Below are 72,089 nucleotides of genomic sequence, written 5' to 3'. Positions count from 1 at the left end.
CGGTGCTATAACACTGACCGGTACTATAACACTGACAGGTGCTATAACACTGACAGGTGCTATAACACTGACCTGTGCTACAACACTGACCGGTGCTATAACACTGACCGGTGCACTGACCGGTGCTATAACACTGACAGTTGCTATAACACTGACAGGTGCTATAACGCTGACAGGTGCTATAACACTGACCTGTGCTATAACACTGACCGATGCTATAACACTGACCGTTGCTATAACACTGACCGGTGCTATAACACTGACCGTTGCTATAACACTGACCGGTGCTATAATACTGACCGGTGCTATAACACTGACAGGTGCTATAACACTGACCTGTGCTATAACACTGACCGGTGCTATAACACTGACCGGTGCTATAACACTGACAGGTGCTATAATACTGACCGGTGCTATAACACTGACAGGTGTTATAACACTGACCTGTGCTATAACACTGACCGTTGCTATAACACTGACCGGTGCTATAACACTGACCGGTGCTATAACACTGACAGGTGCTATAACACTGACCTGTGCTATAACACTGACCGTTGCTATAACACTGACCGGTGCTATAATACTGACCGGTGTTATAACACTGACAGGTGTTATAACACTGACCTGTGCTATAACACTGACCGGTGCTATAACACTAAGCGGTGCTATAACACTAAGCGGTGCTATAACACTGACCGTTGCTATAACACTGACCTGTGCTATAACACTGACCGGTGCTATAACACTGACCGTTGCTATAACACTGACCGGTGCTATAATACTGACCGGTGCTATAACACTGACAGGTGCTATAACACTGACCTGTGCTATAACACTGACCGGTGCTATAACACTGACAGGTGCTATAATACTGACCGGTGCTATAACACTGACAGGTGTTATAACACTGACCTGTGCTATAACACTGACCGTTGCTATAACACTGACCGGTGCTATAACACTGACAGGTGCTATAACACTGACCTGTGCTATAACACTGACCGTTGCTATAACACTGACCGGTGCTATAATACTGACCGGTGTTATAACACTGACAGGTGTTATAACACTGACCTGTGCTATAACACTGACCGGTGCTATAACACTAAGCGGTGCTATAACACTAAGCGGTGCTATAACACTGACCGTTGCTATAACACTGACCTGTGCTATAACACTGACCGTTGCTATAACCCTAAATTGAAGACATTAGGGAATTTGATGAAAGATCACCGTTAACCCAAAATATCTAGTATAATAAAATATTACTATTGCAGGTAAATCAGTCTTCTATCAATCATGGTATAAATCAGGAAAACACACTCATTCTGATCAAGATTACAGATAACGTTTCCTTATATATATTCGAAGAGCTTTCAGAAAAAAAAAAACCGACTTCACACAAATTGTCTTCAAGTTCATGGATTAATATCTGCTAGTCGCAAATATCTGCCAGATCCCTTATCAATAGATTTGAAACCAGTTATTCGCCCTTTCTTAACTCCAAATATATAGACCTTTCTGCAAAATACTTGTGGATCCAAATTTTTCCACAACATTCTTAATCAAAATAATATCATAGCTGCTGGTTAAAATGGTAGGAATAGTTCTTGTTTGGTGAAAGAGAATGAAATAAAATTTATACAATTCCTTATAAATTCACAAGAAATAGTAAACTTTAATGGCTTCGGAATATCACACCACATTCTTACCACAAAATCTAAACTATCTAAAGAAGATGCAGTTGCTAGTCCACTGTGTTCATTTTGTAATTCAGAAAGGGAAACTAGAAATTACTTAATGTGGGAATACCAGGAAGTACAAAAGCTTCTACAAAGTCTAGAAACACCCCTACATGCTCTTTTTATACCGTTTTCAATCAACAAACAATCCTTCCTATTCAGGTTTATAAATAATAGATGTCGTCATTTTACTGCTGATGATATAACCGTTTTTATCATTAAACAATATATCTACATGTCTTAATAAGTCTTTAAAGAATCAATGCTTTAGTCAACAACGTGAAAGATTACTATACAGAAGTATTTAACAAATAGTAAAAAAAGACTTTTTGAAAGAAAAATTTAGAAATACATGGAGTAAACGGGAAAACCTATTTAACATGATATCTAAATATTTTCACCTAATTGTCCTTAACATTCCTCAAGTAAAGCAGCCAACAAAACCACCCCACATCTCACATCTCCAATCCTCTTCTCATCTCCCCTTTCCTCTAGGTTAGCAATGTCTAATATTGCTCTACCCTTTTTTTTTACTTTCATTTCTCTACATAATAGATTCTGTGATATGTAAGTATGTAAATGAAGTATGATGTAAGATAATTTGATATATTCAATGTGTTTATTGTCTATAACTATGTAAGAGTATTTATGTATATATATGTAAATCGTTAAATGGTTGATACTGTGAATTGATTTTTTTATGTTATAATGTAAATACAAAACAAAAAATAAAAAAATAAATCATCATCATATCTGATTTGATAATACCATCATTGTCAGACTGTTACCCTGATTTGATAGTACTGTCACTGTCAGACTGTTACCCTGATTTGATAGTACCGTCATTGTCAGACTGTTACCCTGATTTGATAGTATTGTCACTGTCAGACTGTTACCCTGATTTGATAGTACTGTCACTGTCAGACTGTTACCCTGGTTTGATAGTACTGTCACTGTCAGACTGTAACCCTGATTTGATAGTGCTGTCACTGTCAGACTGTTACCCCGATTTGAGAGTATTGTCACTGTCAGACTGTAACCCTGATTTGATAGTACTGTCACTGTCAGACTATTACCCTGATTTGATAGTACTGTCAGACTGTTACCCTGATTTGATAGTACTGTCACTGTCAGACTGTAACCCTGATTTGATAGTACCATCATTGTCAGACTGTAACCCTGATTTGATAGTACCATCATTGTCAGACTGTAACCCTGATTTGATAGTACCATCATTGTCAGACTGTAACCCTGATTTGATAGTACCGTCATTGTCAGACTGTTACCCTGATTTGATAGTACTGTCACTGTCAGACTGTAACCCTGATTTGATAGTACTGTCATTGTCAGACTGTTACCCTGATTTGATAGTACTGTCACTGTCAGACTGTTACCCTGATTTGATAGTACTGTCACTGTCAGACTGTTACCCTGATTTGATAGTACTGTCATTGTCAGACTGTTACCCTGATTTGATAGTACTGTCACTGTCAGACTGTTACCCTGATTTGATAGTGCTGTCACTGTCAGACTGTAACCCTGATTTGATAGTACTGTCACTGTCAGACTGTTACCCTGATTTGATAGTACTGTCACTGTCAGACTGTTACCCTGATTTGATAGTGCTGTCACTGTCAGACTGTAACCCTGATTTGATAGTGCTGTCACTGTCAGACTGTTACCCTGATTTGATAGTACTGTCACTGTCAGACTGTTACCCTGATTTGATAGTACTGTCAGACTGTTACCCTGATTTGATAGTACTGTCACTGTCAGACTGTAACCCTGATTTGATAGTACCATCATTGTCAGACTGTAACCCTGATTTGATAGTACCATCATTGTCAGACTGTAACCCTGATTTGATAGTACCATCATTGTCAGACTGTAACCCTGATTTGATAGTACTGTCACTGTCAGACTGTTACCCCGATTTGATAGTACTGTCACTGTCAGACTGTTACCCTGATTTGATAGTACTGTCATTGTCAGACTGTTACCCTGATTTGATAGTACTGTCACTGTCAGACTGTTACCCTGATTTGATAGTGCTGTCACTGTCAGACTGTAACCCTGATTTGATAGTGCTGTCACTGTCAGACTGTTACCCTGATTTGATAGTACTGTCATTGTCAGACTGTAACCCTGATTTGATAGTACTGTCACTGTCAGACTGTTACCCTGATTTGATAGTACTGTCACTGTCAGACTGTTACCCTGATTTGATAGTACTGTCACTGTCAGACTGTTACCCCGATTTGACAGTACCATCATTGTCAGACTGTAACCCTGATTTGATAGTACTGTCACTGTCAGACTGTTACCCTGATTTGATAGTACTGTCACTGTCAGACTGTTACCCCGATTTGATAGTACCATCATTGTCAGACTGTAACCCTGATTTGATAGTACCATCATTGTCAGACTGTAACCCTGATTTGATAGTACCATCATTGTCAGACTGTAACCCTGATTTGATAGTACTGTCACTGTCAGACTGTAACCCTGATTTGATAGTACTGTCACTGTCAGACTGTAACCCTGATTTGATAGTACTGTCACTGTCAGACTGTAACCCTGATTTGATAGTACTGTCACTGTCAGACTGTTACCCTGATTTGATAGTACTGTCACTGTCAGACTGTTACCCTGGTTTATTGTAAAACATTAAATTAAATGTTTGTAAGGTGGTTGAATATTAAACTTGGTAACTTAATATTTTTATTTTATTCTGAACTAACTCATTCATGTAAAGTTTTAAATCCCGTCTCACTCGGATCCCTCAACCTCCCTTTATTCCGGTTAATATACATCAGCTTAGTCACGTGATTTTCCCCTATTGTACCATGTTGTATTTTACTTATTGTTATAATTTTTTTTGCAGAATTGGACGAAAACGATTTTGTATCATATTCCACGCCATAGCTGCTATTTCATTGCTAGCAGGGACAGTAGCGAACTATTTCTCAGGTACGAACAGATCTATAAACAATTTTATGGAAATAAGATCATTTTGATAGATGTTCATTTAACCATTTAGCATCACGATAAAAATATTGTGCATTGGTATAAAACAATGTAAATACATCCGGTCTGTTACCTGTAATTATAACCATTCTGTTACCGGTAAGTAAATCCTGTTTGTTACCTATAATTACAGTAAGTCTGTTACCTGTTATCATAGCCAGTCTGTTACCTGTAATTACATCCAGTCTGTTACCTGTAATTACATTCAGTCTGTTACATGTAATTACATCCAGTCTGTTACCTGTAATTACAGTAAGTCTGTTACCTGTTATCACATCCAGTCTGTTACCTGTAATTATAGCCAGTCTGTTACCTGTAATTACATCCAGTCTGTTACCTGTAATTATGGCCAGTCTGTTACCTGTTATTACATCCAGTCTGTTACATGTAATTACATCCAGTCTGTTACATGTAATTACATCCAGCCTGTTAGCTGCTATTACATCCAGTCTGTTACCTGTTATTACATCCAGTCTGTTACATGTAATTACATCCAGTCTGTTACCTGTAATTACATTCAATATGTTACATGTAATTACATCCAGTCTGTTACATGTAATTACATCCAGTCTGTTACCTGCAATTACAGTAAATCTGTTTCATGTCATTATAGCCAGTCTGTTACCTGTAATAATACTTTTGAGAAATCTATTGATGTTAGATTAATTAATCAACTTATATACATGTATAAAACTTGATAAATGAATATATAGACAGCTCATCTGTTCTGTTCTGGGAATTTTTTTTCCAGATTCACCAGGGGCTAATATACCTATCATGGTGTTCTTTTTCCTTGGCAAACTTGGAATTACAGGATCGTTCAGTTGTTTGTTTCTCTATACACCTGAGATTTTCCCGACCAACCTCAGGTAAAACAATCTACATTTAAACCTATTCAGGATTTTGAAGGCGTTAGAACATGTAAATTCTTCGTTATTCAAGCTTTACACTATATGTCTCTTTATATTTCCATCAGCACCACATGCCTTGTAGATACTTTTTTTACCAATAAAACAGTTTGATAGATTAGATAACATACTGTACTCTGACATAATTGATGGCCGTGTGGATTCAATCCACGAAGGAGTCCATAAAATGATGAGTAATTGACGATCGTTTTAGGTAATAACAATTGTTATAGAGGACCACCTTCATTGCTTTCTTCAAATAAATGGAATCTTTTGAAAATCTCAGCAAAAAACAATATAATACAGAGAGAAATCAATGTAAAACAGTCAGAAATCAATATATAACTGTCAGAAATCAATATAAAACAGTCAGAAATCAATATATAACTGTCAGAAATCAATATATAACAGTCAGAAATCAATATATAACAGTCAGAAATCAATCAATAACAGTCAGAAATCAATATATAACTGTCAGAAATCAATATATAACAGTCAGAAATCAATATATAACAGTCAGAAATCAATATATAACAGTCAGAAATCAATTGATAACAGTCAGAAATCAATATGTAACAGTCAGAAATCAATATATAACAGTCAGAAATCAATATATAATAGTCAGAAATCAATATATGACAGTCAGAAATCAATATATAATAGTCAGAAATCAATTGATAACAGCCACAAATCAATGTATAACAGTCAGAAATCAATATATAACAGCCAGAAATCAATATATAATAGTCAGAAATCAATATATAACAGTCAGAAATCAATTGATAACAGTCAGAAATCAATGTATAACAGTCAGAAATCAATATGTAACAGTTAGAAATCAATATATAACAGTCAGAAATCAATATATAACAGTCAGAAATCAATATGTAACAGTCAGAAATCAATATATAACAGTCAGAAATCAATATATAACAGTCAGAAATCAATAAATAACAGTCAGAAATCAATATATAAGAGTCAGAAATCAATATATAACTGTCAGAAATCAATATATAACAGCTAGGAATCAATATCTGACAGACAGAAATCAATATATAATAGTCAGAAATCAATATATGACAGCCAGAAATCAATATATAACAGTCAGAAATCAATATATAACAGTCAGAAATCAATTGATAACAGCCACAAATCAATGTATAACAGTCAGAAATCAATATATAACAGTCAGAAATCAATATATAACAGTCAGAAATCAATTGATAACAGCCACAAATCAATGTGTAACAGTCAGAAATCAATATGTAACAGTTAGAAATCAATATATAACAGTCAGAAATCAATGTATAACAGTCAGAAATCAATATATAACAGTCAGAAATCAATATATAACAGCCAGAAATCAATATATAACAGCCAGGAATCAATATATAACAGCCAGAAATCAATATATAACAGTCAGAAATCAATATATAACAGCCAGAAATCAATATATAACAGTCAGAAATCAATGTATAACAGCCAGAAATCAATATGTAACAGTCAGAAATCAATATATAACAGCCAGAAATCAATATATAACAGCCAGAAATCAATATATAACTGTCAGAAATCAATAAATAACAGTCAGAAATCAATATATAACTGTCAGAAATCAATATATAACAGCCAGAAATCAATATATAACAGCCACAAATCAATGTAAAACAGTCAGAAATCAATATATAACAGTCAGAAATCAATATATAACAGTCAGAAATCAATATATAACAGCTAGGAATCAATATATAATAGTCAGAAATCAATATATAACAGTCAGAAATCAATATATAATAGTCAGAAATCAATATATAATAGTCAGAAATCAATATAGAACAGTCAGAAATCAATATATAATAGTCAGAAATCAATATATAACAGTCAGAAATCAATATATAACTGTCAGAAATCAATATATAATAGTCAGAAATCAATATATAACTGTCAGAAATCAATATATAATAGTCAGAAATCAATAAATAACAGTCAGAAATCAATATGTTACAGTCAGAAATCAATATATAACTGTCAGAAATCAATATAAAACAGTCAGAAATCAATATATAACAGTCAGAAATCAATATATAACAGTCAGAAATCAATATATAACAGCCAGAAATCAATATATAACAGTCAGAAATCAATATATAACTGTCAGAAATCAATATATAACAGACAGAAATCAATATATAATAGTCAGAAATCAATTGATAACAGCCAGAAATCAATATATAACAGTCAGAAATCAACATATAACAGCCAGAAATCAATATATAACAGTCAGAAATCAATATATAACAGTCAGAAATCAATATATAACAGTCAGAAATCAATATATAACAGTCAGAAATCAATTGATAACAGCCACAAATCAATGTATAACAGTCAGAAATCAATATATGACAGCCAGAAATCAATATTTAATAGTCAGAAATCAATATATAACAGTTAGAAATCAATATATGACAGCCAGAAATCAATATAATAGGACTCCTTAATATTGCTGTATCACACAGCTCTTTCGTCCTTCTAGGACTCCTTAATGATGCTGTATCACACAGCTCTTTCGTCCTTCTAGGACTCCTTAGTGGTGCTGTATCACACAGCTGTTTCGTCCTTCTATGTCTATTTAATGATGTTGTATCACACAGTTCTTTCGTCCTTCTGGGACTCCGTAGTGATGCTGTATCACACAGATGTTTCGTCCTTGGTGTATTTTACCTTGTGTCTTAGTAAAAGTGTGGAGAAAGTATGGCAGATTATGAAAATGGTATGGTTGTTAACATATTGAAAGAAATTTCCACAATAAATAATCTTTATTATTTTCAATACCAAATGGTTGGTTTTGCTGAACCGTAACTATAAGTTTGGACAATCACCTACAGATATGCCCACAAAATGAAGTGTCATAATGGTCACACTGAAGCTGTCATTATACACTTACTTTTGATTTGAAACTTACCGTTTGATTTGTACAACGTCACAACCAGCAGATTTAAAGATAGGCAATCATTATTATCCAAAACCCCTTTTGTATTTCATAATTAATCATTATTTACATTCCAATAGGATACGTTATCATAAATGACACGAAAACAATCAACTGATTTTTTATCTGATAGAAACTACAATGCGTGTGGTATCTATAAATAGCAGCCATATTGTTTTGTTTGCAGACTGAGCAGGTAAGATGGGCTCCTGGTGCAATATTTGGTTGTCTGTGTTTGATCGTTACCTTAATCCTTCCTCTGCTTCCGGAGACGAGAGGGCACGAGCTCCCTACCCTAGTGGAGGATTTAGAGGATTGGTATAAAGCCCACACCAGAACCAGATTCAGAAAAAGAAGAAATCGCTAGCAGTGTCAGACATCAACTGCTGTGTTCTATCTATAGCCCACTTTATGGTATAACCAGATCGGATATGTAATAGATCTGTAGGGAAGTCACCCTTCTATAACCACTTCAATAACTGCTGACAACAAACCCTTTATCATTCACACCATAGTCTGAACCACTACAATAACTGCTGACAACAAACCCTTTATCATTCACACCATAGACTGAACCACTACAATAACTGCTGACAACAAACCCTTTATCATTCACACCATAGACAGAACCACTACAATAACTGCCGACAACAAACCCTTTATCATTCACACCATAGTCTGAACCACTACAATAACTGCTGACAACAAACCCTTTATCATTCACACTATAGACTGAACCACTACAATAACTACTGACAACAAACCCTTTATCAATCACACCATAGACTGAACCACTACAATAACTGCCGACAACAAACCCTTTATCATTCACACCATAGACTGAACCACTACAATAACTGCCGACAGCAAACCCTTTATCATTCACACCATAGACTGAACCACTACAATTACTACCGACAACAAACCCTTTATCATTCACACCATAGACTGAACCAGTACAATAACTGATGAAAACAAACCCTTTATCATTCACACTATAGACTGAACCACTACAATAACTACTGACAGCAAACCCTTTATCATTCACACCATAGACTGAACCACTACAATTACTGCCGACAACAAACCCTTTATCTTTCACACCATAGACTGAACCAGTACAATAACTGATGAAAACAAACCCTTTATCATTCACACTATAGACTGAACCACTACAATAACTACTGACAACAAACCCTTTATCAATCACACCATAGACTGAACCACTACAATAACTACCGACAACAAACCCTTTATCATTCACTCCATCGACTGAACCACTACAATAAATGCTGACAACAAACCCTTTATCAATCACACCATAGACTGAACCACTACAATAAATGCTGACAACAAACCCTTTATCATTCACACCATAGACTGAACCACTACAATAAATGCTGACAACAAACCCTTTATCATTCACACCATAGACTGAACCACTACAATAACTGCTGACAACAAACCCTTTATCATTCACACCATAGTCTGAACCACTACAATAACTGCTGACAACAAACCCTTTATCATTCACACCATAGACTGAACCACTACAATAACTGCTGACAACAAACCCTTTATCATTCACACCATAGACAGAACCACTACAATAACTGCCGACATCAAACCCTTTATCATTCACACCATAGACTGAACCACTACAATAACTGCTGACAACAAACCCTTTATCATTCACACCATAGACTGAACCACTACAATAACTGCTTGTAAATCATAGTCAGGTTTACCAAAGGTTAGTCCAATAAATTAAACACAACCATAATCCCAAACTCCATGTGTCAGACGTAAGTTTGAAAATGTGCGCGCGATTAAGGTCAGTTTTTGGTGGATAAATCGAAGGTATTCAAAACGTGTCCAGACAGCATTCAGTTGGTCAAAAATGTTTGTGATGAGGAAGAGCTTCAAAGTCCTGCGTTTTGTAACACAAGTAATGTTCTGCCGTTATTTCATTTCCTACATTGTTCTGACAAAAATGTTTATGAATAAAGCTATCAGATATTCATGTATTTGTTGGTTTATGTGTAATAACCAGAAGTGCAATCAACCTCGATTTTAAACAAAACTATTGGCATCCTCGATACTCCAGGGTTTACCATCACTTTTGCTCTCTGCACCCCTGGATCATGTTATGACCAAATTGAAGGCTCCGTGTGTGACACCTTGTGGACAAGACGAAAATACTCATTTGATCCTTTGATGTACGCATAATGGTATATTGTACCGACTTTGAAGTTTGTGTCGCTTCTTTGTAATCTTCAAAGAAGCATATCATCTTGTGATTGGTTAGCTGTTTTCTTTTCTCCGGGAACCAATCAAATTACTTGTACCTTCAATTTTGCCAAGAGGATGAGATATTGGAAGCCAACACTCTATATAATGTTGTACAATCTTTGTCATGTTTTAGGAATGTTATACCAACCTTTAATGCTTGGAAAAACCTGGTGTAGGATCAAATTTCAAGTATAACACCGGTTAGCAACAAAATTCTGAAGTGGTACATTAAAACTCTACCGTGTATAGCATGTGCCTATTGTATGCACACTTCATTGGGGTAATTATTTTTTTAACATTCAAATGTAGGTTTAAGGTCACGGTCAAGGTCACATGGTCAAAAATACCACCAGAAATGTCTTGTCACAATTGTCACGTTGCAATAGTTATGGTTAAAGTTGAACAGCACAACAGCAATATGCCCCCGATCTTTCGATCCCGTGGCATAAAAATCTAGCAGGAGTGAAATCTGTGTAATAGACAGAAACCAGATTATGTTGTAGTCTCTGATAATGAAAGGAAAATGTGGTATTCTGTAGTAAAGAGGGGACAAATAAAGATGACCACGTCCCTATTTACATCGGTCGGGAAACTCGGAAACAGATTTGTTTTTCTTATCAAAAAACCTTGTAAATAAATAACCATGTATAAAGCTTCATCAGATAATAAGATATACACCACGATGAAAATAATATCGGAAATGTCTTTCTCTGTGTTCCTCACTACACTACACACAAGCTCTACTGCTCTCCAGTATGTTACTCTAGACACAGGATTGGTTACGTTGAAACCGTCTCCACCTTAATTCTGTCATAGTTCGAGTTTGTCGGGTTTGTTCTGGTTGGAGTTTGCTGGGTTCTGTCGTGGTTGGAGTTTGTCGTGGTTGGAGTTTGTCGTGGTTGGAGTTTGTCGGGTTTGTCGTGGTTGGAGTTTGTCATAGTTGGAGTTTGTCGGGTTTGTCGTGGTTGGAGTTTGTTGTGTTCTGTTGTTGTTGGAGTTTGTTGGGTTCTGTCGGGTTTGTCGTGATTGGGGTTTATCGGGTTCTGTTGTTGTTGGAGTTTGTTGGGTTCTGTCGTGGTTGGAGTTTGTCGGGTTTGTCGTGGTTGGAGTTTGCTGGGTTCTGTCGTGGTTGGAGTTTGTCATAGTTGGAGTTTGTCGTGGTTGGAGTTTGTTGGGTTCTGTCGTGGTTGGAGTTTGTCGAGTTTGTCGTGGTTGGAGTTTGTCGTGTTCTGTCGTGGTTGGAGTTTGTCAGGGTCTGTGATGGTTGGGGTTTGTCGGGTTCTGTCGTGGTTGGGGTTTGTTGGGTTCTGTCGTGGTAGGGGTGTGTCGGGTTCTGTCGTGGTTGGGGTTTGTCGGGTTTGTCGTGGTTGGAGTTTGTTGGGTTCTGTTGTGGTTGAAGTTTGTTGAGTTCTGTTGTGGTTGGAGTTTGTTGGGTTCTGTCGTGGTTGGAGTTTGTCGGGTTTGTCGTGGTTGGAGTTTGCTGGGTTCTGTCGTGGTTGGAGTTTGTCATAGTTGGAGTTTGTCGTGGTTGGAGTTTGTTGGGTTCTGTCTTGGTTGGAGTTTGTCGAGTTTGTCGTGGTTGGAATTTGTTGGGTTCTGTCGTGGTTGGAGTTTGTCGAGTTTGTCGTGGTTGGAGTTTGTTGGGTTCTGTCGGGTTTGTCGTGATTGGGGTTTATCGGGTTCTGTTGTTGTTGGAGTTTGTTGGGTTCTGTCGTGGTTGGAGTTTGTCGAGTTTGTCGTGGTTGGAGTTTGTCGTGTTCTGTCGTGGTTGGAGTTTGTCAGGGTCTGTGATGGTTGGGGTTTGTCGGGTTCTGTCGTGGTTGGGGTTTGTTGGGTTCTGTCGTGGTTGGAGTTTGTCAAGTTTGTCGTGGTTGGAGTTTGTTGGGTTCTGTCGGGTTTGTCGTGATTGGGGTTTATCGGGTTCTGTTGTTGTTGGAGTTTGTCGAGTTTGTCGTGGTTGGAGTTTGTCGTGTTCTGTCGTGGTTGGAGTTTGTCAGGGTCTGTGATGGTTGGGGTTTGTCGGGTCCTGTCGTGGTTGGGGTTTGTCGGGTTCTGTCGTGGTTGGAGTTTGTCATAGTTGGAGTTTGTCGTGGTTGGAGTTTGTTGGGTTCTGTTGTTGTTGGAGTTTGTTGGGTTCTGTCGTGGTTGGAGTTTGTCGAGTTTGTCGTGGTTGGAGTTTGTCGTGTTCTGTCGTGGTTGGAGTTTGTCAGGGTCTGTGATGGTTGGGGTTTGTCGGGTTCTGTCGTGGTTGGAGTTTGTCGGGTTTGTCGTGGTTGGAGTTTGTCATAGTTGGAGTTTGTCGTGGTTGGAGTTTGTTGGGTTCTGTCATGGTTGGAGTTTGTCGAGTTTGTCGTGGTTGGAGTTTGTCGTGTTCTGTCGTGCTTGGAGTTTGTCAGGGTCTGTGATGGTTGGGGTTTGTCGGGTCCTGTCGTGGTTGGGGTTTGTCGGGTTCTGTCGTGGTTGGAGTTTGTCATAGTTGGAGTTTGTCGGGTTTGTCGTGGTTGGAGTTTGTTGGGTTCTGTTGTTGTTGGAGTTTGTTGGGTTCTGTCGTGGTTGGAGTTTGTCGAGTTTGTCGTGGTTGGAGTTTGTCGTGTTCTGTCGTGGTTGGAGTTTGTCAGGGTCTGTGATGGTTGGGGTTTGTCGGGTTCTGTCGTTGTTGGGGTTTGTCGGGTTCTGTCGTTGTTGGGGTTTGTCGGGTTCTGTCGTGGTTGGGGTTTGTTGGGTTCTGTTGTGGTTGGAGTTTGTCGTGTTCTGTCGTGGTTGGAGTTTGTCAGGGTCTGTGATGGTTGGGGTTTGTCGGGTTCTGTCGTGGTTGGGGTTTGTTGGATTCTGTCGTGGTTGGGGTTTGTCGGGTTTGTCGGGGTTGGAGTTTGTTGGGTTCTGTTGTGGTTGAAGTTTGTTGGGTTCTGTTGTGGTTGGAGTTTGTTGGGTTCTGTCGTGGTTGGAGTTTGTCGGGTTTGTCGTGGTTGGAGTTTGCTGGGTTCTGTCGTGGTTGGAGTTTGTCATAGTTGGAGTTTGTCGTGGTTGGAGTTTGTTGGGTTTTGTCTTGGTTGGAGTTTGTCGAGTTTGTCGTGGTTGGAGTTTGTTGGGTTCTGTCGTGGTTGGAGTTTGTCGAGTTTGTCGTGGTTGGAATTTGTTGGGTTCTGTCGTGGTTGGAGTTTGTCGAGTTTGTCGTGGTTGGAGTTTGTTGGGTTCTGTCGGGTTTGTCGTGATTGGGGTTTATCGGGTTCTGTTGTTGTTGGAGTTTGTTGGGTTCTGTCGTGGTTGGAGTTTATCGTGGTTGGGGTTTGTTGGGTTCTGTCGTGGTTGGGGTTTGTTGGGTTTGTCGTGATTGGGGCTTATTGGGTTCTGTTGTGGTTGGGGTGTGTTGGGTTCTGTCGTGGTTGAAGTTTGTTGGGTTCTGTCATGATTGGGGTTTAGTGGGTTCTGTTGTGGTTGGAGTTTGTCAGGCTCTGTTGTCCAACCACGACAGAGGCTGGGGTATATCGTTGTGATTTTGTCTGTATGTGCTAAATGATTTTATACTTGAGAATGACGCTAGTGTTTACATTGTGTGTTATCCTGGTATGTTGACACTTCTGTAAAAGTCTGTGATAAAGATGTTTACCACTATACTTTATTCCTGATTAATCTGATTGAGAGAATTGCTTACAAGGGATTTCTCTGCTGCCATTGACTGAGAGCTAAATATGGATTATGTATCAATATCAAACAACATCATCCCGATCAAAAACTGTCACATTTTCGTCTTCGTCAGAAACTTCAGGGCTGTCTCTTATTATCTCCTCCATTTGTAGTCGGTCATACCTGAAATAGAAAGAAAATACCATAAATGTATTACAGTAGAGAGTAGATATATTACATTGTCATATGATGTTTGGCTACAGAAACACTAGATAGGTTTCACAGTAGAGAGTAGATATATTACATTGTCATATGATGTTTTGCTACAGAAACACTAGATAGGTTTCACAGTAGAGAGTAGATATATTACATTGTCATATGATGTTTTGCTACAGAAACACTAGATAGGTTTCACAGTAGAGAGCAGATATATTACATTGTCATATGATAATTTGCTACAGAAACACTAGATAGGTTTCACAGTAGAGAGTAGATATATTACATTGTCATATGATATTTTGCTACAGAAACACTAGATAGGTTTCACAGTAGAGAGCAGATATATTACATTGTCATATGATGTTTTGCTACAGAAACACTAGATAGGTTTCACAGTAGAGAGCAGATATATTACATTGTCATATGATGTTTTGCTACAGAAACACTAGATAGGTTTCACAGTAGAGAGCAGATATATTACATTGTCATATGATGTTTGGCTACAGAAACACTAGATAGGTTTCACAGTAGAGAGTAGATATATTACATTGTCATATGATATTTTGCTACAGAAACACTAGATAGGTTTCACAGTAGAGAGTAGATATATTACATTGTCATATGATGTTTTGCTACAGAAACACTAGATAGGTTTCACAGTAGAGAGTAGATATATTACATTGTCATATGATATTTTGCTACAGAAACACTAGATAGGTTTCACAGTAGAGAGCAGATATATTACATTGTCATATGATGTTTGGCTACAGAAACACTAGATAGGTTTCACAGTAGAGAGCAGATATATTACATTGTCATATGATAATTTGGCTACAGAAACACTAGATAGGTTTCACAGTAGAGAGCAGATATATTACATTGTCATATGATATTTTGCTACAGAAACACTAGATAGGTTTCACAGTAGAGAGTAGATATATTACATTGTCATATGATATTTTGCTACAGAAACACTAGATAGGTTTCACAGTAGAGAGTAGATATATAAAATAGTGATATCTTAATTTGCTGTAGATTTCTTACTTTTATGTACATAATTACTTTTCTTGAACGATCAAATGAAACCCCATGTCGATACTAAGTAGTTTATTACATGGACTTGTTCAAGTTTATATTTATTCATTTCGACACATTATCTATCATGTGAAATTGATATTTTAGTCACACATGCTTCACAAAATGCCATTTATTTTGGCTTTCTAATTAGCCAGAAGAATGACCTTTTTAGTCAGATATTAGCACACATGCAGTTGTCAATCAAGATGCCCATTTATGAGGGACGTAGACATCAAAATACACATCAGTTTTGTCTATATATCTACAAATATATCTTACCTAACTCTGTATTAGACATCATGCAGTTAATTCTTCAGGTCAATTTCACACATTCCGTGCAATGCGTTGGTATTTCAACAAATAAAATGAAATTCACTTTACACAAGTCTATAAATAGTTAGGGAAGTTATCTATTGATAGTATTAAAATTGGATAGGTGTTTTGTGTGCAGAATGTAAAAACAGTTACTACACTTAGTCTAGATGTGGTGGTATACTTTGTATCTAGTGACTCCTAAAATAACCTTAAATCTGATACTACAGCTTTCAAAGACAATGAAAATTTGGAGAAAACTTCAAACACAATAAAAATTAAGAGAAAACTGATAATTTATTTGCAGGACTGGTCCAGTACACTTATATTACTTTTTCCAATTGTACAAAGGCAACACAAATGTTTACTTCCTTTCAGTAAAAAAACATAATTGTAGTTTTAGCCAAAGAACGACCAAAATCAGACGTCAGTGACGCCAATGTCCTAGATGATTGAAACCTAGGAAGCAACACTGGGGTTTCCAAAGTGGTTGAAATAATGTCAACAAGAGACAACATGTGTGTAAATTATCTCACCTGCTTCACAGCTCAACTTCTGCACAATGGAAAGTTTTTTGTCCAGGAAGGCCACATAGATACAACATGATAGGTGATTACTGAAGTTGGAAAATTCCTTCAATATTTGTTTGCTGTCCCCTTGAAAGTAGATCAATTAGGTCACTAATGTGTACATTAATGGTACCACTTCATCCCAGCTTGCTACAGACCCAGTATTAGTCATGTGGGAATGTTGGTCATTAAGAGGCCAATTAAACACATTTGACCTATTATTTTGAAAGTGGGTCAAAGTCATTCATTGGATCAAAGTTGGTAGCCCTTCATCCAAGCACAATACTGGCCTGGAATTAGTTGATAAATCTTTTAAATATTTTGGCACAAATTTCACTTGTATTAATTAAACAAATTTGATAATCATTCATCACAGCATGCTACAAGTCCTGTGCCTGTAATTTTAAAACTTCAATACATATGACCATGGTGACCCTGAAAGTATCAGCTAAAAGCCCCATAATATAGCTCTGAATCTTGTAGTTACTGTAAAGTAATATAAAGATTTTGACATATCAGCCTTCTGCCACCTTGAATATTGGTCAAGGTCATTCATTTGAACAAACGTGACAGCCCTTCATCCCATATCATGATTGTGGTCTTCTGGGTTATAGAGAAGAAACTGCTTAAAGTAAAAAGTTGCCGCCCTCTGATAAACGCCGCACCACACCATTATATATCAAGCTCACTAGCACGGTGAGCAGGGGAGCTAAAACATGGTACCCAAAAATTCAATATCATTCATAATTTTCAATACTTACGTATTTATTCTGAACCGCACCACTATTCAAATGAATTAGTTTGTGACATGCAGATTATGACAAGCTACAGACACTTGTATCCCCCAGCAATTTCTACTAACTGCATTCTCTCAGAACTCTACAAAAGACCTACCAATGATGGTTGTAGCACCTTCCAGTACAAAGTCAATTTTTTTTTCCAAGTATGTTAAAACAAAACCAGGTTTTCAAAAATGAGTCCATTGTTGACATGAAAAAAACAAATGAGCTTAACAAAATGTTTATTTAAATCAGCAATATAGATATAAGATATATCACATGTGCTTTGACTCCTGAGTAATATATCATCTACCGATCTCATTCACTTAATTTTTACAAAATTTATTGATGCACCTAATCAACTGTAGAAATAATCAGATGATACGAATTACCATGTTTTCCACACTTACCTAGAAAAAAAGGCTCCATGACCCTGTCTTGCTTACCACTGAGCTCCAGTTCAAAAAAGAAAACTTTAAAAAAATAAGTTCATTTCTGTATAATTCCCTCTCCTAAACAAGCTACGGAAATAACGACAGTGTTTCCTGGTTATTGAAAAAAGTTATTCAAAGATTTTCAATGCACTTGAGCTATGACATTGAAACTGTATATGAGAGGACTGTAACAAAAACAGATTGTAAATTTGTCCAGATTCTCAATAATTGTTAAACAATAAGACAAATAGGTATTATCTATCTGAGGGATCAATATTCTCTTATACGTTCATTATGTATTAAATGTTGAATAAATTCTAAAGATCTAGGTGTGCTGACAATATTCCTAAAATTCTTTAGAATGATTGTCCTCTTTATAAACATAAAGCAGTACAACCAAAATATCGGTCATTTCTCAAGGACTGACGCCATTTTTTTATCATTTGTTTTTAGTTTTTACATCAGCAATTCATTCACACACAAAAAAATGCTCTGGTTAAATGGAGGGTATAAATACACAATAGAAAACATTAAAAACAAAAGTATGAAGGAAATCTATATTAGTGAATCATAATTACAAAAATTCAATTTTAGGTAAATCCAGTATTTAATATCAGGTAGCTGGAGTAATGACTAACAAACTGCTAGGTCAGGTACACTGAACAAGGAATAAATCTGGATACTGAAGCACGATAAAACTTGTACAACATACAAATAATATAAAAAAGCGAAAAAATAAGTAAAATTTTGTCCTGTATAAAATGTCAAAAACTGGTTCTCATCTTCTACAAGGCTTAAAGATATGACAAAAACAAAAAACTTACCCAGTATAACAACAAATCACTGGCAGTTAAAATCCCTTATAATGCCTTTTGTTGACATGGTAACGAGGGTCTGGTGGGATAAAGTTTGGTAACTTTAATATCAAAACAACAAGCTGTTAACACTAAAATGCCATCTATAATTAGAGCTAGGAGGTATCATATATCTACCTTCATACATGCCTAGTATAACAAGCATCTTACATAACATTCATATGGGATTGAGAAAACTTGCAACAGATGATACTACAATAAAGTGTTCCTCCTCAAACTGGTAGCAATCCCATCCCTGGTAACAACCCCTGGTAACAAGCCCATCCCTGGTAATCAGCCGGTTCCTGGTAACAAGCCCATCCCTGGTAACAAGCTGATTCCTGGTTACAAGCACATCCCTGGTAATCAGCCGATTCCTGGTAACAAGCACATCCCTGGTAACAAGCCCATCCCTGGTAATCAGCTGATTCCTGGTAACAAGCCCATCCCTGGTAATCAGCTGATTCCTGGTAACAAGCACATCCCTGGTAATCAGCTGATTCCTGGTAACAAGCCCATCCCTGGTAATCAGCTGATTCCTGGTTACAAGCACATCCCTGGTAATCAGCTGATTCCTGGTAACAAGCCAATCCCTGGTAACAAACCCATCCCTGGTAATCAGCTGATTCCTGGTAACAAGCCCATCCCTGGTAACAAGCCCATCCCTGGTAATCAGCTGATTCCTGGTAACAAGCCCATCCCTGGTAATCAGCTGATTCCTGGTTACAAGCACATCCCTGGTAATCAGCTGATTCCTGGTTACAAGCACATCCTTGGTAATCAGCTGATTCCTGGTTACAAGCACATCCCTGGTAATCAGCTGATTCCTGGTTACAAGCCCATCCCTGGTAACAAGCCCATCCCTGGTAATCAGCTGATTCCTGGTTACAAGCACATCCCTGGTAATCAGCTGATTCCTGGTTACAAGCCAATCCCTGGTAACAAGCCCATCCCTGGTAATCAGCTGATTCCTGGTAACAAGCAATCCCTGGTAACAACCCCCTGGTAACAAGTCCATCCCTGGTTACAAGCCCATCCCTGGTAATCAGCTGATCCCTGGTAACAACCCCTGGTAACAAGTCCATCCCTGGTAACAACCCCTGGTAACAAGCCCGTCCCTGGTAACAAGTACATCCCTGTTAACTAGTCCCTCCCTTGTAATAAGCCCATTCCTGATAATAAGCCCATCCCTTGTAATAAGACCATCCCTGGTAAAAAGCCCATCCCTGGTAATAAGCCCATCCCTTGTAATAAGTCCATCCCTGGTAACAACCCCTGGTAACAAGCCCATCCCTGGTAACAAGCCCATCCCTGGTAATCAGCTGATTCCTGGTAACAAGCCCATCCCTGGTAATCAGCTGATTCCTGGTTACAAGCACATCCCTGGTAATCAGCTGATTCCTGGTTACAAGCCAATCCCTGGTAACAAGCCCATCCCTGGTAATCAGCTGATTCCTGGTAACAAGCAATCCCTGGTAACAACCCCCTGGTAACAAGTCCATCCCTGGTTACAAGCCCATCCCTGGTAATCAGCTGATCCCTGGTAACAACCCCTGGTAACAAGTCCATCCCTGGTAACAACCCCTGGTAACAAGCCCGTCCCTGGTAACAAGTACATCCCTGTTAACTAGTCCCTCCCTTGTAATAAGCCCATTCCTGATAATAAGCCCATCCCTTGTAATAAGCCCATCCCTGGTAATAAGCCCATCCCTTGTAATAAGTCCATCCCTGGTAACAACCCCTGGTAACAAGCCCATCCCTGGTAACAAGCCCATCCCTGGTAATCAGCTGATTCCTGGTAACAAGCCCATCCCTGGTAATCAGCTGATTCCTGGTTACAAGCACATCCCTGGTAATCAGCTGATTCCTGGTTACAAGCCAATCCCTGGTAACAAGCCCATCCCTGGTAATCAGCTGATTCCTGGTAACAAGCAATCCCTGGTAACAACCCCCTGGTAACAAGTCCATCCCTGGTTACAAGCCCATCCCTGGTAATCAGCTGATCCCTGGTAACAACCCCTGGTAACAAGTCCATCCCTGGTAACAACCCCTGGTAACAAGCCCGTCCCTGGTAACAAGTACATCCCTGTTAACTAGTCCCTCCCTTGTAATAAGCCCATTCCTGATAATAAGCCCATCCCTTGTAATAAGCCCATCCCTGGTAATAAGCCCATCCCTTGTAATAAGTCCATCCCTGGTAACAACCCCTGGTAACAAGCCCATCCCTGGTAACAAGTACATCCCTGTTAACTAGTCCCTCCCTGGTAATAAGCCCATTCCTGATAATAAGCCCATCCCTTGTAATAAGTCCATCCCTGGTAATAAGCCCATCCCTGGTAATAAGTGAATTCCTGGTAATAAGCCCATCCCTTTTAATAAGCCCATCACTTGTAATAAGCCCATCCCTGATAATAAGCCCATCCCTTGTAATAAGCCCATCCCTGGTAATAAGCCCATCCCTGGTAATAAGCCCTGGTAACAAATCCATCCCTGGTAACAAGCCCGGGTAACAAGTCCATAACAGTATCCCTGACATTGATACAAAATGTTGGCTGCCTGTGTTTACTGTATAAAAATTTCCCGTACAAAAGTCCCTTGAATTGTGAAGCCCTACCTGGTAAAGGTTAGATAAAAAAATCTCCAATAAAGTAAGTAGTATACACTGGAATTTGTCAAATATCAGGGCTTGTCAAATGCTGTTAAATAACCAAACCAACACAGGAGAGCATCCAGACATTCTAGAACATTATCTCTGTGTAAAATGTGTTCACAACCAACAGAAACAAGTGACCATTCGTGTCTACTGTCCACACAACAGAAACAAGTGACCATTCGTGTCTATTGTCAGTACCTCTACTGGATAAATGAAGACATGATAGATAAAGCAACTATTTAGAACATTTCCATGAATGTACGACTCCTTCAGTCATCTCTGATTCAGCTGCGACCCAATCAATGTATTAAGAATATTTCCTTGATTTGTAGCAACCCAATTAAATTTAAATGAAGTTTGGTTAAAATCAATCTATTGGCTTCACTTGAAATAGCAAAGATATGCTAACACACAGAATTTTGCATAAATATCTGTAAATCAATTTTGTATCACAAAATAGATTGGAAATGTTAATCATAGCAAATTAAATTTGTCTTTACATGTATATGTTATTAATTATGCGGAATGTTTTCAGGAAATATAAACCAAGCCCTATAAGAAAACAGTATCTTATACATAAACATAATGAAGTAAACAAACAGGACATAAAAACAACATGCTCAAATGCTGGCTTTTTTCAATACAAATCTATTCTAAAAAACATCTCATGGTGCAGGATTTCATCAACCATAGGGAAGAGGCAGGAGGTAATTTTTTTTTACTGAATTCCATATATTTTAGAAGACATCAGTACATTTTATCCAGATGAGAAGAGCTGATAACATCCCAGATATATAAATCTTATCACATCAAACTTTATCTTTTGACAAAACAGCAAATGTTGGAAGCGTGTTAACATATGTTCATTGTTACTGGTTATTTTACACACTATGTACCCAGCGTATAGCTACGTCAATGTGTTCCAATGTTTACCTTAGTGTAATCAGAAGTTAAGGTATAGGCAAAAACATCCAATATTTGATCTTTGATTTCAACAGAATTGGAAATCCAATGACATAAGATAAAGTTAGGTGTTCAACAAAGAAAAATTTATGGATGTTGATCATGCACAAAAGACAGACATGTCGAGTCTTAAATACACCATTACAACAAGACACACAGATATTAACGTTGAACATGCCTACGTCAGACACATAAAGGCTTGAACAGACGAATAAGACAAACACAGAGTGTGTTGAACCTGCTAGACTATCAGAGAGACACACACAGACAATACAGATGCCCAGAGGGCAATTTTTACACATACAATACAGATGCCCAGAGGGCAATTTCTAAACATACAGTAATAGATGCCCAAAGGGCAATTTATGAACAGACAAGATAGATGCCCAGAGGGCAATTTCTAAACATACAATAACAGATGCCCAGAGGGCAATTTCAAACACACAAAATAGATGCTCAAAGGGCAATTTATACACATACAATACAGATGCCCAGAGGGCAATTCATGAACATACAATACAGTTGCCCAGAGGGCAATTCATGAACATACAATACAGATGCCCAGAGGGCAATTCATAAACATACAATACAGATGCCCAAAGGGCAATTTATGAACAGACAAGATAGATGCCCAGAGGGCAATTTCTAAACATACAATAACAGATGCCCAGAGGGCAATTTCAAACACACAAAATAGATGCTCAAAGGGCAATTTATACACATACAATACAGATGCCCAGAGGGCAATTCATGAACATACAATACAGATGCCCAGAGGGCAATTCATAAACATACAATACAGATGCCCAGAGGGCAATTTCTAAACATACAATACAGATTCCCAGAGGGCAATTTCTAAACATACAATATAGACACAAATAGTGTTGAACACTCAGAATTTCCATAAACTTCAGCATGGATAGTGGAAAGTCCTTAAAACTGCCTCGTTCCCCTTCCACATGCCTTTTGGACGAATTTGACGAATAACATGACTAAACCTGTAGTAGGGTTAGTAGTCTCATACATTGTTAGTCATTAATCTAGTGTGTTCATTCACATCCTCCTCATACCCGTTCTTTGTTGTGGCTGCAGGTACAGGAGGTATACAGTCAGAGAATTTCTCCACAATACAATATATCACCATCGCACTTCCCTGTGCAAAATAAAATAAAAATTCAAAATAAAAAGTGAGAGGGAAGTTCTAGTATATAATCTATTCAGTTTGAATAATTTTCTGTTATAAATTTCATGTGACTTAAACCCAAAACAGGAGTTACAATTTCCTCAAAATTCAAGCTAAAGAAATATATAACATTCACAATATTTATAAAGCTTCATTGTTTTTTTTTTTTGTTGATTACATGTAGATTGACAAACTTAAAATTGTGAAAGTTATATGCTTGATTTTAAGGATGCCGAAATTTCCATCCTCATACTTACAGCTATAAAGAATAATCCACAACAGATAGTGACGGCCCACGGGAAGTGGATATGGTCCACAGATAATCCACCTCCAGTCGGTCCAAGGAAAGCTCTGGAAAAGATCAATTTTGTCATAAAAAGGTCAAAAATTTTGTCGGTCAACTTTAAAACTATTAAAACTTGCTGAGCATATCAACAGCAAACAGCCAGAGCAATTTTGAGGAGTAATGTAGAAACAGAGGACAGTAGTACAATCACCAAGACAGACCACAAGGTGAAACTTCCTATTACAATCACCAAGACAGACCACATGGACAAACTACCTAATACAATCACAAAGACAGACCACAAGGACAAACTACCTAGTACAACCACCAAGACAGTCCACAAGGACAAACTTCCTAGTACAACCACCAAGACAGACCAGAAAGAAAAACTTCCTAGTACAATCACCAAGACAGACCACAAGGACAAACTACCTAGTACAACCACCAAGACAGACCACAAGGACAAACTACCTAGTACAACCACCAAGACAGACCACAAGGACAAACTACCTAGTACAACCACCAAGACAGACCACAAGAACAAACTACCTAGTACAACCACCAAGACAGTCCACAAGGACAAACTACCTAGTACAACCACCAAGACAGTCCACAAGGACAAACTACCAAGTACAACCACCAAGACAGACCAGAAAGACAAACTTCCTAGTACAATCACCAAGACAGACCACAAGGTCAACTACCTAGTACAACCACCAAGACAGACCAGAAGGACAAACTTCTCAGTACATCCACCAAGACAGACCACAAGGACAAACTACCTAGTACAACCACCAAGACAGACTACAAGGACAAACTACCAAGTACAATCACCAAAACAGACCACAAGGACAAACTACCTAGAACAACCACCAAGACAGACCACAAGGACAAACTAGCTAGTACAACCACCAGGACAGTCCAGAAGGACAAAGGCCTTGTACAACCACCAAGACAGTCCACAAGTACAAATTACCTGGGACAACCACCAAGACAGTCCACAAGGACAAACTACCTAGTACAACCACCAAGACAGACCACAAGGACAAACTACCTAGTACATCCACCAAGACAGTCCACAAGGACAAATGACCTGGGACAACCACCAAGACAGTCCACAAGGACAAATGACCTGGGACAACCACCAAGACAGTCCACAAGGACAAACTACCTAGTACATCCACCAAGACAGTCCACTAGGACAAATGACCTGGGACAAGCACCAAGACAGTCCACAAGGACAAATGACCTGGGACAAGCACCAAGACAGTCCACAAGGACAAATGACATGAGACAACCACCAAGACAGTCCACAAGGACAAATGACATGAGACAACCACCAAGACAGTCCACAAGGACAAACAAACTAATTTCCCTAAAACATCTAACCCATGACTGTATATTCCACAACTAAGAACATTCAGTTTGGAACTTACCCTAATGAAAAACAGGAGTTGAACAGCCCAGACACCATCCCAAAGGTAACAAAGTTGTCTTCAAAGCCTATTTGACTGAAAGAAAACATAGTTAAATTTTATTCAGCACTTTGATAATCTGTATATTAACCAAATATCAAATATTTGTGAAAAAAAAGTACTACATGTTTTGGAATAGACTTTCTGAATAGACATTCTATTCAGTACAGTTTTTCAGGTTGGAAAACAGCAGAATTCAACAGATGTTTGTTTTTCCTTTAATTTCTAGTCATCATGGTAACTATGGTATATACCTAGCATGTTTCTGACCCTTATTCTATAAAAACAAGATCCTATCTCAGTTACAGCCATTCATCATGTATGAAGCTGATTCTACTATTTAGAGGGTTCCTTAATGTTAAACTCTCTAAAGAAGGTGTATGCACTTAAATGGTGAGGGGTAGCATACATCCTTAACATCTAAATATAATATAATCAGTGTAGCCTCATTATGTTCCACTACTTTTTGTCATTACAAGTAGATCACAACAATAATTCAAATGAAATGCAGAATAGTGTACAACACCGTCACATTTATCTCCTCTTTTGATATAAACCTAATTAAAGCCAAGGCTGGAGCTAAAATACAGTATACAATGTAACGCTGAGCTGAATTTCTTCAGTTCAATATTCACCCTGCAACCTTGTGCCAAAAATAGCTAAAAAAAGCACAGAATATATAATAATAATAAACTTTATTTATTTTACAACAACTGCGAAGTACGTTTTTCCAATTTATATAAATCACTCTTGTACACTGGGAAAACCCACATGGTCAAGCAGTGACCCTTGACCTTTTCACATCCATTCCGGAAATTGAACCTCGGACAGCTAGGTGAAACAGAATATATACATCAGTGTTACAGGTTTTATATCCTACACATATTCAAGAAATACTTACAGTGCACCATCCAGTAAGGTCCTGAAGGTCGGTATCAAAGCACATCCCAGGAATATTCCCAAAGAAATACTTACAATGCACCATCCAGTAAGGTCCTGAAGGTCGGTATCAAAGCACATCCCAGGAATATTCCCCAAGAAATACTTACAATGCACCATCCAGTAAGGTCCTGAAGATCGGTATCAAAGCACATCCCAGGAATATTCCCCAAGAAATACTTACAATGCACCATCCAGTAAGGTCCTGAAGATCGGTATCAAAGCACATCCCAGGAATATTCCCCAAGAAATACTTACAGTGCACCATCCAGTAAGGTCCTGAAGATCGGTATCAAACCACATCCCAGGAATATTCCCAAAGAAATACTTACAGTGCACCATCCAGTAAGGTCCTGAAGGTCGGTATCAAACCACATCCCAGGAATATTCCCAAACATACACAACCAAGAATCTGGGTCCATAACGCACTGTAATGTTAAAGATTTTTAAAATTCAATTTGTTGATGTTATTTTCACAATGATCTTTTTTTGCTAGATTTTCAGATCAAGCCCCAAGTCTGACGCTCAACCGATCAAGCTAAAGAGATGTTCTCTCTAGCTGAGCAGTATATTGTGGCTAGTATTTTATCAGGGTTACACATTTTCAAAAATTCCAATACTAAAACATATAATTTTTCCAACATGTAGTTTTATGAAAATGTATCAAATTTTAACATTTTACAGTCAATTATGGATTATAAACAAGACAAACCACTGTTAAAGGTTATTACGAATTCCACTCAAATTTGTTGCTTTTTCATATAAAAGGTATAAACTTTGTTAATGCTAATGTTACCGTTGATGTATTTATTGCAAAATCAAATACTGAACAGACTTTGAGTACAGAAAGTCAGGGAAGACATGACTATTCTGACCCAGACTTTGACTCATGATGTCTCCTGCAAACATGACTATGACACAGACTATGACTCATAATGTCTCCTGCAAACATGACTATGACACAGACTATGACTCATAATGTCTTTTGCAAGCATTACTATGACCCAGACTTTGACTCATGATGTCTCTTACAAACATGACTATGACACAGACTTTGAGTCATGACGTCTCCTGCAAACATGACTATGACACAGACTTTGACTCATGACGTCTCCTGCAAACATGACTATGGCACAGACTATGACTCATTATGTCTCCTGCAAACATGACTATGACAGACTATGACTCATAATGTCTCCTGCAAACATGACTATGACAGACTATGACTCATAATGTCTCCTGCAAACATGACTATGACAGACTATGACTCATAATGTCTCCTGCAAACATGACTATGACAGACTATGACTCATAATGTCTCCTGCAAACATGACTATGACAGACTATGACTCATAATGTCTCCTGCAAACATGACTATGGCACAGACTATGACTCATAATGTCTCCTGCAAACATGACTATGACACAGACTTTGACTCATGACGTCTCCTGCAAACATGACTATGACACAGACTATGACTCATGACGTCTCCTGCAAACATGACTATGACACAGACTATGACTCATAATGTATCCTGCAAACATGACTATGACAGACTATGACTCATGATGTCTCCTGCAAACATGACTATGACACAGACTTTGACTCATGACGTCTCCTGCAAACATGACTATGACACAGACTTTGACTCATGACGTCTCCTGCAAACATGACTATGACACAGACTATGACTCATGACGTCTCCTGCAAACATGACTATGACACAGACTATGACTCATAATGTCTCCTGCAAACATGACTATGACAGACTATGACTCATAATGTCTCCTGCAAACATGACTATGACACAGACTATGACTCATGACGTCTCCTGCAAACATGACTATGACACAGACTTTGACTCATGACGTCTCCTGCAAACATGACTATGACACAGACTATGGCATCTATCAATGAGAACAACAATACTTACAATGGGAAAAATGGAGTGAGAGGGGAAGGCCCTAGCATACTGAAAGAGAAGGCCATTGCGAAATTTCCAATGATTATCAGCGTCTTTGGCAGTTTCTGGAAAAAAAATGTGTATAAGTTATCAAATGATAATGCTACAACATCCTATTATTTCTAACTTTATGTTCAGTGAGGACAAATTTGACTGCAAGACTTCAATCCTTTCTTCATGAATCAAATGAATGGTACAGTATACGCCTTGATGAACCACTGTTAGAGGTACACATTTTAATGTTTTGTTCTATATTAAAATTAGGATTTTTTGGCTCTGTAGATGATTATTGTTACATTAGCCCATAACTATAAATGAGCTGAGCTGATGAGATGTATGAAAAACAAGTATGTAGATATAATGGTTTTTGTACAATTCTCCTTTTTGCTATTTTTGATAAAGGAATGAAATGAGGAAAAACAAGGAAATTGGAAAACAAAATTAACGAAAACACAATTTTTTATTTTTGCTTCAAAATGATGTCTAACCAACAGAAACTTTATCCTTGATAATAAGCAGCTTTACATCATGTTTTTCTTACTTTGGTGTCCCCTATCCATCCCCATAGAGGTGCTGTAAAAGCATATAGACCAGGACCAATCAGAAACATCAAACCAATCTGTATGACAGTCAGGTGCAACTAGTAACAAAAACAATAAATCTAATACAGAATTTTTTACATTCTTTTCTCCAAATCTATATTATTACAAAATGCACTGTATTTGTATATTCTGGAATAACTATTTTCTGTTATTACCATGAAGAAGAGGCCCAAGGGGTCTTCATCACTCATCTGGCTAATCCAGCTATTCAGTCATTTAACAAAGAATTTTAAACAAGACAAATAGTTTCAAAATATTTATTATATATATTCAATATATATATATACAAGGCCAGACCGTGGGATGTATTACACAAGGCCAGATCATGGGATATAGTACACAAGGAAAGACTGTGGGATATATTACACAAGGCCAGACCGTGGGATATAGTACACAAGGCAAGACCGTGGGATATATTACACAAGGCCAGACCGTGGGATATATTACACAAGGCCAGACTGTGGGATATATTACACAAGGCCAGACCATGGGATATATTACACAAGGCCAGACCGTGGAATATATTACACAAGGCCAGACCATGGGATATATTACACATGGGATATAGATCATACATGGGATATATTACACAAGGCCAGACCATGGGATATATTACACAAGGCCAGACCATGGGATATAGTACACATGGGATATATTACACAAGGCCAGACCATGGGATATATTACACAAGGCCAGACCATGGGATATATTACACAAAGCCAGACCATGGGATATAGTACACATGGGATATATTACACAAGGCCAGACCATGGGATATAGTACACATGGGATATATTACACAAGGCCAGACCATGGGATATAGTACACATGGGATATATTACACAAAGCCAGACCATGGGATATAGTACACATGGGATATATTACACAAAGCCAGACCATGGGATATAGTACACATGGGATATATTACACAAGGCCAGACCATGGGATATATTACACAAGGCCAGACCATGGGATATATTACACAAGGCCAGACTGTGGGATATATTACACAAGGCCAGACCATGGGATATATTACACAAGGCCAGACTGTGGGATATATTACACAAGGCCAGACCATGGAATATATTACAGAAGGCCAGACCATGGGATATATTACACAAGGCCAGACCATGGGATATATTACACAAGGCCAGACCATGGGATATATTACACAAGGTCAGACCGTGGGATATATTACACATGGGATATATATCACAAGGCCAGACCATGGGATATATTACACAAGGCCAGACCATGGGATATATTACACAAGGTCAGACCGTGGGATATATTACACATGGGATATATATCACAAGGCCAGACCATGGGATATATTACACATGGGATATATATCATACATGGGATATATTACACAAGGCCAGACTGTGGGATATATTACACAAGGCCAGACCATGGGATATATTACACAAGGCCAGACCATGGGATATATTACACATGGGATATATATCATACATGGGATATATTACACAAGGCCAGAACATGGGATATATTACACATGGGATATATATCATACATGGGATATATTACACAAGGCCAGACCATGGGATATATTACACAAGGCCAGACCATGTGAAATATTACACAAGGGCAGACCATGGGATATATTACACATGGGATATATATCACAAGGCCAGACCATGGGATATATCATACATGGGATATATTACACAAGGCCAGACCATGGGATATATTACACATGGGATATATATCATATATGGGATATATTATACAAGGCCAGACTGTGGGATATATTACACAAGGCCAGACCATGGGATATATTACACATGGGATATATTACACAAGGCTAGACCATGTGTTCTATTGTATAAGGCCAGACCCTGTCTTCTATTGTTTAAGGCCTCTGGCATGGTGTAATATAACATTATTACCAGAACCTAGAATCTTTTGACTCTTACAAGGCTTGAAATATTTGTATATTATACCTCTTTGAGACGTTTAGCATATGTCGGATCAAAGAAACCCAATGCATAGGCTCCACAGATAATACAAACTGCTGTTATTACACACAATGGACTTCGTAACAGATTCAACATTGATTTTCTTTTCGGAGTCCCTGAGTCTGAAATCAAACAATCGGTAAATATTGACATTAGCACTACATTAATTTGGCCAGCTGCCTGTCAATCAATGTTTTCATCCAATAATAAGAAGACTCAATTATACAGATTTGACATATAGTAGAAATGAGGAGGTAAGAACAAGCAACGCTTTAACATAGATTTATTGTTTCATATACTTAATTACCAAAACAAGCAGAAGCTGCTGCAATCCTGCTTGATGCTAGTGAATGAATTCAGCAGTTTTCATTTAATTTATGTCTATAATTATGGAACTCACCATTAATTTTTGGCATTGAGTAAGCACTTATGATAGCACAGACAACCAGAATAGACCCCATAGTGAAGAAGGGCAGCCCATACCCGCCAGCCTGTAATGTAGAACAAACTCCTGTCACAAGCTATATATTAACACTAGAACAAACTCCTGTCACTAGCTATATATTAACACTATAGAACAAACTCCTGTCACTAGCTATATATTAACACTATAGAACAATCTCTTACACAAGCTATATATATATATATATTAACACTATAGAACAAACTCCTGTCACTAGCTATATATTAACACTAGAACAAACTCCTGTCACTAGCTATATATTAACACTATAGAACAAACTCTAACACAAGCTATATATTAACACTAGAACAAACTCCTGTCACAAGATATATATATTCACACTAGAACAAACTCCTGTCACTAGCTATATATTAACACTATAGAACAAACTCCTGTCACTAGCTATATATTAACACTATAGAACAAACTCCTGTCACAAGCTATATATTAACACTATAGAACAAACTCCTGTCACTAGCTATATATTAACACTATAGAACAAACTCTTACACAAGCTATATATTAACACTATAGAACAAACTCTAACACAAGATATATATTAACACTATAGAACAAACTCCTGTCACTAGCTATATATTAACACTAGAGAACAAACTCCTGTCACAAGCTATATATTAACACTATAGAACAAACTCTAACACAAGCTATATATTAACACTATAGAACAAACTCTAACACAAGCTATATATTAACACTATAGAACAAACTCCTGTCACTAGCTATATATTAACACTATAGAACAAACTCTTACACAAGCTATATATTAACACTATAAAACAAACTCCTGTCACTAGCTATATATTAACACTATAGAACAAACTCCTGTCACTAGCTATATATTAACACTATAGAACAAACTCCTGTCACAAGCTATATATTAACACTATAGAACAAACTCTAACACAAACTATATATTAACACTATAGAACAATCTCTTACACAAGCTATATATTAACACTATAGAACAAACTCCTGTCATTAGCTATATATTAACACTAGAACAAACTCCTGTCACTAGCTATATATTAACACTATAGAACAAACTCTAACACAAGCTATATATTAACACTAGAACAAACTCCTGTCACTAGCTATATATTAACACTATAGAACAAACTCTAACACAAGCTATATATTAACACTAGAACAAACTCCTGTCACAAGCTATATATTAACACTAGAACAAACTCCTGTCACTAGCTATATATTAACACTATAGAACAAACTCCTGTCACTAGCTATATACTAACACTATAGAACAAACTCCTGTCAGAAGCTATATATTAACACTATAGAACAAACTCTTACACAAGCTATATATTAACACTATCAAACAAACTCCTGTCACTAGCTATATATTAACACTATAGAACAAACTCCTGTCACTAGCTATATATTAACACTATAGAACAAACTCTTACACAAGCTATATATTAACACTATAGAACAAACTCCTGTCACTAGCTATATATTAACACTATAGAACAAACTCCTGTCACTAGCTATATATTAACACTATAGAACAAACTCTAACACAAGATATATATTAACACTATAGAACAAACTCCTGTCACTAGCTATATATTAACACTAGAGAACAAACTCCTGTCACTAGCTATATATTAACACTATAGAACAAACTCTTACACAAGCTATATATTAACACTATAGAACAAACTCCTGTCACAAGCTATATATTAACACTAGAGAACAAACTCCTGTCACAAGCTATATATTAACACTAGAGAACAAACTCTAACACATGCTATATATTAACACTATAGAACAAACTCTTACACAAGCTATATATTAACACTATAGAACAAACTCCTGTCACAAGCTATATATTAACACTATAGAACAAACTCCTGTCACTAGCTATATATTAACACTATAGAACAAACTCTTACACAAGCTATATATTAACACTATAGAACAAACTCCTGTCACTAGCTATATATTAACACTATAGAACAAACTCCTGTCACAAGCTATATATTAACACTATAGAACAAACTCCTGTCAGAAGCTATATATTAACACTATAGAACAAACTCCTGTCACTAGCTATATATTAACACTATAGAACAAACTCTAACACAAGATATATATTAACACTATAGAACAAACTCTAACACAAGATATATATTAACACTATAGAACAAACTCCTGTCACTAGCTATATATTAACACTATAGAACAAACTCTAACACAAGATATATATTAACACTATAGAACAAACTCCTGTCACTAGCTATATATTAACACTATAGAACAAACTCCTGTCACTAGCTATATATTAACACTATAGAACAAACTCCTGTCACAAGCTATATATTAACACTATAGAACAAACTCCTGTCACTAGCTATATATTAACACTATAGAACAAACTCCTGTCACAAGCTATATATTAACACTATAGAACAAACTCCTGTCACTAGCTATATATTAACACTAGAGAACAAACTCCTGTCACAAGCTATATATTAACACTATAGAACAAACTCCTGTCACTAGCTATATATTAACACTATAGAACAAACTCCTGTCACAAGCTATATATTAACACTATAGAACAAACTCCTGTCACTAGCTATATATTAACACTATAGAACAAACTCCTGTCACTAGCTATATATTAACACTAGAGAACAAACTCCTGTCACAAGCTATATATTAACACTATAGAACAAACTCCTGTCACTAGCTATATATTAACACTATAGAACAAACTCCTGTCACAAGCTATATATTAACACTATAGAACAAACTCTAACACATGCTATATATTAACACTAGAGAACAAACTCCTGTCACAAGCTATATATTAACACTATAGAACAAACTCTAACACAAGCTATATATTAACACTATAGAACAAACTCCTGTCACTAGCTATATATTAACACTATAGAACAAACTCTAACACAAGCTATATATTAACACTATAGAACAAACTCTAACACAAGCTATATATATATATATATTAACACTATAGAACAAACTCCTGTCACTAGCTATATATTAACACTATAGAACAAACTCTAACACAAGCTATATATTAACACTATAGAACAAACTCTAACACAAGCTATATATTAACACTATAGAACAAACTCCTGTCACAAGCTATATATTAACACTATAGAACAAACTCTAACACAAGCTATATATTAACACTATAGAACAAACTCCTGTCACAAGCTATATATTAACACTATAGAACAAACTCTAACACAAGCTATATATTAACACTATAGAACAAACTCCTGTCACTAGCTATATATTAACACTATAGAACAAACTCCTGTCAGAAGCTATATATTAACACTAGAGAACAAACTCCTGTCTGAAGCTATATATTAACACTATAGAACAAACTCCTGTCACTAGCTATATATTAACACTATAGTACAAACTTTTGTCACAAGCTGTATTAACACCTGCCACATATATTTGTGCTGAATTTGGCAGTGGAGGAAAACAGCTATTTATTAGCATATTCATTAATTAGATAGAATGACTTGATAATTTACTTCATTTATCATTCATTTATCTTAAAATAGAAACATTGAGCAAGCCTTCTTTCTGGATATCTCACAAAATTGCTATCATATCTGTTGAAGCTAGTGCACAGAGCAGTCATTTTGGCTTCCCAGTGTATTATCTTACCTCATACAAGAGACTGCCTATAGTTGGGCCTACCATCAGACCTATACCACTGAAGGTCTCTAAAAGTCCCTGTTTAAAAGGAAGAAATGCATATACTATGTATCACTAATATATCACAAATCCCTGTTTAAAACAAAGCCTTTTTATATCCCTTGTAAATGTTGCCAAAAGTCTCTGTTTAAAAGGAAGAAATGCATATACTATGTATCACTAATATATAGCAAATCCCTGTTTAAAACAAAGCCTTTATATCCCTTGTAAATGTTGCCAAAAGTCTCTGTTTAAAAGAAACACATGTATATATCACTATAATACAACATCTTCTAACACAATCAGGAGAAGATTTCAGTGTGACATTTTGATGACTACATGGTCAGCTTCATCAGACAAATGACCAGTGTGGAGCGTGCTATCACTGACGTACGTAGTGTACGAGATCTACATGGTCAACTTCATCAGACAAATGACCAGTGTGGATCGTGCTATCACTGACGTACGTAGTGTACGAGATCTACATGGTCAACTTCATCAGACAAATGACCAGTGTGGAGCGTGCTATCACTGACGTACGTAGTGTACGAGATCTACATGGTCAGCTTCATCAGACAAATGACCAGTGTGGATCGTGCTATCACTGACGTACGTAGTGTACGAGATCTACATGGTCAGCTTCATCAGACAAATGACCAGTGTGGAGCGTGCTATCACTGACGTACGTAGTGTACGAGATCTACATGGTCAACTTCATCAGACAAATGACCAGTGTGGATCGTGCTATCACTGACGTACGTAGTGTACGAGATCTACATGGTCAACTTCATCAGACAAATGACCAGTGTGGAGCGTGCTATCACTGACGTACGTAGTGTACGAGATCTACATGGTCAGCTTCATCAGACAAATGACCAGTGTGGATCGTGCTATCACTGACGTACGTAGTGTACGAGATCTACATGGTCAGCTTCATCAGACAAATGACCAGTGTGGAGCATGCTATCACTGACGTACGTAGTGTACGAGATCTACACAGTCAGCTTCATCAGACAAATGACCAGTGTGGAGCGTGCTATCACTGACGTACGTAATGTACGAGATCTACACAGTCAGCTTCATCAGACAAATGACCAGTGTGGGGCGTGCTATCACTGACATAGGTAGTGTGCGAGATCAAACAAATGACTAGTGAATGAGACAGTAAGGAAATGACCAACTTTTTTTGATTCTGCTTTAATCCTATGTAAAGTCAAAGATAGTGTGACAAGGTGGTAAAAAGATCATAGAAAAAAGAACACAAATTGTAACAATGTAGTTTATTTGGCAAGGCTCTGTTTATTATGGGTCCTGAATGTGTGAGAGTCTGTGGCTCCTTCCTACATGTTTACCACTGCAGGCCTGCTGCAGAATATCCAAATGGCCTAATTGACCAACCGCCTGAAATGTTTTCTCTGTCAACTATATTGGAATTTTCAATGATATGATTCTGCTGTGTAGAAAGACCTGTAACTTTTGATAAATTGATCTGGGACTGAGAATGCTTTCACTCTGATCTCATGAATTTTCTGCTTTTTGGGGATTCTGTGTTTCTATCTAATGTTTATTAAGTCTGACTCCAATTCTCTTGCCCGTTTCATCGATATATATTGCATTGCAGTTCTCGCATCATATTCTTCATTACTCGCTTCCAGTACAAGTTTAATCCTTGGATGGACTAAGAAAAGCACAAAGTGTAAGGTTTCATGGCTGTTGCAATACCATGACTATGTTAAATCCTCTGAATGGTTTCTAACAGGGCGTTGATGTAAGGGACGACTACCTGTGCTTTTATTGTTCTCTTTTCCTTGGTGTTTCACCATTTAGTCTTTTTTTTATTTCTCGAAATTTGTTCTTATTTTTGTTTCTGGCTGCATTGCATAAGTATACTTACAATCACTGTGGCTACATGGTTAGGGAACTCGTTAGACAGGATGGCAAAACTGGCCGTGATGTAGGCAGATGCTCCAAGTGCTTCGACAGTTCTACTGAGGAAACACATGACTATGAAGATATTTCCATCAGGACACTTATCCAACAGCCTAAAAAATCCAGACACAATATGTTAAGTAGTTAGTCTCCATCAGTTTACAATTTTTGAATTGATGTTGTATCAAAAATCATTGCCTTAGCGATAAATTTCATCTCAATACATTCATTTCAACATAAACAAGAAGGATTTTATTTCAGAAATTTCTTTCAGTTGGTTAAAACTTCAGCTGCAAAATAGTTTTTAACACGAGATCCCAGATGGATCTTGGTGCCCCCCCCCCCAATTTTTTATTTGTTCTTTGAAAGTAGGATTTTTTCCCTTCTTTCCACTACTCTCCTCTCTTTTTGTTCCTAATGATAAAAAATTTGAACATTCCTTTGCAGAAATAGCAATAATAATCTTTACTAGGCAAAATTCAAGATGACGACCTGTCAGCCATTTTGTTTTTCTGATCGATCACAAAATCAAAAGGCACAACTAGGGAATCTACACATGAAATTTGAGAAAGACCTTTGCAGTAGTTCTCAAGAAATAGCATAACAAACTTTACTTTGCAAAATCTAAGATGGCCACCTGTCAATCTCAAATCGAACGGCCATCTGATGATGGTGGGTTAAGAAATGCATGGTAATTAAAAGTAAACAATTGTTTGTATCATACAGAGGTAGTGATCAGTTTCTACAAGGTGACTTTGTCTCACATTTTACCCTGGCTGTTTGTGGGGTGATGAAGATGACAAACAAACAACACAATAACTAAGGATTGTTAATAAACAACAAAGTGGTTCTAAATATAGATTACAGATATATATCACTCTACATACTGAGGTTGTAGTGGGAAAAAGTTATAACAAAACAAGAGGTAAAGTAATGTTGAGAGGATATCTCTTTTCACTGAATTAATCAAAGTCAGATGAATACACAAATACCAGAAATATCAAAATTATATGTACAATTTCTCTGAGATACCATATCACGTACACTTTCCTGTCACCATGGGTTTCCTAAGTTATATGTACAATTTCTCTGAGAAACCATATCGCATACACTTTCCTGTCACCATGGGTTTCCTAAGTTATATGTACAATTTCTCTGAGATACCATATCACGTACACTTTCCTGTCACCATGGGTTTCCTAAGTTATATGTACAATTTCTCTGAGATACCATATCACGTACACTTTCCTGTCACCATGGGTTTCCTAAGTTATATGTACAATTTCTCTGAGATACCATATCACGTACACTTTCCTGTCACCATGGGTTTCCTAAGTTATATGTACAATTTCTCTGAGATACCATATCACGTACACTTTCCTGTCACCATGGGTTTCCTAAGTTATATGTACAATTTCTCTGAGATACCATATCACGTACACTTTCCTGTCACCATGGGTTTCCTAATTTTGTAAAATCCAAATAATTTTATGAATTTGAAAAAAAACCAACTTCAGTGTTATATATGATGAAGTGTTATATATGATTCAGTGTTAAGAGAGAGGCTGTTTATCTCACTACATAATTCTCTATTACTTACCCAAATAATATTGCACAGACACCACAAACCATCACACCGCTGATGAACATAAATTTAGAACCAATGTTTGTTATCTGAAACAAGATCAGGGATGGCTGAACTAAACTTTAACACAAGTTTGCGATTAGAAGCTTTATAATCAATTTACAAATGATTAATTTAATAAAGATTTCACTTAAAAGAGATCAGTCAAGAAGCTTTCTTCGACATCATTATTCTGCATTTACTCCAGGGGGCCAACACAACCAAAGAGGGCCAAGATAACCTTTAATCAAATTCTAACTCAGTCAAGGGGTGGGCTTATCACCGCATTATATATGGGTGGGCTTATTACTAGATGTGGGCTTATTTCTAGATGTGGGCTAATTACCAGATGTGGGTTAATTGTCAGATGTGGGCGAATTACCAGACGTGGGCTAATTACCAGATGTGGGTTAATTACTAGATGTGGGCTAATTACCAGATGTGGGTTAATTGTCAGATGTGGGCGAATTACCAGACGTGGGCTAATTACCAGATGTGGGTTAATTACTAGATGTGGGCTAATTACCAGATGTGGGTTAATTGTCAGATGTGGGCGAATTACTAGACGTGGGCTAATTACCAGATGTGGGTTAATTACTAGATGTGGGCTAATTACCAGATGTGGGTTAATTGTCAGATGTGGGCGAATTACTAGACGTGGGCTAATTACCAGATGTGGGTTAATTACTAGATGTGGGCTAATTACCAGATGTGGGTTAATTGTCAGATGTGGGCGAATTACTAGACGTGGGCTAATTACCAGATGTGGGTTAATTACTAGATGTGGGCTAATTACTAGATGTGGGCTAATTTCTAGATGTGGGTTACCTACCAGATGTGGGCTAATTACCAGATGTGGACTATTTACCAGATGTGGGCTAATTACCAGATGTGGACTATTTACCAGATATGGGCTAATTTCCATATGTGGGCTAATTACTAGATGTGGGTTAATTACCAGATGTGGGCTAATTACTAGATGTCGGCTAATTACCAGATGTGGGCTAATTACCAGATGTGGGCTATGTGGGCTAACTGTCAGACACACACTGAACTAAATCTTATGAGTTAACTTTCAGTTTAACAGGAACATCAATTACAATAAAATCAAACATGACATATTATAACTTACATAGTTTCCAAACACTGGAGCAGTTATGAAAATAACTAATTCAAACACTGCGAACACAAATCCAGTGACTGTCTCAGACACACCCTTCAATGCAGCCTGAAATTAAAGATAAAAACATATAATTCCTTAAATGAAAAAAATGAAATAGTAAATCCCCCGATTACTTCAGGTGAGGATGATCAGGATTGTTATTTCTACATGGACAACTAAATCTAATGAGAAGATTCTAAATAGGATTTCAGAGACAATACAACTAAAATTATCAATACAAGAGGGATAACCACCAAATTTTATCTATTGATCTATTAACTACTCAACACTTCAAATAATTCCATTCAGGGTAACATTTTAGTCTCACTTTTCCAAACAAGAGCATTAAATCATTTCCTTTTCCTAAGATATGAAGTCAAATTGAGGATATAAAAATGGCCATATTTATATTGATATGAGAGAAGTACAAGTTACATTATAACTGAACCCCAGGACTAGGGTGATATGAGGGATGTACAAGTTACATTATAACTGAACCCCTGGAGTAGGGTGATATGAGGGACGTACAAGTTATATTGTAACTGAACCCCAGGACTAGGGTAATATGAAATAAGTGGATTTTGAATTCATTGATGTAAGCCCCACCCTGACCAGTGACAGGCTGGTCAAACCCCATATTGACCAGTGACAAACTGGTGAAACCCCATACTGACCAGTGACAAACTGGTGAAACCCCATACTGACCAGTGACAGGCTGGTCAAACCCCATACTGACCAGTGACAGACTGGTCAAACCCTATACTGACCAGTTACAGACTGGTCAAATCCCATACTGACCAGTTCAACCCTGGTTAAACAACATACTGACCAGTGACAGACTGGTCAAATCCCATACTGACCAGTGACAGAGTGGTTAAACCCCATATTGACCAGTGACAGGCTGGTCAAACCCAATACTGACCAGTGACAGGCTGGTCAAACCCCATACTGACCAGTGACAGGCTTTTCAAATCCCATACTGACCAGTGACAGGATGGTCAAACCCCATACTGACCAGTGACAGGCTGGTCAAACCCCATACTGACCAGTGACAGGCTGGTCAAACCACATACTGACCAGTGACAGCCTGGTCAAACCACATACTAACCAGTGACAGCCTGGTCAAACCCCATACTGACCAGTGACAGGCTGGTTAAACCCCATACTTACCAGTGACAGCCTGGTCAAACCCCATACTGACCAGTGACAGGCTGGTCAAACCCCGTACAGACCAGTTACAGCCTGGTTAAACCCCATACTGACCAGTTATAGTTGGTCATCATCAAGTCCTATTCTGACCTATGCTTTCTTACTAAATTAGTCATACATACCTCTGTTGGATAAAACGGTGCCAAAAGTGAGAAACATGTACAGGCACAAAAGTTTACAAATCCCATTGCAAAAAGTAAGATTTTTTGTTGTCTTGGAGTACGACTGAATGAAAATGCATCATCTGTTGTTCCATTATTATCTTTGTTCACAATATCAACATTATTAGCATCGTCAGACATGCCACCATAATTCTTCATCAGCTTTGTTGTAGGGCCAATCTGATGATCCACATCGGGGCTTTGGATGTGTGGATCTTCATCAACCAAATCCATTGTTTTCTGATGACGTCTACTATCACTGGAGTTTGAAGCCATCTCACTGTAAAATAAATGTAGACCTATCTCAGTGGGAGATTGAAGCCATCTCACTGTAAAATATAGACCTATCTCAGTGGGAGATTGAAGTCATCTCACTGTAAAATATAGACCTATCTCAGTGGGAGATTGAAGCCATCTCACTGTAAAATATAGACCTATCTCAGTGGGAGATTGAAGTCATCTCACTGTAGAATAAATGTAGACCTATCTCAGTGGGAGATTGAAGTCATCTCACTGTAAAATATAGACCTATCTCAGTGGGAGATTGAAGTCATCTCACTGTAAAATATAGACCTATCTCAGTGGGAGATTGAAGCCATCTCAGTGTAAAATATAGGCCTATCTCAGTGGGAGATTAAAGTCATCTCACTGTAGAATAAATGTAGACCTATCTCAGTGGGAGATTGAAGCCATCTCAGTGTAAAATAAATGTAGACCTATCTCAGTGGGAGATTGAAGCCATCTCAGTGTAAAATAAATGTAGACCTATCTCAGTGGGAGATTGAAGCCATCTCACTGTAAAATATAGACCTATCTCAGTGGGAGATTTAAGTCATCTCACGGTAAAATAAATACAGACCTATCTCAGTGGGAGATTGAGTTTGGAGCTGCTGAGTTCAACAATATTCATACACAGACAATGACAAGTTAGACTTGTGAGCAAGTCTAACAGATACAGGCCATTATTTACTACAATACATCCGATAGAAATTCCACCTGGATTCTCTGGCTTACATTACTTAAGCTCTATCAATCCAGCCATAGAGAAATTCACCCTAGCCAAGCAGTATATTGTGACAGGTATTATGGTTACATGTTTTGAACTTCATATTGTTATCTAAATTATCATAATAAATATATCAGTTTATATGAAAGATATCAATATTAGGACCTGACATGTACTGTTAACGTGACATCAATATTAGGACCAGTCATGTACTGTTAACGTGACATCAATATTAGGACCTGACATGTACTGTTAACGTGACATCAATATTAGGACCTGACATATACTGTTAACATGACATCAATACTAGGACCTGACATATACTGTTAACGTGACATCAATATTAGGACCGTCATGCACTGTTAACGTGACATCAATATTAGGACCGTCATGCACTGCTAACATGACATCAATATTAGGACCTGACATATACTGTTAACGTGACATCAATATTAGGACCTGACATATACTGTTAACGTGACATCAATATTAGGACCTGACATATACTGTTAACGTGACATCAATATTAGGACCGTCATGTATTGTTAACGTGACATCAATATTAGGACCTGACATGTACTGTTATTGTTGATAAAGTTAAAAGGGAAGTTATTGTACAAGATTATACTCATGGTGGTTTAAAAATGCTTAATATTTGAAATGGAGTTGGATTAAAAGATTATATTCATCTGCAGGCAAATGGAGAGTAATTTTGGAGAAATTAGTGAACGTAAATAGACTGCTAGATATTGGAGGTAACTATATAAAGATTTCTCAAGAAAACTTACAACTTCAAAGACATTTATCGAATTTCCTTATATGGTTAAATTATGAATATCATATATGTCTTAAATCGACAGCAACAATTTACAAATTTCACTCTGTCTATAAATAACTAAATACCGTTGAAGCAGATACATGTGTCATTAACAGTCAAGTGTATAGTCGCCTGGCTTCAAAAGTGTCCCAATTTCAGACCTCGGTAACACAGGGTCGTGAGAATTGTGAAGGCAATAGCAAATTTCATCACGTTAACACTGGTGATATTACAGTCAACAAGGATATATCTATGTATTGGTGTATTTTTTCATATTTTAGACCTTACAATCAACACTTCAGTGTATAATTGAATGATGCATGCATGCGGTTGGCATTTTAAAAACCGTGTGTATTGCACAATGTTTACCTACCTGTGTATCGGGTGTAAGCTTGTTCAACCAAAGGTAGATATGTTTACTACCAATAATGAATGTCAGGTTGATACATCTATACCATTTATATGAATGAACCCGTTTAAACTTACGGACAGTGATGACATAGTAAGATAACACTCCCCTTTCCTATTTCACAACACAGTGCAAAATTATTTTATCTTAAAAAAATCAGTATGAGTTACCTCTCTTTATTAATGATGAAAATGACGCTTCTTTTTTTCCCCAAACAATTAATTTAATTATTTCATTGATATGCTGGCAACATTTATTTGAATAGTACTTAGGAGTTATTAAAAAACTGAATTTAAGATATAAATAATAAATATATTTTTCATATCCTTTTAACGTGAACAGGCAATCTAATTATAAATTTATAATATTCCTCCTCGTATAGTGTAGTCGTCGTGGCCGAGTGGTTAAGGCGATAGACTAGAAATCTATTGGGGTCTCCCCGCGCAGGTTCGAATCCTGCCGACGACGCTTATTTTTTTTTCCCATTTTTTTCTTTACAAGCCAATCAAAAACCGCTAAGCATATCCGAAAAGACTTTATCAAAACAAAATATAAAAAGATTGTAAATTATGAACCCTGGCACTTCTAAAAAGTAATCTAAGTCCCAAAGAATTATACAGAAACAAATTTGTCTTATGTTTTTGTATTTCCTTGGACTAGACAAATTAATAAACTATAAACTATTACAATGGCTATCATAACCTGTGATCACTACAAACAGGTGTCTTGTATTACAAGTCTATAACTAACTGTGATCAATTAACAAGAGGGTCAAGGGGTTGGCATCATTCATCTGGCTAATTCAGCTCTCAAATTTCAAAAATGACCAATACCTGTATCTTTCTACAGAAGGATTTTCAAGAACTAACATTTGCCCTATTGGGCCCCTTCTATCATCCGCAGAACGTTGATTCCCCTTCACCCAAGAAGGTTTCAGTCAAAATTTGGACAATATACATTCACTCGTAAAAGAGGAGTAGGATTTTAAAGTATTTACTTATTGTGCCTTGCTCCTTCTAGACAACAGACACTAGACAACAGACACCAGACAACAGATAACAGACACTAGACAACAGAAACAGACAACAGACACCAGACAACAGACACCAGACACCAGACACCAGACAACAGACACTAGACAACAGAAAACAGACACCAGGCAACAGACAACAGTCACCGGACAACAGTCAACAGACAGTAGACAACAGACACCTGACAACAGTCAACAGTCACCAGACAACAGACAACAGACACTAGACAACAGACAACAAACACTAGACAACAGACAACAGTCAACAGTCACCAGACAACAGAAAACAGACACTAGACAACAGACAACAGTCACCAGACAACAGAGAACAGACAACAGACAACAGACACTATACAACAGACAACAGACAACAGTCACCAGACAACAGTCAACAGTCGCCAGACAACAGACAACAGACACCAGGTAACAGACAACAGTCACTGGACAACAGACATCAGACAACAGACACCTGGCAACAGACAACAGACAACAGTCAACAGTCAACAGTCACCAGACAACAGACAATAGACAACAGACAACAGTCAACAGTCACCAGACAACAGTCAACAGTCACCAGACAACAGACAACAGTCACCAGACAACAGACAACAGACAACAGACACCAGGCAACAGATACCAGACAACAGACAACAGAGAACAGACAACAGACACCACACAACAGACAACTGACACTGGACAATGAACGCTGTGCCATGGCATAAGTTCAAGGTCCATTGGACCAGTTGAGCTAAAACATTTATTGCATACATACAGTGTTTTGTAATAAATACTAGACAACTGTGAAAAAATAAATGAGACTCATATGGAACTAATACGTTAACTTTAATAATATCACAGCAACACCATTCATCAGTCTATAAATATACAGCCAATCAAGGGATATAAATAGTATCTGAGACAAAAAAATAGAATATAAAATCTCATATAAACAGAAAACCAACAAATAAAGATTGATCCCATGATCCACTGGCTATCCACTGAACAGTGTAATATTCTAGTGCGTGTCACCAGTGTAACACACAGGGTATTGTTGTTCACTGCCAGCACCAGGCAGTAACTGATTGTGATATCATAATGTGGAAAATGGCATGACATCATGAATAAAATATTGTGCAGCAAAATGGCTGCTTCTATTTGATGTTCAGAATTTTTATCATAAAACATGTCCAAAAGTCATAAAAAACAAAGCATTTCTTATTTTCTATACAAACATTATGTAAAATACATGCATTTAATATCATGGCACATCATGTAATGTATTTTTAACAACACATTTCGATACAATATTAAGAACATCACAGTCAACAGAAAACAATCACCAAGGTATAAAGTACAGAAGGATCTATACACAGTGGTAAACATGGACACTGTGGTACTTAAAGTACTGGGATATACCTGTATACGTAGGATCTATCCTACTCTAATAGAAAAATATGATAAACCATTATAATACCGAGACTTTTTGATAAAGATGTGCCATTATAAGGTGGGGACGGAGTCTTGTGATAAAGTTGTGTCATTATAAGGTGGTGACGGAGTCTTGTGATAAAGTTGTGTCATTATAAGGAGGGGACGGAGTCTTGTGATAAAGCTGTGTTATTATAAGTTGGAGACGGAGTCTTGTGATCAAGCTGTGTCATTATAAGGAGGAGACGGAGTCTTGTGATAAAGTTGTGTCATTATAAGGAGGGGACGGAGTCTTGTGATAAAGCTGTGTCATTTTAAGGTGGGGACGGAGTCTTGTGATAAAGCTTTGACATTATAAGGTGGGAAGGGAGTCTTGTGATAAAGCTTTGACATTATAAGGTGGGGACAGAGTCTTGTGATAAAGCTGTGTCATTATAAGGTGATGATGGAGTCTTGTGATAAAGTTGTGTCATTTTAAGGTGGTGACGGAGTCTTGTGATAAAGTTGTGTCATTATAAGGAGGGGACGGAGTCTTGTGATAAAGCTGTGTTATTATAAGTTGGAGACGGAGTCTTGTGATCAAGCTGTGTCATTATAAGGAGGAGACAGAGTCTTGTGATAAAGTTGTGTCATTATAAGGAGGGGACGGAGTCTTGTGATAAAGCTGTGTCATTTTAAGGTGGGGACGGAGTCTTGTGATAAAGCTTTGACATTATAAGGTGGGAAGGGAGTCTTGTGATAAAGCTTTGACATTATAAGGTGGGGACAGAGTCTTGTGATAAAGCTGTGTCATTATAAGGTGATGATGGAGTCTTGTGATAAAGTTGTGTAATTATAAGATGGTGACGGAGTCTTGTGATAAAGCTGTGTCATTTTAAGGTGGGGACGGAGTCTTGTGATAAAGTTGTGTCATTTTAAGGTGGTGACGGAGTCTTGTGATAAAGTTGTGTCATTATAAGGAGGGGACGGAGTCTTGTGATAAAGCTGTGTTATTATAAGTTGGAGACGGAGTCTTGTGATAAAGTTGTGTCATTATAAGGAGGGGACGGAGTCTTGTGATAAAGCTGTGTCATTTTAAGGTGGGGACGGAGTCTTGTGATAAAGCTTTGACATTATAAGGTGGGGAGGGAGTCTTGTGATAAAGCTTTGACATTATAAGGTGGGGACAGAGTCTTGTGATAAAGCTGTGTCATTATAAGGTGATGATGGAGTCTTGTGATAAAGTTGTGTCATTTAAAGGTGGTGACGGAGTCTTGTGATAAAGTTGTGTCATTATAAGTAGGGGACGGAGTCTTGTGATAAAGCTGTGTTATTATAAGTTGAAGACGGAGTCTTGTGATAAAGCTGTGTCATTTTAAGGTGGGGACGGAGTCTTGTGATAAAGCTTTGACATTATAAGGTGGGAAGGGAGTCTTGTGATAAAGCTTTGACATTATAAGGTGGGGACAGAGTCTTGTGATAAAGCTGTGTCATTATAAGGTGATGATGGAGTCTTGTGATAAAGTTGTGTAATTATAAGATGGTGACGGAGTCTTGTGATAAAGCTGTGTCATTTTAAGGTGGGGACGGAGTCTTGTGATAAAGTTGTGTCATTTTAAGGTGGTGACGGAGTCTTGTGATAAAGTTGTGTCATTATAAGGAGGGGACGGAGTCTTGTGATAAAGCTTTGACATTATAAGGTGGGGAGGGAGTCTTGTGATAAAGCTTTGACATTATAAGGTGGGGACAGAGTCTTGTGATAAAGCTGTGTCATTATAAGGTGATGACAGAGTCTTGTGATAAAGTTGTGTCATTATAAGGTGGGGACGGAGTCTTGTGATAAAGCTGTGTCACTATAAGGTGATGATGGAGTCTTGTGATAAAGCTGTGTTATTATAAGGTGGGGAGGGAGTCTTGTGATAAAGCTGTGTCATTATAAGGTGGGGACGGAGTCTTGTGATAAAGCTGTGTCATTATAAGGTGGGGAGGGAGTCTTGTGATAAAGCTGTGACATTATAAGGTAGGGAGGGAGTCTTGTGATAAAGCTGTGTCATTATAAGGTGAGGACGGAATAAAAAGATGGCTTCCTATGACATGCCATTTCAGCAAAGAGTATACAATTATATAACAAATGTAACAGTAGGTAGTATGTTATATCACTGATATCCATTTTTTCAATAGGTAACTCCTGTTCCTTGCCACATCCAGAGAGTGGAATCTTTAACATTGTCTATACAAAAACGTGAGGCCCATTGATCTAAACAGTTGTTGGATTATGATAATCTGCTGACAGCACTATAGTAATCAGCTGATTCAAAAAGGTTGGAATATCCAAAAAAAGTTCTTTATTTCAGATCAACAACAATCCCAACATTATCTGAATCAGAGAAATTCTCAATATCATTATCTGAAGGAGAGAAATTCTCAATATTATTATCTGAAGGAGAGAAATTCTCAATATCATTATCTGAAGGAGGGAAATTCTCAATATCATTATCTGAAGGAGAGAAATCCTCGATGTCATTATCTGAAGGAGAGAAATTCTCAATATTATTATCTGCAGGAGAGAAATTCTCCATATTACTATCAACCATTTCCTCATTACCATATTCCAAAGAAAGGAAGTAAATATTTGATGACATACTATTTGCAGTATATTCTTGACAAAATCTCTAGAATCAGTTTCTTTCCACCTTTTGATATGTATATGGTGGCTCTATCAAGCACTATTTAGAGGAGCACACAGACTGATGACTGTTTTGGTGTTGGTGGTGGTGGTGCCTGTGCCTCAGATTGGGATGGATTCTTGTTGGATACCAGTGAATGTTTGATCTGTGTATCAGTGTTTTGTTGTACTGTATTTCCTGGTTGTTTATTCTGAGACTTTTGGGTCTGTGTATCAGTGTTTTGTTGTACTGTATTTCCTGGTTGTTTATTCTGAGACTTTTGGGTCTGTGTATCAGTGTTTTGTTGTCCTGTATTTGGTGGTTGTTTATTCTGAGACTTTTGGGTCTGTTTATCAGTGTTTTGTTGTCCTGTATTTGGTGGTTGTTTATTCTGAGACTTTTGGGTCTGTGTATCAGTGTTTTGTTGTACTGTATTACCTGGTTGTTTATTCTGAGACTTTTGGGTCTGTGTATCAGTGTTTTGTTGTCCTGTATTACCTGGTTGTTTATTCTGAGACTTTTGGGTCTGTGTATCAGTGTTTTGTTGTACTGTATTTGGTGGTTGTTTATTCTGAGACTTTTGGGTGTGTGTATCAGTGTTTTGTTGTCCTGTATTTGGTGGTTCTTTTGATTCAGATTTTGGCAAGACTATAGCTGCCTCAGGTCTTTCTTGTTCCTGGTTTTTTTCCTCAACTGCAAATGGTGAAACAGATTCTTTTATCTTCATGTTAAGCTCATCAAATTGATCTCCAACCCAGGTCATTTGGACCACCTCATCACGGTAGAAATTAATGAAGAGAAGCTGTGTGAAGATCAAACTCATGGGTCCAGCAGGAGGCCAGTCTATCTTCTCCAGGAGAAGGGGAATCATTGGCTTTTTGAGAAAATCGGCCAGACTCACCTCCCTGCGACAGTTGGCTGACAACGCATACTTAGTTGTTACACAGCTCAGAACTATTTTGCAACCTCGAATCCCCCTGTCAATTTTATCATAGAGCGAGTCCCCACCTCCCATCTGGTAAATATCCATCCAGCAGCTGTACCCCAGCTCGTTCAGTCTCCTGTAAAGCTGTTTTACCTGTTTTTGTTTACCCCATTGATAGGACAAGAAGATGTCAGGAGGTGCCTCATCTTCCTGGATTATAAACAATAACAGATAGTAACGGGATAGATTCTACATATGATTTAGAAAAACAGGTTCTAGTTATCAATATTTATTGATAAAATCAATATAAACAATGATATAACATTAGAGCTGATATGTAAGCACACTGGAAAGTACAAGGCATGCTGATGATGACTACCCATCACCCTGATAAGAAGTTTAGTACACACAGCACAAAATCTATGGAATAGCTTCTAATATACGATGAACTTTTCCTTGATACATATTGCACTATCTAATATATATGATCTACCCACAAGGATCTGTGAACCAGATATGTTACATGAAGGTGTGGTAGCTGAGGTTGTCAACATCATCAGTAAGTAATATGACACAATATGTATGAAAGTTCAGTTCAGCTAAAGGTCACAAGTTTGGTGTGTAACACATTCCTATTAACACACTATGACTATACTCCTGCTTGTTAATTGTGATGTAAAAACATAAATGAGTGATTGATATACTGTGGAAATGGTACATACCCAGACATATTCACAATACTACATACAACCAGACATTGAAAAGACAACATTAGAACTTTAACACATTGTAGAGTAAATAATTATTTCAGTATTCAAATTTGCCAGTACATTGTATTACATACCTGGGATCTAGCTGTTTGAACTTGAGAACTTTGACCTCCATTTTTTTTCTTGGTGATAACGATTTCTTCAGTGACGGGGACCCACCAGTCTTTGTACTCTTGTAAAACAATACTTTTTATTAATAATTTATTGTCACATTCAGTATCAACTCTTTTCACCATTAAAACATTCTCCATTAAAGTTCAATATCTTTGTATCAACCATAATCTATATGTTGTCTATATTATAGTTTTATAGACCAGAATCTGTTGTCTATATTATAGTTTTATAGACCAGAATCTGTTGTCTGTTCAATAGTTTTATAGACCAGAATCTGTTGTCTATATCATAGTTTTATAGAACAGAATCTGTTGTCTGTTCAATAGTTTTATAGACCAGAATATGTTGTCTATATCATAGTTTTATAGACCAGAATCTGTTGTATATATTATAATTTTATAGACCAGAATCTGTTGTCTGTTCAATAATTTTATAGACCAGAATCTGTTGTCTGTTCATTTATTGTTATCTGTTCCCTATTTTATCTGTTTCTGTTCTATCTGTCATCTATTCTATGTTATCTCTTCTCTATTCTATCAGTTGTCTATCTAATAGTTTTATTGACCAGAACCTGTTGTCTATATTATAGTTTTATAGACCAGAACCTGTTGTCTGTTCAATAGTTTTATAGACCAGAACCTGTTGTCTATATTATAGTTTTATAGACCAGAACCTGTTGTCTGTTCAATAGTTTTATAGACCAGTATCTGTTGTCTGTTCAATAGTTTTATAGACCAGAATCTGTTGTCTGTTCAATAATTTTATAGACCAGAATCTGTTGTCTGTTCAATAGTTTTATAGACCAGAATCTGTTGTCTGTTCAATAGTTTTATAGACCAGTATCTGTTGTCTATATTATAGTTTTATAGACCAGAATCTGTTGCCTGTTCAATAGTTTTATAGACCAGTATCTGTTGTCTATATTATAGTTTTATAGACCAGAATCTGTTGTTTGTTCAATAATTTTATAGACCAGAATCTGTTGTCTGTTCAATAGTTTTATAGACCAGAATCTGTTGTCTGTTCAATAGTTTTATAGACCAGAATCTGTTGTCTGTTCAATAATTTTATAGACCAGAATCTGTTGTCTGTTCAATAGTTTTATAGACCAGTATCTGTTGTCTATATTATAGTTTTATAGACCAGAATCTGTTGCCTGTTCAATAGTTTTATTGTTATCTGTTCCCTATTTTATCTGTTTCTGTTCTATCTGTCATCTATTCTATGTTATCTCTTGTCTTTTCTATCTGTTGTCTATCTAATAGTTTTATTGACCAGAAACTATCATCTCTTCTATTGTTTTATCAAACAGAATCTGTTGTCTATTCCATTTGTTGTCTATTTCATTTTATAAGGAAAACACACCTCCAGATATGATGGATTTGTCCGGCATGGTTTTATACATGTTGAGCTGCATCAGAAGCTCCTGGAACTTTGGAACAGGCCAGTAGCGTTGGTCCTCAGTCTCTTCTCCTCTTCTCTGGAAGAACCTTACAAACAGGTATTCACTGAAGATTGGCCCCATGGAGCCTATAGGTGGCCACGCCATCTTCTCCATCAGGAGGGGAATCATGGGCTTACCAAGATTAACTGACATGTTGACCTGAAATTTTAAAAAGTCAATTAGGCAAAACGCAATATTGTACTTTCTCACAATGAATTGGAAAAGAAGAAAGCTGATTGTAGATGTTGTTCAATTCAAGTTACCATCCTTTAATGAAAGGTAGAATGTAATGATGGTAGTGTCTTACATAAGAGGCCTCCCACATCGGATAACATAGGAGGGCTATTACATCTGATAACAAAGGAGGGCTATAACATCTGATAACATAGGAGGCCTATAACATCTGATAACATAGGAGGGCTATAACATCTGATAACATAAAAGGGTGATTACGTCTGATAACATAGGAGGCCTATAACATCAGATAACATAGGAGGGCTATAACATCTGATAACATAGAAGGTCTCCCACATCTGATAACATAGGAGGCCGATAACATCTGAAAACAGAGGAGGGCTATAACATCTGATAACATAGGAGGGCTATAATATCTGATAACATAGAAGGTCTCCCACATCTGATAACATAGGAGGCCGATAACATCTGAAAACAGAGGAGGGCTATAACATCTGAAAACAGAGGAGGGCTATAACATCTGATAACATAGGAGGCCGATAACATCTGAAAACAGAGGAGGGCTATAATATCTGATAACATAGGAGGCCTATAACATCTGATAACAAAGGAGGGCTATAATATCTGATAACATAGGAGGCCTATTACATCTGATAACATAGGAGGCCTATAACATCTGATAACAAAGGAGGGCTATAATATCTGATAACATAGGAGGCTCATAACATCTGATAACATAGGAGGCCGATAACATCTGAAAACAGAGGAGGGCTATTACATCTGATAACATAGGAGGGCTATAACATCTGATAACATAGGAGGGCTATAACATCTGATAACATAGGAGGGCTATAACATCTGATAACAAAGGAGGGCTATAATATCTGATAACATAGGAGGCCTATTACATCTGATAACATAAAAGGGTGATTACGTCTGATAACATAGGAGGCTCATAACATCTGATAACATAGGAGGCCTATAACATCTGATAACATAGGAGGGCTATTACATCTGATAACATAGGAGGGCTATAACATCTGATAACAAAGGAGGGCTATAACATCTGATAACATAGGAGGCCTATTATTATCTGTTTCAGTTGGGTGATTTGGCATAATTTCTGAAAATCAACTTACATTTCTGTCACAATTTGGAGACTTGGCATACTTTTCTGAAACACAACTAACCTCTCTATTACAGTTTGGAGACTTGGCATACTTTTCTGAAACACAACATAAGATGACCTTTGCACCACGGATTCCATTGTCGATCTTCTCAAAGAGTTTGTCCCCACCTCCCATTTGACCAATGTCCATCCAGCACTCATACCCAGCCATTATCAGATGGTTCCTTAGAAGCTTGACCTCGTTTTGGTGACCCCACTGGTAACTAAGGAAGATTGGTGGGGGTGTGGCATAATCTATTTCCTCCTCCACAACGCCCTCTGTAGAGGTAAATGAGAAACTTTTAGTATGCATCCAGTTAAAAGGGAATTATATAAATGATAGCCAGTTTCAAATATCACAATGGTTTAATTTCAATGCTAGCAAATTTCACTTATCTCTTCTCACTACAGTTTTCTTTAAAACTTCAAAATTTTGCATTTTCACCATAACGTTCTTGTTGATTGTGATGGGATTTAATTTTGTGTACTACACCTGATGTAGGATAGAATTTTTTTCCATGGAAGTGTTTTGATATAAAAGATAAATACACTGACAATAGACATAAACAGAACTGTTTACTCTAAACGAAACCTTTGATCACCACAAAATTTATTGTAGATATGTTTTTCCAGATAATGTAACCATAGCAACTTACCAACAGCTTTCATGGCATTCTCTACAATGGCAGCAGCGTCCAATCTGTTCATCTCTTGTAGAATGTTCAATATAGCCCTAGTGGCCTCTATTGTCTTGTGGGTGGCGTACCACTCACTAAGGAGACCCATACAGGGATCATGCTGGGTCGCCCAGCCTTTGATGTCCTGTGGTGTGTACCCTAACCTCTGGGCCAGTAGCCTCCAGTCATGTTCTGTTTTTGGATTCATCAGCTTGGTCAAATCTCTTGACCATTTCGGGGCATTGGTCATCGTCTGTAAATCAGATAAATGATAAAATAAAGATGACATGAATTGTCACGAAACAAAAAAAGACATGACGACAAAATTGTATTTCAGCTTTAAGGTTGATAAAACACAGACACAACATACTGGTGTACTATGATAGAGTGAAGCCAATGGAAAAGTGAAACCACTATAAATATTTTTTTCAATTGCTGTTTCTTCACTTAATTTTTTATCAGTTAACTTAATTATGTTCAGGGTGGGGAAATTAAGGTAGGGGCAGAGGGAGGTGGGAGCGGGGGGTTGTGTTCACATCACCATGGCCATGGTGAAGTGAAGCATTACATAACTTTCTTAATAATCAACATTTCACCAATATTTTTGCTATTCACCTGGATTCAGTCATATACACATACAAGTAACAAACAACATGTCTGGTGTGGGGAAATTTAGACAGAAATTTACCTGAGTAGAATGTAAGAGGAGAGTTAAACATGTTACATTACTGACTAGCAATCCACTTCCACCATTGCCTACCTTGTAATTCACTTCCACCATAGCCTACCTTGTGATCCACTTCATCCACCGCCTACCTTGTGATCCATGTCCACCATAGCCTACCTTGTGATCCATGTCCACCATAGCCTACCTTGTGATCCACTTCCACCACAGCCTACCTTGTGATCCACTTCCATCATAGCCTACCTTGTGATCCACTTCCACCATAGCCTACCTTGTGATCTATGTTCACCATAGCCTACCTTGTGATCCACTTCCACCATAGCCTACCTTGTGATCCATGTCCATCATAGCCTACCTTGTGATCCATGTCCACCATAGCTTACCTTGTGATCCACTTCCACCATAGCCTACCTTTTGATCCACTTCCACCATAGCCTACCTTGTGATCCAATTTCACCATAGCCTACCTTGTGATCCATGTCCACCATAGCCTACCTTGTGATCCATGTCCACCATAGCCTACCTTGTGATCCACTTCCACCATAGCCTACCTTGTGATCCAATTCCACCATAGCCTACCTTGTGATCCATGTCCACCATAGCCTACCTTGTGATCCATGTCCATCATAGCCTACCTTGTGATCCATGTCCACCATAGCTTACCTTGTGATCCACTTCCACCATAGCCTACCTTGTGATCCACTTCCTCCACCTTGATTTGTGTTTCCTTTAAATCTTTCTTCACCTCCTTTACATCTTCCTTGACAGTTTTCACTTTAGTTTTCACAGTTTGGATTTCCTTGCCCTGTTTTTTGACAGTTGTTTTCACCTCAGCTATGTCTTCTTTTGTTTCTGCCACTTGAACTACCAGATCATCAAGTACTTCTAACTTCTCCTTAAACTGCTTTTTGATTGCTTCCACACTGCAACAACATGACATCACTTTTAAACACAAGTCTGTGTTATAGTCAGTTTCATAAAAGAACCTATCATAATTAGAACAGAATATAACCAACTGAGGAACACTAGTCTATATTTGGAGAAGTTATTGTAACCTTTAAAATAGAAATCATTTTCTTATTTCAGATTAGAACTCATCACGGCAGAGAACAAGTCTCATTCATTTCAAACAATTGTGAAAAAAAACTCACAACAAATCCTTTATAACTTTCCATTACTTTTAAATTTGAGCCAGACTTCCAAACAAAATTGCTGATAGGATGAAAAAAATAGTCAGATTCCAGTCTTTACAAAAGAAATGAGGTTGTTATCAGAATGTGATTCATCAGATTGATGTCAATATTTTGTCAGAAGATGTTCATCTTTAACACAAACAGCAAATGAAAACTGTATTTTGCGAGCTTTCACAAAGCAAAGAGTAAAAATGATTGTTATAATGAAAGTGAACCAATAGATGAACTGATGAAAGTGTAAAGTTCACTGTCAAATGGTCGCATTTGTTTTGGTACTGTGTTTTTGAAATCTTGTTGTGTATTTTAACTATTTGTTCTAATTAAGATCACTTATTATACAAAATTAAGAGGTCTTCTCATATATCACAATGAAATGTCATATTAGTATAGTTTTATATGTTGAACTGGGAAAGAAACAGTATACACAGGTTCACATAGTCAGTATACACAGGTTCACATAGTCAGTATACACAGGTTCACATAGTCAGTATACACAAGTTCACATAGTCAGTATACACAGGTTCACATAGTCAGTATACACAGGTTCACATAGTCAGTATACACAGGTTCACATAGTCAGTATACACAGGTTCACATAGTCAGTATACACAAGTTCATATTGATAATAGTCAGTATACACAGGTTCACATAGTCAGTATACACAGGTTCACATAGTCAGTATACACAGGTTCATATTGATAATAGTCAGCATACACAGGTTCACATAGTCAGTATACACAGGTTCATATTGATAATAGTCAGCATACACAGGTTCACATAGTCAGTATACACAAGTTCATATTGATAATAGTCAGTATACACAGGTTCACATAGTCAGTATACACAGGTTCACATAGTCAGTATACACAGGTTCATATTGATAATAGTCAGCATACACAGGTTCACATAGTCAGTATACACAGGTTCATATTGATAATAGTCAGCATACACAGGTTCACATAGTTAGTATACACAAGTTCATATTGATAATAGTCAGTATACACAGGTTCACATAGTCAGTATACATAGGTTCATATCAATAATAGTCAGTATACACAGGTTCACATAGTCAGTATACACAGGTTCACATATTCAGTATACACAGGTTCACATATTCAGTATACATAGGTTCATATTGATAATAAATGATATAGGTAACACATACTTTACACCATTTACAGCATTGAGTAAGAGAGTTGCCATGTCTCTGACCATGACGTCAGATCCATTCTTTTTCAGATCTTCAAAGTAGAGTTTGTATGGCTCGAGTAGACTCTTTCCATGCATAACAGCTAATGATCTGGCCCCGTTTATTACCGTCACCTGATCCGTGCTATCAAAACACCTTTTGGCCATGGTCATAAATTCCTTCATGATGGGTTTCACCATTTCCTGGTGCCGAACAATGAGAAGAGATGAATAAAAATAATGTAAGATGTACTTTAATTCAAGAGCTGACTCTGAGTTTTCCTGAATCTTGTAAAGAAGTCTGTCATTCTTTTGTTTGTGTATAATTGTTGTGAAGTAAGATGCTATAGTTTACTGTACCATTTTGTGTACAAATAATAAGTAAATGTTCTCTTCATCTCTTTAGCATGAAGGCTTGAGTTAAACTGTGATAATTCCTATTATCTAAAAGCAACGTTGAGTTATTATAAAAACTTACCTTTTTCTGTCCAGCTATGGTGATCCCCACAAAGTCCACAGAGTACTCCAGAGGCACTTTCCGATTTCTCAGAACATGTGTGATCATATTTTCTCCAAATAAATCAGGATTTTTCACCATAATTTTTGAAAAGGCAGCCAAAGCATTGTACTGGGTGTCTTCATCACTCACATACTTAACGATGATCTCATCAATGTCTTTTTGAATGAAAAACTGAAATAAAACACTTACAAAATTAACTGTGTTGATGATAAACCTCACTGATAGACAGCTTATTCATCGTGATGGCTACCAGGTATCTCAACAGTTCTTAATGTTATTTCAAACCACGCAAAATTAAAAAAGAAATATTTGGCATCAGGTGATAAGATGTATGAAAGAGCTCATGGTCTTCAAACTCAAAATGTACAGAAAATCACAGGGCTTTCAAACTCAAGATGTATGGAAGAGCTTCAGACTTCAACTCAAGATGTACAAATGAGCTCAGAGAAACTTATACTGATGATGTTCAAAAAGAGCTCAGAGACGTCAAACTCCTAATGTACAAAAGAGCTCAATATGTACAGAAGAGCTCAGAGATTACAACTCAATATGTACAGAAGAGCACAGAGATTACAACTCAATATGTACAGAAGAGCTCAGAGATTACAACTCAATATGTCAGAAGAGCTCAGAGATTACAACTCAATATGTACAGAAGAGATCAGAGATTACATCTCAATATGTACAGAAGAGATCAGAGATTACAGCTCAATATGTACAGAAGAGATCAGAGATTACATCTCAATATGTACAGAAGAGATCAGAGATTACAACTCAATATGTACAGAAGAGATCAGAGATTACATCTCAATATGTACAGAAGAGATCAGAGATTACATCTCAATATGTACAGAAGAGATCAGAGATTACATCTCAATATGTACAGAAGAGCTCAGAGATTACATCTCAATATGTACAGAAGAGATCAGAGATTACATCTCAATATGTACAGAAGAGCTCAGAGATTACAACTCAATATGTACAGAAGAGCTCAGAGATTACATCTCAATATGTACAGAAGAGCTCAGAGATTACAGCTCAATATGTATGTATATACCAGATAACAGGGGAGGGAGTACTCAAAACCTTGTCAGTATATACCAGACAACAGGGGAGGGAGTACTCAAAACCTTGTCAGTATATACCAGACAACAAGGGAGGGAGTACTCAAAACCTTGTCAGTATATACCAGACAACAGGGGAGGGAGTACTCAAAACCTTGTCAGTATATACCAGACAACAGGGGAGGGAGTACTCAAAACCTTGTCAGTATATACCAGACAACAGGGGAGGGAGTACTCAAAACCTTGTCAGTATATACCAGACAACAGGGGAGGGAGTACTCAAAACCTTGTCAGTATATACCAGGCAACAAGGGAGGGAGTACTCAAAACCTTGTCAGTATATACCAGACAACAGGGGAGGGAGTACTCAAAACCTTGTCAGTATATACCAGACAACAGGGGAGGGAGTACTCAAAACCTTGTCCAGTATGTACCAGACAACAGGGGAGGGAGTACTCAAAATCTTGTCAGTATGTACCAGACAACAGGGGAGGGAGTACTCAAAATCTTGTCAGTATATACCAGACAACATGGGAGGGAGTACTCAAAATCTTGTCAGTATATACCAGACAACATGGGAGGGAGTACTCAAAATCTTGTCAGTATGTACTAGACAATATAAATGATAAGGTATGTGAGATGACTACTTCACTACCTACCTCAGGTTGTTTTACACCCATCTTGAGAATGAGATCGGACTGAGTTTCTTTTGTAGCTGAAGTTTTATCTCCTAACAACGTCTGCAGAAGAAGTCGAAACTCGTCTTTTTTAAGCCCTCTGCTGACCTTGTATGTCTTGTCTATCAAATCTTGTTGAAAAAACGAAAGTTGACCTACTTTAACTTTAATTTGCAAATAGACTCCACAAGACACCAAAATCATTAACTGGTAGTGTCATATAAGCCACTACTCTGTTGTCATTTTTGTAAAAACAATTGCGAGAGATTTGAGTTTGTCTTGTCCTATTGTCCTATTTTTAAGATAAATTCCTCGTGCAGTATGATAAGTGTTTAACAGTATAAAGGAGATAACTACAGTTTGATCATGTTCGGTTCATTGTACATACCACTGGCTCAACTCTTCAGTCTAAACGCCATGTTAATTTTATTATCGACCTTTGACCTAAAACTTGAACAGCTAAATCTTCAACAAAGTTATACTACATTATTGTGTATCTTTGTGAACTAGAATCAAACAAAGGGTATTAATTTCCAGACTTACCTAAAGTTTCTTGATCTGTCTGATCTGAGTACCACTTGATGAAGGTTCCCAGGTTAGTAGACAGCAGAGCCGGCTGGTTGTTGCTGATGCTTTTCAGGATGGATGTGGCAGTTTTCCTGAGATCATCTAATTCATGATTTCTCTGTTTGATCACACCAGGAATCAGCACTTTGCAAACTTTATAGCTGTCAGACTCCATGTGCTGCAACAGTCAGCTCTCATGACAGAGTGGGACACAGTACATACAAAGTTAACTCTCATGACAGAGTGGGACACAGTACATACACAGTTAACTCTCATGACAGGGTGGGACACAGTACATACAAAGTCAGCTCTCATGACAGGGTGGGACACAGTACATACAAAGTCAGCTCTCATGACAGAGTGGGACACAGTACATACACAGTTAACTCTCATGACAGGGTGGGACACAGTACATACAAAGTCAGCTCTCATGACAGAGTGGGACACAGTACATACAAAGGCAGTTCTCATGACAGGGTGGGACACAGTACATACAAAGTCAGCTCTCATGACAGGATGGGACACAATACATACAAAGTCATCTCTCATGGCATGGTGGTTCACAGTTCATACAAAGTCATCTCTCATGACAGGGTGGGACACAGTACATACAAAGTCATCTTTCATGACAGGGTGGGACACAATACATACAAAGTCAGCTCTCATGACAGGGTGGGACACAGTACATACAAAGTCATCTCTCATGACAGGGTGGGACACAGTACATACAAAGTCATCTCTCATGGCATGGTGGTTCACAGTTCATACAAAGTCATCTTTCATGACAGAGTGGGACACAGTACATACAAAGTCAGTTCTCATGACAGGGTGGGACACAATACATACAAAGTCATCTCTCATGACAGGGTGGGACACAGTACATACAAAGTCAGCTCTCATGACAGGGTGGGACACAGTAAATACAAAGTTAACTCTCATGACAGAGTGGGACACAGTACATACAAAGTCAGCTCTCATGACAGAGTTGGACACAGTACATACAAAGTCATCTCTCATGACAGGTTGGGACACAGTACATACAAAGTCATCTCTCATGACAGGGTGGGACACAATACATACAAAGTCATCTCTCATGGCATGGTGGTTCACAGTTCATACAAAGTCATCTCTCATGACAGGGTGGGACACAGTACATACAAAGTCAGCTCTCATGACAGGGTGGGACACAATACATACAAAGTCATCTCTCATGACAGGGTGGGACACAGTACATACAAGACATCTCTCATGACAGGGTGGGACACAGTACATACAAAGTCAGTTCTCATGACAGGGTGGGACACAGTACATACAAAGTCATCTCTCATGACAGGGTGGGACACAGTACATACAAAGTCAGCTCTCATGACAGGGTGGGACACAATACATACAAAGTCATCTCTCATGGCATGGTGGTTCACAGTTCATACAAAGTCATCTCTCATGACAGGGTGGGACACAGTACATACAAAGTCAGCTCTCATGACAGGGTGGGACACAGTACATACAAAGTCATCTCTCATGACAGGGTGGGACACAGTACATACACTGGTATCTCTCATGACAGGGTGGGACACAGTACATGCACTGGTATCTCTCATGACAGGGTGGGACACAGTACATACAAAGTCAGCTCTCATGACAGGGTGGGACACAGTACTATCACATTAACATGTATATTAGAGACAATATGTATTGAACTCATTGTTTATGTGTATCTTGTTTTCAACCATCCTTAACGGGAAAAGTAACCTTAATAGTTCGACACCGGTGTTCGTGTTGGGGGTAGATGTGCAGGAGGTGAGCTGTTGACAATAACAGATATTGTTTATTTATCTTGTGTATCTGATCTAGATTCATTGCTCCTTTACAGCATGTGAAACAAGTACAGAAGACGGACAGTGATAAGTTTACTTTCAGTCTTCCTCTATTTTAGTTGGTATTATTGTATTGTTATTATCAAGTCAAACAATCTAGGTATATGTACGCTCCAGTCAGCCATGACTATTGTTTAGTAATATAGGGGAAATTATATTTGTCATTGTAATGTTAACTTCATGAAGTATGTACTACTATTGTATATGGGATATAGATACATACTTGATTGTTAAATATGTAATTATGTAGCCTGTATCATGAGTTTAATGAATTCATAAAAGTATGGAAGCCAAATTCTATTGCTAGTGTTGAACGTAGCGAGTATGTACGCGAGTAGAAATGTATGGAAGCCATAAAGTGTTAGTTTGCATATTGTGCCATGTTATTTCGTGAATAGATTGGAGGTGCACATTAGGTATTTTAACATATTTGTGTTGTTACAAATTACATTCATTAAGCTTAATTAGATTAGTAGTCAGAATTTATGCTATGCTAGATGAATGCTCCCCAAAAACAACATTCTACAACAAACATCACCTGATCAGACCAGGAACAACAGAAGGATAATTCTACACCAAACATTACCTGATCAGACCAGGAACAACACAAGGATAATTCTACACCAAACATCACCTGATCAGACCAGGAACAACACAAGGATAATTCTACACCAAACATCACCTGATCAGACCAGGAACAACAGAGAGATAATTCTACACCAAACATCACCTGATCAGACCAGGAACAACACAAGGATAATTCTACACCAAACATCACCTGATCAGACCAGGAACAACAGAAGGATAATTCTACACCAAACATCACCTGATCAGACCAGGAACAACACAAGGATAATTCTACACCAAACATCACCTGATCAGACCAGGAACAACACAAGGATAATTCTACACCAAACATCACCTGATCAGACCATCAACAACAGAGAGATAATTCTACACCAAACATCACCTGATCAGACCAGGAACAACAGAGAGATAATTCTACACCAAACATCACCTGATCAGACCAGGAACAACAGAGAGATAATTCTACATGAAACATCACCTCACCTGATCAGACCAGGAACAACAGAAGAGATAATTCTACACCAAACATCACCTGATCAGACCAGGAACAACAGAGGATAATTCTACAAAACATCACCTGATCAGACCAGGAACAACAGAAGGATAATTCTACACCAAACATCACCTGATCAGACCAGGAACAACAGAGAGATAATTCAACACCACTCAACACCTGATCAGACCAGGAACAACAGAGAGATAAGTCTACACCAAACATCACCTGATCAGACCAGGAACAACAGAGAGATAATTCTACACCAAACATCACCTGATCAGACCAGGAACAACAATTCTACACCAAACATCACCTGATCAGACCAGGAACAACAGAGATAATTCTACACCAAACATCACCTGATCAGACCAGGAACAACAGAAGGATAATTCTACACCAAACATCACCTGATCAGACCAGGAACAACACAAGGATAATTCTACACCAAACATCACCTGATCAGACCAGGAACAACAGAGAGATAATTCTACACCAAACATCACCTGATCAGACCAGGAACAACAGAGAGATAATTCTACACCAAACATCACCTGATCAGACCAGGAACAACAGAGAGATAATTCTACACCAAACATCACCTGATCAGACCAGGAACAACAGAGAGATAATTCTACACCAAACATCACCTGATCAGACCAGGAACAACACAGAGATAATTCTACACCAAACATCACCTGATCAGACCAGGAACAACACAGAGATAATTCTACACCAAACATCACCTGATCAGACCAGGAACAACAGAAGGATAATTCTACACCAAACATCACCTGATCAGACCAGGAACAACAGAGAGATAATTCTACACCAAACATCACCTGATCAGACCAGGAACAACAGAGAGATAATTCTACACCAAACATCACCTGATCAGACCAGGAACAACAGAGAGATAATTCTACACCAAACATCACCTGATCAGACCAGGAACAACAGAGAGATAATTCTACACCAAACATCACCTGATCAGACCAGACCAGGAACAAACACAGAGGAACAACAGAGAGATAATTCTACACCAAACATCACCTGATCAGACCAGGAACAACACAAGGATAATTCTACACCAAACATCACCTGATCAGACCAGGAACAACAGAGAGATAATTCTACACCAAACATCACCTGATCAGACCAGGAACAACACAGAGATAATTCTACACCAAACATCACCTGATCAGACCAGGAACAACAGAGAGATAATTCTACACCAAACATCACCTGATCAGACCAGGAACAACAGAGAGATAATTCTACACCAAACATCACCTGATCAGACCAGGAACAACAGAGAGATAATTCTACACCAAACATCACCTGATCAGACCAGGAACAACAGAGAGATAATTCTACACCAAACATCACCTGATCAGACCAGGAACAACAGAAGGATAATTCTACACCAAACATCACCTGATCAGACCAGGAACAACAGAAGGATAATTCTACACCAAACATCACCTGATCAGACCAGGAACAACAGAGAGATAATTCTACACCAAACATCACCTGATCAGACCAGGAACAACAGAGAGATAATTCTACACCAAACATCACCTGATCAGACCAGGAACAACAGAGAGATAATTCTACACCAAACATCACCTGATCAGACCAGGAACAACACAAGGATAATTCTACACCAAACATCACCTGATCAGACCAGGAACAACAGAGAGATAATTCTACACCAAACATCACCTGATCAGACCAGGAACAACAGAAGGATAATTCTACACCAAACATCACCTGATCAGACCAGGAACAACAGAGAGATAATTCTACACCAAACATCACCTGATCAGACCAGGAACAACAGAGAGATAATTCTACACCAAACATCACCTGATCAGACCAGGAACAACAGAGAGATAATTCTACACCAAACATCACCTGATCAGACCAGGAACAACAGAGAGATAATTCTATCACCTGATCAGACCAGGAACAACAGAGAGATAATTCTACACCAAACATCACCTGATCAGACCAGGAACAACAGAGAGATAATTCTACACCAAACATCACCTGATCAGACCAGGAACAACAGAGAGATAATTCTACACCAAACATCACCTGATCAGACCAGGAACAACAGAGAGATAATTCTACACCAAACATCACCTGATCAGACCAGGAACAACACAAGGATAATTATACACCAAACAACACCAGATCAGACCAGGAACAACAGAAGGATAATTCTACACCAAACATCACCTGATCAGACCAGGAACAACAGAGAGATAATTCTACACCAAACATCACCTGATCAGACCAGGAACAACAGAGAGATAATTCTACACCAAACATCACCTGATCAGACCAGGAACAACAGAGAGATAATTCTACAAACCAAACATCACCTGATCAGACCAGGAACAACAGAGAGATAATTCTACAAACCAAACATCACCTGATCAGACCAGGAACAACAGAAGGATAATTCTACACCAAACATCACCTGATCAGACCAGGAACAACAGAGAGATAATTCTACACCAAACATCACTCAGACATCACCTGATCAGACCAGGAACAACAGAAGGATAATTCTACATCAGACCAGGAACAACAGAGAGATAATTCTACAAACATCAGACCAGGAACAACAGAGAGATAATTCCACCAAACATCACCTGATCAGACCAGGAACAACAGAGAGATAATTCTACACCAAACATCACCTGATCAGACCAGGAACAACAGAAGGATAATTCTACACCAAACATCACCTGATCAGACCAGGAACAACAGAGAGATAATTCTACACCAAACATCACCTGATCAGACCAGGAACAACAGAGAGATAATTCTACACCAAACATCACCTGAACATCACCTGATCAGACCAGGAACAACAGAGAGATAATTCTACACCAAACATCACCTGATCAGACCAGGAACAACAGAGAGATAATTCTACACCAAACATCACCTGATCAGACCAGGAACAACAGAAGGATAATTCTACACCAAACATCACCTGATCAGACCAGGAACAACACAAGGATAATTCTACACCAAACATCACCTGATCAGACCAGGAACAACAGAAGGATAATTCTACACCAAACATCACCTGATCAGACCAGGAACAACAGAGAGATAATTCTACACCAAACATCACCTGATCAGACCAGGAACAACAGAGAGATAATTCTACACCAAACATCACCTGATCAGACCAGGAACAACAGAAGGATAATTCTACACCAAACATCACCTGATCAGACCAGGAACAACAGAAGGATAATTCTACACCAAACATCACCTGATCAGACCAGGAACAACAGAAGGATAATTCTACACCAAACATCACCTGATCAGACCAGGAACAACACAAGGATAATTCTACACCAAACATCACCTGATCAGACCAGGAACAACAGAGAGATAATTCTACACCAAACATCACCTGATCAGACCAGGAACAACAGAAGGATAATTCTACAAACCAAACATCACCTGATCAGACCAGGAACAACAGAAGGATAATTCTACACCAAACATCACCTGATCAGACCAGGAACAACAGAGAGATAATTCTACACCAAACATCACCTGATCAGACCAGGAACAACACAGAGATAATTCTACACCAAACATCACCTGATCAGACCAGGAACAACAGAGAGATAATTCTACACCAAACATCACCTGATCAGACCAGGAACAACAGAGAGATAATTCTACACCAAACATCACCTGATCAGACCAGGAACAACAGAAGGATAATTCTACACCAAACATCACCTGATCAGACCAGGAACAACAGAGAGATAATTCTACACCAAACATCACCTGATCAGACCAGCACCAACAGAAGGCTAAATCGACACCAAACATCACCTGATCAGAACACACCAAACATCACCTGATCAGACCAGGAACAACAGAAGGATAATTCTACACCAAACATCACCTGATCAGACCAGGAACAACAGAGAGATAATTCTACACCAAACATCACCTGATCAGACCAGGAACAACAGAAGGATAATTCTACACCAAACATCACCTGATCAGACCAGGAACAACACAAGGATAATAATTCTACACCAAACATCACCTGATCAGACCAGGAACAACACAAGGATAATTCTACACCAAACATCACCTGATCAGACCAGGAACAACAGAAGGATAATTCTACACCAAACATCACCTGATCAGACCAGGAACAACACAAGGATAATTCTACACCAAACATCACCTGATCAGACCAGGAACAACACAAGGATAATTCTACAAACCAAACATCACCTGATCAGACCAGGAACAACACAAGGATAATTCAACACAAGGATAATTCTACACCAAACATCACCTGATCAGACCAGGAACAACAGAAGGATAATTCTACACCAAACATCACCTGATCAGACCAGGAACAACAGAAGGATAATTCTACACCAAACATCACCTGATCAGACCAGGAACAACAGAAGGATAATTCTACACCAAACATCACCTGATCAGACCAGGAACAACAGAAGGATAATTCTACACCAAACATCACCTGATCAGACCAGGAACAACAGATAGATAATTCTACACCAAACATCACCTGATCAGACCAGGAACAACAGAAGGATAATTCTACACCAAACATCACCTGATCAGACCAGGAACAACAGAAGGATAATTCTACACCAAACATCACCTGATCAGACCAGGAACAACACAAGGATAATTCTACACCAAACATCACCTGATCAGACCAGGAACAACACAAGGATAATTCTACAAACATCACCTGATCAGACCAGGAACAACAGAAGGATAATTCTACAAACATCACCTGATCAGACCAGGAACAACAGAGAGGATAGGAACAACAGAGAGACCTGATCAATTCTACACAGAGAGATAATTCTACAAACATCACCTGATCAGACCAGGAACAACAGAGAGATAATTCTACACCAAACATCACCTGATCAGACCAGGAACAACACAAGGATAATTCTACACCAAACATCACCTGATCAGACCAGGAACAACACAAGGATAATTCTACACCAAACATCACCTGATCAGACCAGGAACAACACAAGGATAATTCTACACCAAACATCACCTGATCAGACCAGGAACAACACAAGGATAATTCTACACCAAACATCACCTGATCAGACCAGGAACAACAGAGAGATAATTCTACACCAAACATCACCTGATCAGACCAGGAACAACAGAAGATTTCTACACCAAACATCACCTACAGTGTTGTGGTTAGATAATATGTCATTATCTTGTGAGCATGGTTTTTAAGTATGGTTAGTGATATTATACTAATTATCTCTGTTTTGGGTAAAGTTTTCTCTATTTTTTTGAGAAAATTTTTCAATATTTTCTGTTTATTTTCTTTATGGGAAACTTGTTTATTTTCAGTGGGAAAACATAGCACTTTGGTAATTCTACTCTTCCTTTAGTAAAATTTGTTTAGATTAAACCCAGTTTACTGACCAAATTTTAAAACGGGTATATGGATGGTTAAAACAGTTATTTTATGAAGACAAATGATCGATTGACTTTCCATGTAAATTTATGACTTCAACCATAGTATGAACTTATCATAAAGATTTCATGTTTTATTAACATATCAACTAGTCAGTTATCACCATGAACAAGTCTGACAGTAGTGTAGAATTGGTTACAAGTAAGTTATCACCATAAACAAGTCTGACAGTAGTGTAGAATTGGTTACAAGTCAGATATCACCATGAACAAGTCTGACAGTAGTGTAGAATTGGTAGTGTAGAATTGGTTACAAGTCAGTTATCACCATATCACCATGAACAAGTCTGACAGTAGTGTAGAATTGGTTAAATGTCAGTATCACCATGAAAGTCACAGTTGAACAAGTCTGACAGTAGTGTAGAATTGGTTACAAGTCAGATATCACCATGAACAAGTCTGACAGTAGTGTAGAATTGGTAAAATGTCAGTTATCACCATGAACAAGTCTGACAGTAGTGTAGAATTGGTTACAAGTCAGATATCACCATGAACAAGTCTGACAGTAGTGTAGAATTGTCAGATATCACCATGAACAAGTCACAGTAGTGTAGAATATCAGATATCACCATGAACAAGTCTGACAGTAGTGTAGAATTGGTAAAAAGTCAGTTATCACCATGAACAAGTCTGACAGTAGTGTAGAATTGGTTACAAGTCAGATATCACCATGAACAAGTCTGACAGTAGTGTAGAATTGGTAAAATTGGTTACAAGTAGAATTGGTTACAAGTCAGATATCACCATGAACAAGTCTGACAGTAGTGTAGAATTGGTTACAAGTAAGTTATCACCATGAACAAGTCTGACAGTAGTGTAGAATTGGTAAAAAGTCAGTTATCACCATGAACAAGTCTGACAGTAGTGTAGAATTGGTAAAAAGTCAGATATCACCATAAACAAGTCTGACAGTAGTGTAGAATTGGTTACAAGTCAGTTATCACCATGAACAAGTCTGACAGTAGTGTAGAATTGGTTACAAGTCAGATATCACCATGAACAAGTCTGACAGTAGTGTAGAATTGGTTACAAGTCAGATATCACCATGAACAAGTCTGACAGTAGTGTAGAATTGGTTACAAGTCAGATATCACCATGAACAAGTCTGACAGTAGTGTAGAATTGGTTACAAGTCAGATATCACCATGAACAAGTCTGACAGTAATGTAGAATTGGTTACAAGTCAGATATCACCATGAACAAGTCTGACAGTAGTGTAGAATTGGTTACAAGTAAGTTATCACCATGAACAAGTCTGACAGTAGTGTAGAATTGGTTACAAGTAAGTTATCACCATGAACAAGTCTGACAGTAGTGTAGAATTGGTTACAAGTCAGATATCACCATAAACAAGTCTGACAGTAGTGTAGAATTGGTTACAAGTAAGTTATTACCATGAACAAGTCTGACAGTAGTGTAGAATTGGTTACTAGTCAGTTATTACCATGAACAAGTCTGACAGTAGTGTAGAATTGGTTACAAGTAAGTTATCACCATGAACAAGTCTGACAGTAGTGTAGAATTGGTTACTAGTCAGTTATTACCATGAACAAGTCTGACAGTAGTGTAGAATTGGTTACAAGTAAGTTATCACCATGAACAAGTCTGACAGTAGTGTAGAATTGGTAAAAAGTCAGTTATCACCATGAACAAGTCTGACAGTAGTGTAGAATTGGTTACAAGTCAGATATCACCATGAACAAGTCTGACAGTAGTGTAGAATTGGTTACAAGTCAGATATCACCATGAACAAGTCTGACAGTAGTGTAGAATTGGTTACAAGTCAGATATCACCATGAACAAGTCTGACAGTAGTGTAGAATTGGTTACTAGTCAGATATCACCATGAACAAGTCTGACAGTAATGTAGAATTGGTTACAAGTCAGATATCACCATAAACAAGTCTGACAGTAGTGTAGAATTGGTTACAACTTACTTGAATTGTTTCAGAAGTGTTTCAATACATTCTGCAAAGTTTTCCCAGATATTGTCATCTAATTTGTCTTCATCATCGTCTGAGGAGTCATCCGAATCACTGGAATCTGAGTCGGAGTTTTTCTTTTTCTTTCTCTTTTCTTTCTTTTTTTCTGTTGGAAAGTCAATTTTTCCAATGATGTTTACTATTTCAATTGCATGTGTTTCTTGTTTCTGAAAAATAAATACCGATCAGTTTTTCTAATGTGAATATTCAGTATTGTGTTTCACCAGTCTCTGTAACACAGTATAATCTCACTACATAACCCATTAAGATGAAGACTGAAGGCCCATTCCCGTTCTTAGTCGTGCTGATATTCACTTCGTTGGTTTTCTCTTCGAACATTCACTGTATCACATAACAAAGTTTAGTCTTTGAAGAAAATGAGGATTTCTCTGCCAGAATGCCTGGCCTTACTTTCTGATGTGTTTCAAGGACCTCTACATCAATATTTCAGATGTGTTTTTGTAATTTTGACCAGAACAGTGTACTTTGTGGTAGTAAATATGGAACCCCAAGGCAAAACTTGAGAGCATGTGTAGAGAAGCTAGTTTAAACTTTTCAACTTCTTCAGAATTATATAATCTATTTTTAAAATGTTTTCAGTAAATCACGCCTATCAGTCCAACAACCACCAATCTGTTTAATGTATTGTCAGTGTTCACCTGTTTTATCATCTATCATCAGTGCCCACCTGTTTTATCATCTATCATCAGTGTCACCTGTTTTATCATCTACCATCAGTGTCCACCTGTTTTATCATCTATCATCAGTGTTCACCTGTTTTATCATCTATCATCAGTGTCACCTGTTTTATCATCAGTGTCACCTGTTTTATCATCTACCATCAGTGTCCACCTGTTTTATCATATACCATCAGTGTCCACCTGTTTTATCATCTATCATCAGTGTTCACCTGTTTTATCATCTATCATCAGTGTCACATGTTTTATCATCTATCATCAGTGTCCACCTGTTTTATCATCTATCATCAGTGTCATCTGTTTTATCATCTATCATCAGTGTCACCTGTTTTACCATCTATCATCAGTGTCCACCTGTTTTATCATCTATCATCAGGGTCCACCTGTTTTATCATCTATCATCAGTGTCACCTGTTTTATCATCTACCATCAGTGTCCACCTGTTTTATCATCTATCATCAGTGTCCACCTGTTTTATCATCTATCATCAGGGTCCACCTGTTTTATCATCTACCATCAGTGTCCACCTGTTTTATCATCTATCATCAGGGTCCACCTGTTTTATCATCTACCATCAGTGTCCACCTGTTTTATCATCTATCATCAGTGTCACCTGTTTTATCATCTATCATCAGTGTCCACCTGTTTATTTTGTTTGAATTATAACACTTTATCTTGTTTTAATGGCCAAAAGAAAATTAATGCTACTGCAGTATTTTTTGGGGTTTTTTTGCCAGTGGCAGGTGAGGTGGTGTTTTTTGCTGACTTACTTTCCAGTCCCAAATCGCTTTAAATTTGTCATTGTTCAGGATATAATAAGCAGCTCTTCCAGCATCAGGGTGAGAATACTGGACAAGTCCTTTGACAATAGAAAGCCAGAATACTGCTGACTCTTTCCTGTAATAAATACAGACATCTTAAGACAACTTCATCAATGATTTATACATAAATAACATTCACATCCTAAATAAATGATATCCATTCATTAATTTTTAACCTTACCAAACCAAAACAAATCTCACATTCATGTCAACTATGAATGACATAGCCCTCATTCTCATCAGTGTTTGATTTCTCTGCCAACCTCTGTATGGTGAGTGTTCTATTCAGTAACATTGTACACTGATATCTGAGCTTACTCCCAGTATACAGGATCAGTGTTGTGTTGGCACATGTAGTCAGTATAAATTCAATATGGACTTACTAATCAGAGGAGGAGTGCCATTTTGGGCCTTCTGG

At 37.7% G+C, this 72,089-nt stretch overlaps 3 protein-coding genes and 1 non-coding gene across 4 annotated transcripts; 1 reads left to right on the top strand and 3 right to left on the bottom strand.

Annotated features, from left to right (window-relative positions):
- Positions 1-12,464: 12,464 nt before the first annotated feature.
- On the bottom strand, positions 12,465-13,964 carry LOC132552107 (sporozoite surface protein 2-like). The gene is made up of 2 exons (XM_060216251.1): positions 13,341-13,964; positions 12,465-13,145 (listed from the first exon to the last, which is right to left on the bottom strand). The coding sequence occupies exons 1-2, from the start codon at positions 13,962-13,964 to the stop codon at positions 12,465-12,467; spliced, it is 1,305 nt and encodes a 434-aa protein (XP_060072234.1).
- A 701-nt stretch (positions 13,965-14,665) lies between these two features.
- On the bottom strand, positions 14,666-43,431 carry LOC132552091 (MFS-type transporter SLC18B1-like). The gene is made up of 15 exons (XM_060216232.1): positions 43,340-43,431; positions 41,105-41,423; positions 39,744-39,839; positions 38,588-38,661; positions 36,953-37,100; positions 35,029-35,097; positions 31,270-31,360; positions 30,855-30,991; positions 28,830-28,928; positions 28,259-28,353; positions 26,658-26,753; positions 25,348-25,422; positions 23,883-23,976; positions 23,513-23,595; positions 14,666-14,765 (listed from the first exon to the last, which is right to left on the bottom strand). The coding sequence occupies exons 2-15, from the start codon at positions 41,417-41,419 to the stop codon at positions 14,666-14,668; spliced, it is 1,572 nt and encodes a 523-aa protein (XP_060072215.1). The 5' UTR covers positions 41,420-41,423; positions 43,340-43,431.
- Positions 43,432-43,761: 330 nt separating this feature from the next.
- Trnas-aga (transfer RNA serine (anticodon AGA)) lies at positions 43,762-43,843 on the top strand. Its single transcript has one exon. It is a non-coding gene; the product is annotated as a tRNA-Ser (tRNA).
- Positions 43,844-48,542: 4,699 nt separating this feature from the next.
- LOC132552106 (uncharacterized) lies at positions 48,543-59,840 on the bottom strand. Its single transcript, XM_060216250.1, has 10 exons — positions 59,642-59,840; positions 59,081-59,229; positions 57,316-57,528; positions 56,815-57,041; positions 55,148-55,379; positions 53,751-54,024; positions 53,117-53,373; positions 51,653-51,890; positions 50,248-50,345; positions 48,543-49,613 (listed from the first exon to the last, which is right to left on the bottom strand). Exons 1-10 carry the CDS (start codon positions 59,838-59,840, stop codon positions 48,543-48,545), a joined length of 2,958 nt encoding a protein of 985 aa, XP_060072233.1.
- Between the last annotated feature and the right edge of the window lie 12,249 nt (positions 59,841-72,089).

Source organism: Ylistrum balloti, unplaced genomic scaffold (genome assembly GCF_031769215.1).
Source record: "Ylistrum balloti isolate Yb309-2 unplaced genomic scaffold, AGI_CSIRO_Ybal_v1 Utg370236, whole genome shotgun sequence".
NCBI classification, from domain to species: Eukaryota; Metazoa; Mollusca; class Bivalvia; order Pectinida; family Pectinidae; genus Ylistrum; species Ylistrum balloti.
This window is presented reverse-complemented; position numbering and strand designations above follow the sequence as displayed.

Excerpts from the sequence above, each read along its gene's own strand:
- LOC132552107 (XM_060216251.1), bottom strand. The coding sequence starts at position 13,964 with ATGACAAACTCCAACCACGACAGAACCCAGCAAACTCCAACCACGACA. Across the intron at positions 13,146-13,340 it reads CAGACCCTGACAAACTCCAA|AACACGACAAACTCCAACCA; the intron begins GCACGACAGAAC and ends CAACCACGACAG.
- LOC132552091 (XM_060216232.1), bottom strand. The coding sequence starts at position 41,419 with ATGGCTTCAAACTCCAGTGATAGTAGACGTCATCAGAAAACAATGGAT. Across the intron at positions 37,101-38,587 it reads GTCTGTGCAATATTATTTGG|GCTGTTGGATAAGTGTCCTG; the intron begins GTAAGTAATAGA and ends TGGATTTTTTAG. Across the intron at positions 26,754-28,258 it reads CTCACTCCATTTTTCCCATT|TGCGTTATGGACCCAGATTC; the intron begins GTAAGTATTGTT and ends TTAACATTACAG.
- LOC132552106 (XM_060216250.1), bottom strand. The coding sequence starts at position 59,840 with ATGGAGTCTGACAGCTATAAAGTTTGCAAAGTGCTGATTCCTGGTGTG. Across the intron at positions 54,025-55,147 it reads TGGAGGAAGTGGATCACAAG|ACGATGACCAATGCCCCGAA; the intron begins GTAGGCTATGGT and ends TCTGATTTACAG. Across the intron at positions 50,346-51,652 it reads CAAATCCATCATATCTGGAG|AGTACAAAGACTGGTGGGTC; the intron begins GTGTGTTTTCCT and ends TTGTTTTACAAG.